This window comes from Bos indicus, chromosome 15 (genome assembly GCF_029378745.1).
Source record: "Bos indicus isolate NIAB-ARS_2022 breed Sahiwal x Tharparkar chromosome 15, NIAB-ARS_B.indTharparkar_mat_pri_1.0, whole genome shotgun sequence".
In the NCBI taxonomy this organism is placed as follows: domain Eukaryota; kingdom Metazoa; phylum Chordata; class Mammalia; order Artiodactyla; family Bovidae; genus Bos; species Bos indicus.
This window is the reverse complement of record NC_091774.1, coordinates 42,269,934-42,342,022: the sequence shown is the minus strand read 5'-3', so window position 1 is coordinate 42,342,022 and position 72,089 is coordinate 42,269,934. Positions and strand designations below refer to the sequence as shown.

General features: G+C 42.2%; 1 protein-coding gene and 1 pseudogene across 1 annotated transcript; both read left to right on the top strand.

The window, feature by feature from the left end:
* The first annotated feature begins 25,590 nt into the window (after positions 1 to 25,590).
* On the top strand, positions 25,591 to 25,905 carry LOC109568822 (large ribosomal subunit protein eL42-like; annotated as a pseudogene).
* Positions 25,906 to 34,675: 8,770 nt separating this feature from the next.
* On the top strand, positions 34,676 to 59,815 carry CTR9 (CTR9 homolog, Paf1/RNA polymerase II complex component). Its single transcript, XM_070803676.1, has 25 exons — positions 34,676 to 34,907; positions 36,237 to 36,335; positions 38,168 to 38,407; positions 38,931 to 39,048; positions 39,946 to 40,035; positions 41,001 to 41,149; positions 42,232 to 42,339; positions 45,654 to 45,761; positions 45,868 to 46,104; positions 46,321 to 46,410; positions 46,516 to 46,644; positions 46,755 to 46,938; positions 48,405 to 48,493; positions 49,348 to 49,533; positions 49,614 to 49,701; positions 49,840 to 49,988; positions 51,513 to 51,629; positions 51,769 to 51,914; positions 53,400 to 53,471; positions 53,975 to 54,110; positions 54,259 to 54,405; positions 54,764 to 54,921; positions 55,935 to 56,031; positions 56,241 to 56,353; positions 58,623 to 59,815. Exons 1-25 carry the CDS (start codon positions 34,863 to 34,865, stop codon positions 59,047 to 59,049), a joined length of 3,522 nt encoding a protein of 1,173 aa, XP_070659777.1. The 5' UTR covers positions 34,676 to 34,862; the 3' UTR covers positions 59,050 to 59,815.
* The last annotated feature ends 12,274 nt before the right edge of the window (positions 59,816 to 72,089 follow it).

Here is a 72,089-nt window from a genome sequence, read left to right as displayed (position 1 = left end):
ATGTGAAATGGAAGTTTTAGAATCCCCTAAATGCCTATAACTTCTCTCAAAAAAAAAAAAAAAAAAAAAAACAAACCAGTCCACGCCATTTCTTGCAAAAGATTGCTGGTTTGTGGCCAAGATGGAATGGGAAGACCCTGAAGCCACCTCTTTCCACAGGCATACCAAAATCACAATTACTTACAGAAGGGAATTCATACAACTCAACATCCAACAAACAAACAACTCAATTAAAAAATGAGCAGAAGACTCAAATAGATGCTTTTCCAAAGAAGACATATATTAAATTGCTAGCATGGTATGTATATTCAATAAATATTTTCTAAATCTGAGCTGATCCAGAAGATGAAATCAGAAAGGGAATTCTGGGATTCCCTTTAATAGAAGAAAGAAAGAGTTGAGAACCTGGCTCTGTGTCCTCACAAGGCCAGTGTGCCCCCAGGGATGAAGTTGGAGAGGAAGTTGCAGTGTCCTCGGGCTTGGCCACATCCCAGTGGCTCACTACTGTCTCTAGTCACATAAATCCTGCCACGGTGTTCAGAGATAGAATCTTGACCTGGTGAGAAGCAGAGCAACAACTGTCCAAACTCAGGTCTCCTCGGTGTTAAGATGCTGACACATTAATGCTGAAAGTGTGCAGCCCAGACTCAAGCACCTATGTTCTTGCCTCCTTCTAAGAGCAAGGAGCAGGCAGGGAGACTCAGCCATGACCTTGGGCTCCCATGCATAGCATCAAATGTATTGGGGTGTGCATAAGTGTTACCAGTGATCAAAGGTCTTCTGTTCCACTCTGTACACACCCTGACATCATTTTGGCTTTCAGCTTCCCCACTTCCCTTGGTCTGGCATAAAGAAGGCCCAGCTGTCAGTTCTTGGCCCTGCTTGTCCTCCAGCCTTCATAGGAACCTAGATTTCCTATAGAGCAAGGAGAATAGGTAGCTGACATCCCCTTCACTTATCAGGGATTGAATTACCAGTGAGGCTGTAATTTGCCATGAGGTATGAAGCTTCTTCACAGTGTCCTGGGCTGAAAATAGAAGGGAAAGGAGGTGAACAGAGTTGGGATCTGACCTCAACTCTGGGCTCTGTGGATCCAGCATGGACAGCGGGCTTGGGGATAGCCTCTCTGACACTTTAGGAGCTTACCACCACCATCACTACCCACCATCACCGTCACCACAGCTTAGGGAAAAGGGGAAAATAAGAACATCTACAAGTTTAGGTCCTACACATAAATTTGGAGGCTTGTGGGGCCCCGCAGGCCTGCCACTACCAATGTGTGACTGATACAACTGCTATCTCAGTAGAAGACACTTCACTTCAAATGTTGAATGGTTGCCATTGAATTCCACTAAAATCCCATCGGTTATCAGGGCTTTACAAGAGCTCCTAACAAATAATGATAACTTACTCTTATGGTTTGAATTGTATTACCCCAAAATTCTTATGTTAAAGTCCTAACCCTCTTAGAATGTGACCATATTGGAAATAGGATCACTGCAGATGTAATCATTTAAGATGAGGTCTCTAGGGTGGGCCTGATCCAGTGACTGGTGTCCTCATAAAAAGAGAAATTTGGACAGATACAAACATACACATACTCTGCACCATGTGGAAAGACACAGGAGAAGATGAACATATACAAGCCAAGGAGAGAGGCCTCAAATAGATCCTTCCTGATCAGCCCTTAGAAGGAACCAACCCTGCCGACTCCTGATTCAGACATCTGGCCTCCAGAACTGTGAGACAACATACTCCTGTTGTTGAATTACTCAGTGCTTGGTACTGTGTAATGCTATCCCTAGCAAATGAATACTCTCACCATTGAGAAATTCTCACTATAAATCACGATCACTTATTTCAGTTAGCCCTACAACAGCCTGATGAGTCAGGTACTTTTAAAAATCTTTATTTAGTTATTTTCTTTGGCTGTGCCAGGTCTTAGCTGTGGCATGTGGGATTCTCAGCAGCATGCAGGATGTTTGGTTGTGGCACATGGGATCTTAAATTACAGCATGAGAACTCTTGGTTGCAGCACGTGGGATCTAGTTGCCTGACCAGGGATCGAACCTGGGCCCCTCTCATTGGGAGCACAGAGTCTTAGCCACTGGATCACCAGGGAAGTCCCTAGGTACTTTTTTTTAATCCTCATTTTTCCAAACAAGGCCTCTAAGGTTATGAAAGGTTAAGAAACTTGCCCAAAGTATTACATCATGGAGCCAAGATTTGACTTCTGCTGCCTGACTTTGAAAGCCCTGTTATTTTCTATACCACCCACCACTGCCTTAAGAGTTATGAATAAGGCCATCATGGGAACCAGGCTCACATGAGCTCTGCCTGGTAGCTGCACTCCCCATGTGGACATGCTCAACTCACTGTTGTCAACTCAGTGGATTTCCTGACATGCCACTGGCATGGACCACATGGACCACACTTGGCAGTTTCCAGATGGCCACGCAGGATTCACGGTGGACAACAGGTCAGCAAGGGCTGACAGATGAGATCCAGCTAACAGGATTTGGCAAGGAAGTGGGGCCAGTATTCATGGACCTGACAGGCTCAGTCATGGATCTGCAAGGTGGATGGTACTGGGGACCAAGAGAAGCCAATAAGAATTCCATGCAGGCGAGAAATAGATGGGTAGTTATTAAAAATTGAGCCTGGAGAGGAATAAGTAAAAGACAGGGGCAGAAATGCAGGATCTGGGATCCACAGAGACCAGGGAAGCTGAAATTCAAGGCCGAAAGGTGAGGACAGGCCACAGAAGCCCCTCAGGGAAGATGTTGCTCAAAGTCAGAAGTAACTGGTCTCTGAGGCTGATGTCATGGGCTTGACTTTGGTGGGAACAACAAAGAGAAGAGAAGAGGCTTTTCATCTAACTACTGGAGAAATAACTCCTCATGTGCAGATGAAGCAAATGGGAGAAATCTTGCATAAGGCAGTTGCCCAGCTGCAGGCTTACAGCCATCCTGAGTTTCGCCTGGGGTTCCTCTGCTGCTACTAGGTCTAGTTCACGTCCAAGGTCATGAAGTCTTTAACAGCTCCAGACAGAACATGCTTTCCTCATTTCTCTTCTGATTGTAGGCCCTGACTTCCTACAAGATAGGGTACCAAAACGCCCAGCCACTTCCCGAGTGTTTCTCAGACACTATCAATGGGCCACCACTACTTCCTGGAGTGTCTCAGGTCCCAGATATGAGCTTATGGGTTCATCATTTGGGACCAAGGCCAGCCTTCAGGAAGCTGGTGGCAGGGGACTTGCTTCCCTTCTGGGTTCTACTCACCCATGTTCACACTGCTGCAGGACTCCCTCACCAATCTTTTGTGGGACACAGATAACCATTTTGAATATCCTTAGATGTACATTCTAATCCAATATACATTTTGAAAAAGCAAAATTTTATGAGTAGCAATGTAATTCTTACAGCTCTTTGGGATAAGTTTAACGAACAATGTCACAAGAACCATAGAGAAATTCTACTTTTTGATCCAGTAATAGCACCCTTGCAAAGTCATTCTAAGGATATATGCACAAGAGATGAGGAACATATTCATTCATAAATTTAGTAAGCTTGCCAAAGATGTGAGGACCTGTAGAGAGGTGAATGAACCTAGAGCCTGTTATACAGAGTAAGGCAACTCAGAAAGAGTACATCAAACATTGTATATTAATGCATATATATGGGATCTAGAAAAATGATACTGATGTTCCTATTTACAGGGCAAGAATAGAGACAGAGACATAGAGAACAGACCTACGTATATGGCAGGGAAAGGAGACGGTGGGACGAACTGAGAGAGTAGCGTTGACCTATATACACTACCCTGTGCAAAACAGATAGCAGGAAGCAGCCGCATAACACAGGGAGCTCAGCCCAGTGCTCTGTGATAATCTGCAGGGGTGAGATGAGGGGTGGGATGAGGGGGGCTCGGGAGGGAGGAGATATATGTATACTATACCTGATTCACGTTGTCGTACAGCAGAAGCCAACATAACATTGTAAAGCAATTATCTTCCAATTAAAAATAAATTACAATTGTAATGTAAAAATAAATTTAATTAAAAAAAAAGATGTGAGGGCTGTGTGGCAGGATCACGGTGCAGGACACGCGTATTTCATCTTGCCAGCAACCTTGGACTCCCCTTTTCCTTTTTCCACCCACATGGTCTCAGAGACTCCAAATCCACCCCCCTACCACCACCGTTATAAAGAATAACTCTGCTCTCCACAACTCCTTCCCCAACATTCCTCCACTCAAACCTGCCAAATGCTCCATTCAATACACTCTCATTCCCCACTCCAGAGAAGGCAGTGAAAAGTGGTTATTCTTAGCACAGTTTTTTATTCCTTCCTTCACATATACTATGGAAATTAAACAGCTATTAGAAAAGAGGGAGGATTAGATCTGTATGTGCTGACATGAGCAAAAGATGTCAATGATTTATCATCAAATGAAAAAACAAACAAACAAATAAGTTCCAGGGTCATAAATACAGTGTGATACATGTATATCGCACGTCTGAGATACATTTAAGCCTCAAGATCCATGAGGTCTGGCAGGCTGCGAGTCAAACTGTTAGCTGTTGTTTCCTATGGGGAGAAAATGGGATTAAGGTTATAAAGGAGAACATTCTTTTTTTTTTTTTACTCCATACTGTTTGAACTTTATTTTACAATGAAAATGAGTTAAATAAATAAAGGAAAAACAGTCACACACACTCACAAAAAAAGAAAGAAAGAAAATGTGTTGACTGTGTAAGTCAGAAAGAAAATACGTAGGATTTCAGCATGGGAAAAGTGGCCAAGGATTGCCAAGGCCCTGCCCTCTAGGAGAAGCAAAAAAAAATTTTTTAACATAGTTCTTTTTTTTAAGTATTTATTCATTTATTTATTTGGCTACGTGGATCTTATTTGCAGCATGTGTGATCTAGTTCCCTGACTTGGGATTAAACCCAGGCCCCCTGCATTGGAAACATGGAGTCTTAGCCACTGGACTACCAGGGAAGTCCCTTGGAAAAGCTAATTTTTACCTTCTGCTAGTTTGCTCATTTATCCTCAACTGCCCCAGGAAGCCAAGAGAGGGTGGTCTCTCCTGTTAGAGGCATTGCTTGGGGAGCCAGGCTGGACTCTCTTCCATTACTGCTGAGTAACAACCCTTCTCCTTCAGCCTTCCCAGATCACTCACCCGCATTGCACCAGGGTAGGATGGGACCCAGAAGACACCTCCTTGATAGGTTCTCCTTTCTCCAGTGAGAGCCATGCCCAAAAACCTGGGGTTCACCAGGACCATAAGCTCCTTTTTGACAAGGAGAGGTGAGGGGATTCCGAGCTCCTGATATACCTCCTCACCTTTCTTGGCAGGATTGATCAGGCTTGGCTAATACCAACCAGTAACCCTGAATGAAAACAGAGCCTCAATTAGGAGCTGCGGGATTTGGGGGAAACTATTGCATCACTACAAACAAAGCTAGTGGAGGTGATGGAATTCCAGTTGAGCTATTCCAAATCCTGAAAGATGATGCCGTGAAAGTGCTGCACTTAATATGACAGCAAATTTGGAAAACTCAGCAGTGGCCACAGGACTGGAAAAGGGCAGTTTTCATTCCAATCCCAAAGAAAGGCAATGCCAAAGAATGCTCAAACTACCACACAATTGCACTCATCTCACATGCTAGTAAAGTAATGCTCAAAATTCTCCAAGCCAGGCTTCAGCAATATGTGAACTGTGAACTTCCTGATGTTCAAGCTGGTTTTAGAAAAGGCAGAGGAACCAGAGATCAAATTGCCAACATCCCCTGGATCATGGAAAAAGCAAGAGAGTTCTAGAAAAACATCTATTTCTGCTTTATTGACTATGCCAAAGCCTTTGACTGTGTGGATCACAATAAACTGGAAAATTCTGAAAGAAATGGGAATACCAGACCACCTGATCTGCCTCTTGAGAAATTTGTATGCAGGTCAGGAAGCAACAGTTAGAACTGGACATGGAACAACAGACTGGTTCCAAATAGGAAAAGGAGTTCGTCAAGGTTGTATTGTCACTCTACTTATTTAACTTATATGCAGAGTACATCATGAGAAACACTGGACTGGAAGAAACACAAGCTGGAATCAAGATTGCCGGGAGAAATATCAATAACCTCAGATAAGCAGATGACACCACCCTTATGGCAGAAAGTGAAGAGGAACTCAAAGGCCTCTTGATGAAAGTGAAAGAGGACAGTGAAAAAGTTGGCTTAAAGCTCAACATTCAGAAAATGAAGATCATGGCATCCGGTCCCATCATTTCATGGGAAATAGATGGGGAAACAGTGGAGACAGTGTCAGACTTTATTTTTCTGGGCTCCAAAATCACTGCAGATGGTGACTGCAGCCATGAAATTGAAAGATGCTTACTCCTTGGAAGGAAAGTTATGACCAATATGAAGATAGCATATTCAAAAGCAGAGACATTACTTTGCCAACAAAGGTCCATCTAGTCAAGGCTATGGTTTTTCCAGTGGTCATGTATGGATGTGAGAGTTGGACTGTGAAGAAGGCTGAGCGCCAAAGAATTGATGCTTTTGAAGTGTGGTGTTGGAGAAGACTCTTGAGAGTCCCTTGGACTGCAAGGAGATCCAACCAGTCCATTCTGAAGGAGATCAGCCCTGGGATTTCTTTGGAAGGACTGATACTAAAGCTGAAACTTGAGTACTTTGGCCACCTCATGTGAAGAGTTGACTCATTGGAAAAGACTCTGATGCTGGGAGGGATTGGGGGCAAGAAGAGAAGGGGACGACAGAGGATGAGATGGCTGGATGGCATCACTGACTTGATGGATGTGAGTTTGGGTGAACTCTGGGAGTTGGTGATGGACAGGGAGGCCTGGCAGCTGCGATTCATGGGGTTGCAAAGAGTCGGACACGACTGAACTACTGAATTGAACCAAACTGAACTGAACAGGACTGGATACCATGATCTTAGTTTTTTGGATGTTGAGTTTCAAGCCAGTTTTTTCACTCTCCTCTTTCGCCTTCATCAAGAGGCTGTTTAGTTCCTCTTCACCTTCTGCCATTAGAGAGGTATCATCTGCATATCTGAGGTTGTTGATATTTCTCCCAGCAATCTTGATTCCAGCTTGTGATTCATCTAGCCTGGCATTTCACATGATGTACTTTGTGCAGAAGTTAAATAAACAGGGTGACAATGAACCAGTCCATTGTTCCATGTCTGGTTCTAACTATTGCTTCTTGTCCTACATACAAGTTTCTAAGGAGGCAGGTATGGTGATCTGGTAGTCCCATCTCTTTAAGAATATTCCACAGTTTGTTGTGATCCACACAGACAAAGGATTTAGCATAATCAATGAAACAGAAATAGATGATTTTTTGGAATTCCCTTGCTTTTTCTATGATCCAGAGTATGTTAGTAATTTATTCTCTGGTTTCTCTGCCTTTTTAAAATCCAGCTTGTACATCTGGAAGTTCTCAGTTCATGTACTGTTGAAGCATAGTTTGAAGGATTTTGAGCATAATCTTAGTCGCATGTGAAATGAGTGCAATTATACGTAATTTGAGCATTCTTTGGCATTGCTTTTCTTTGGGATTGGAAGGAAAACTGACATTTTCCAGTCCTGTGGCCACTGCTAAGTTTTCCAAATTTGCTGGCATAATGAGTGCAGCACATTAACAGCATCATCTTTCAAGATTTGAAATAGCTCAGCTGGAATTCCATTACCTCCACTAGCTTTGCTTGTAGTAATGCTTCTTTAGGCCCACTGACTTCACACTCCAGAATGTCTGGCTCTAGGTGAGTGACCACATTATTAAGGTCAACTGGGTCATAAGACCTTTTTTGTATAATTCTGTGTACTCTTGCCACCTCTTCTTAATCTCTTTTGCTTCTGTTAGGTCCTTTCCATTTTTGTCCTTTATTGTGCCCATCTTTGTATAAAATGTTCCCTGGGTAACTCCAGCCTTTTTAAAGAGATTTCTAGTCTTTCCCATTCTATTGTTTTCCTCTATTTCTTTGCATTGGTCACTTAAGAAGGCTTTCTTATCTCTCCTTGCTGTTCTCTGAAACTCTGCATTCAGCTGGGTATATCTTTCCCTTTCTCCTTTGATTTTCACTTCTCTTCTTTTCTCAGCTATTTGTAAGGCCTCCTCAGACAACTACTTTGCCTTCTTGCATTTCTGTTTCTTGGAGATGATTTTGGTCATCACCTCCTGTACAATGTTATGAACCTCTGTCCATAGTTCTTCAGACACTCTATCTACCAGATCTAGTCCCTTGAGTCCATTTGCCACCTCCACTGTATAATCATAAGGGTTTGATTTATGTCATAACTGAATGGCCTAGCAGTTTTCCCTGCTCTCTTCAATTTGAGCCTGAATTCTGCAATAAGGAGCTGATGATCTAAGCCACAGTCAGCTCCAGGTCTTGTTTTTGCTGACTATATAGAGCTTCTCCATCTTCACCTCAAAGAATATAGTCAATCTGATTTTGGTATTCACCATCTGGTGATGTCCATGTATAGGGTCATCGCTTATGTGGTTGGAAGAGGGTGTTTGCTATGACCAGTGCATTCTTTTGGCAAAACTCTGTTAGTCTTTGCTCTGCTTCATTTTGTACTCAAAGGCCAAACTTGCCTGTTATTCCAGATATCTCCTGACTTCCTACTTTTGCATTCTGGTCCCCTATGATGAAAAGGACCTCTTTTTTTGGTGTTTGTTCTAGGAGGTCTTGTAGGTCTTCATAGAATTGTTCAACTTCAGCTTCTTCAGCATTAGAGGTTGGTGCATAGACTTGGATTATTGTGATATTGAATGGTTTGCTTTGGAAACGAACCAAGAGCATTCTGTCATTTTTGAGATTGCACCCAAGTACTGCATTTTGGACTCTATTGTTGACTATGAAGGCTACTCCATTCCTTCTAAGGGATTCTTGCCTGCAGTAGTAGATATAAGGTCATCTGAATTAAGTTCTCCCATTCCTGTCCATTTTAGTTCACGGATTCCTAAAATGTTGATGTTCACTCTTGCCATCTCCTGTTTGACCACATCCAATTTACCTTGATTCATGGACCTAACATTCCAGGTTCTTGGGCAATACTGTTCTTTACAGCATCGGACTTTACTTTCACCACCACAGTCACATCCACAACTGAGTGTTTCCACTTTGGCTCAGCCTCTTCATTCTTTCTGTAGTTACTTTTTCCACCCTACCTCAGTAGCATATTGTTCACCTACCAACCTGGTAGGTATGAAAAAGGCAAAAAGTTATGTATATATACATATTTATATACATATAAAATATATTCCTCCGACACAGTAAAGAATGAAATTTTGCCATTTGCAACAACATGGATGGACTTGGAGGGCATTACGCTGAGGGAAATAAGAGACTTATTAGGTCAAATACTGCATTTTACCACTTATATGTGGAATCTGAAAAAGAAAAAAATGAATGAATATAACAAAATAGAAACTGACTCAGAGATACAGAGAATGAACTAGTGATGACCAGTGGGGAGGGGGAGGGGAGGCAAGTTCAGAATCGTGGATTAAGAGATATAAACCAATATGTATAAAATAAATGTTACAATAATATATTGAACAGCACAGGGAATATAGCTAATATTTTATAATAATTTAAGAAAATACTTATTTATTTGGCTGTGCCGGGTCTTAGTTGTGGCATGCAGAATCTTCAGTCTTCAGCATTCAGAATCTTTAGTTGCAGTGAGCAAACTCTAACTTGCAGCATGTGTGGGATCTAGTTCCCTGACTAGGGATTAAACCCAGGCCCCCTGCATTGGGAGCAGGCAGTCTTAGCTACTGGATCACCAGGGAAGTCCTTATAATAACTTTAAGTGGAGTACAATCTATAAAAATTTTGGATCACTTTGTTGTATGTCTGAAATATAAGGTTGTAAATCAACTATGCACAATTAAAAAAGAAATTGCTGTCATCAAGAAGCTTTCAGCTCAACAAAGGAGACTGACAAGTCACCCTGGATTACTTAAGCCATGGGAACACAGAGAACGTTTTCTCTTGGGGAGGGAAGGCCATGGGAGGGGAGAGTCTGAAAGGAGGTAGCATCTGATGTGGGCCTCGCAGTGTGAGTAGGAATGTACTAGATCAGGTGAGCTGATGCTCAACCCCATTGCAACCTTCTTCCAGTGTTCCCGATACTGCAGGAGCTGCTAACATAAAACTATTTTTCTCAGATTTCCTTGCAAGCAGCGCTCTGGATAGGGTTTAGGTTCTTCCCATAAGGTTCACAAACATGATGTAGAGGGCAGGAATCAGGCATGAGCCAAGCTCCCATCCCTTTGACTATTTCTGCTGTCAAGCTTGTGTGGAGGTATTTGCTTTTTCTGCAGCACGTGTGGTAGCAGCCTCAGCATTCAGACACTAGCTCATGGGTGTCCAGAGAAGGCAGAGAGAGGGGCATCTTTTTTGCTAGTGAGACTGTGGCCAGTGTGGGATGGTTCTGGAGCGACAGCTATTGATTCCTGAGAGTAGAAAATGTTCAGGCCTTCCAGAACCTCATCTAGAGTTGGAGTAGAAGAACTCAGAGCATAGGGACAGTTTGCCTCAAACTCTCCCTCCTGTGTCTGCTGTTCACCTCAACTTCTACCCTTTCATATCCTTAAATGAGGGAGGGGCCACCCTTTGCAGGCCCTCAGAGGTGATCTGCCTTTGCAAAGTGCCAGGATCTTGGAGCCTTAACTACAGCTGGGAGTGAAGCCATTTCATTTTAACAACCAGTTGCTCCAAGTTAAAAACCATGAAATGTCAACAAAAAGCTTAAGCTGGCCCTCTCCAGTCTTCTACTGTCTCCTTCACGGAACCCATCCACACAGGCAAAGCTGTCAGCCAAGTGAAAGTGTTGCTGGATCCATTTAAGAGATAAATGTGGGATCTTTAGAAAGTCTATAAACTCAGCAGTTGTCAGGAAGCCAGCAACTGATGTTTACCCGTGGTTTCTGGGCTGTGTACCTGGGATGTGCTAGTTAGAGCAGAGTTCACCTCCCCCCAGTCCTGGGCTGCAGAGATGCTGACTTGCAATGGGTTTTTACGGCTCTTGTTTTCAATCATTAATGTACCGACATCACGTGCCAGCTTCAGCGGGGTTCTCGTTCTCTAGCAGGCTCCCCCACTACAGACATTCACACACATACACACACCACTCCAGATACTCTTCAGAGACTGACATCACACATTCATTTGATAAATATTTATAGCTCTGGCTGGAAAGCCCACACCACCACCCATGGATCCCACCCACAGTGGGACTGGCCCTATGTCAGCTTGGCTTGTAAACCTCTCTGAGTGCAGGGCAAGGCGTCCTGGGCAAGAGGCAATAAACACACACTACTTGGTTGAGCCCCTGACTGACAGAATCCTGAAACCAGAAACGAGTCTACATTTCCTGCAGAGTCTGTACGCTTTAGATCTCCATGGGTGCTCGGCCTCGGTGGGAGACAAGCAAGAGGACGAAACGGATTTGGCTTTTGAAAGAGGACTCTTTTTTGAATTGCAGTAAAGAATCTGTGACCAGGTGTCCCCAGAAGACCTCGTTATGCAGCTTCCAAACATTTTCTAGGTCCTGGGCCTCTTTCGGAATGTGATTAAAGTTCTAGGTATTCTCCCCAGAAAAATGCACACAAGCACATACACATGACATTCGGTGCACATAGTAATGTCAGAGACAGGCCTTCGAGAAGCTAAGAGTCCCACAGAGAACGTAAATGAGAGGACAGAAATGCACAGAAATAAGGATAAGACAGCTACGCGTGCTCTGGAGGATTGTGGCGTTTAAGTATTTTGAGAGCTCCTGGGGGAGAGAGATCAAGCTGTAAGGTAAAGAGTCAAGCACAACATGAAGGAGCCCGTCCTAAATGCATTCTGATGTCCTCCAGACATCTGCTGAGGGCCTCTGAGCCTTGATGTCCAAGTGCGGTGGCCTGGACTTCTGAATCCCATGGACCGAGGAGTTCCACGCCCTCTCCAGCATATCTGCTGGTTCCCTGTGGGGACCTCAGTCTCTTGGCCCTCCTACCTCTCAAAATGCTAGCTTCCTCACACACCACTTCTGTCCCCTTAGGACACCCCCTCCCCCAACACAAAATTCAGCCACTCATCTGGTTTGCACAAGAAAAACTCAATCACACCAAGAATTTATACACACAGGTTTCCCAAAATACGGGAGAACGGCTCCTGGGATGCAGTCATATTAAACAGCACCTGGCCTTCTGCCAGCCCTGTGCCCTCTCACCACACTTTTGTCTCTTTCCTCCTCTTTCTCAGAAGCAACTCAAAAAGTTCCTGGGTCTTAGTCCAGCTGAAACCTAGGCCTGGGGTGTGGGTGGGGCGAGGGTTGGTGGCAGAAGAGAACTACCCTATCTCCAAGGATTTCTCAAGGCCTCCTTCCAAAGCACACACACAATCTTTTGCTAAGAGGAAGCCGGCAGTAAAAGTCTCTCCATCCCGTTTGTATTGGTGAATTGAAGAGAACAAAATCCACTCAAGCTAGATTAAGCAAGAAGGGATTTATGACAGGATATTAAGTGTCTTACAGGACTACTAGGAAGAATTTAGAAAAGATTTTAGGTTGAGCTTGCAGTAAAGTCTTCCAAAGAAGATCCTGGCCACCAGGGAAGCCACTTGCTCCAGGATCAGCACTGCTCCTGCTACAAGGCCAGCGGCAAAATGCATAATCCTGGGCCTCCCAGCATCTATGAGACTGTGGCAGGACCCCGGGATGTCTACTCATGCCTGCAGAGAAAGCTCAGTCAGCCTCTCAGCTGCAGTGCCAGCAGAAAGTGCAGGAGCAGCAAAGGGCTGGCCTCTGCCTGGCTCCCCGCTAGATCTCTTTTGCCTCACACCTTGAGGTTTGATCATCCATCCAAGGGAAGACATCTGAGAGTCCATCACAGTCAGGATCCACTGGGCCTACCCAGCAGGTAGGGACTCTTTCCTGAGCACTCATCCTTGTAATTTGGGCCACACACACATGGGTGCCCTACTCCTTGGCCCCAGGCAGAGCCAGGACTGGAATGAGACAATGGGCACCAGAGGCCCAAAGCTGAAAGAGGCACTTCTATGGCTCATGCAAATGCAAGGTCAGCCCCTGGAGTGAGTGTCTCCTTAAATATTTGTGCACTCAGTCCTCTGTTCGCCTCATCGTAGTTCCAGCCACCTCCCAGGAGAGACTAACCTGTACTCCTCCCCCAGGCTTGACAATCTGGAAACAGGTCCTGGCTGGACACCATGGTGAGATTTCCATGTGGAATCACATGGTGCCACCTCCAGCTTGATTCCTAGGCCAGATACCAGAAGAGGCACCAGGCTCTCTGAAAGTCAACCCATCTATGCCAGCTCCCTTAATTTGAGAGTCATTAGTAAACAGATGTACTTTGTACCTCTTAATCCCTTACCCCTATCTTGTCCCTTCTATGGATACAATTAAAAACAAAAAAAACTATAATGATATACTGTTGGCTTCCCAGGTGGCAGAGTGGTAAAGCACCTGCCTGCCAACGCAGGAGATGCAAGAGACACGGATTGGGTCAGGAAGATCTCCTGGAGTAGGAAATGGCAACCCACTCCAATGTTCTTGCCTGGAAAATTCCTTGGAAAGAAGAGTCTGGTGGGCTACAGTCCATGGAGTCGCAAAGAGTCAGATACAACTGAGCACATACACACCCACAATGAATATACACGGGGAATACAGCCAATGTTCTACAATAATGTAAATGGAGTATAGTCTTTGAAAACTGTGAATCCCTATGTTGTACACCTAAAACTTGTATAATTTTGACCCTGAGACCTGACCCCAGGTCCAGCTGGGTGGCCAGCACCATGCTGCACTGCCTCCCTGGCAGAGGCCGACTTTTCAAGGTCCATTTCAGGATACGTCCCAGCACAAATGGAACGCTGGTGTAAAAGGTCCTCTATCCTCCCCATTCCCACCACCGCCCCTGTGAAATGTTAAATGTACAAGGATAACTTTCCTCCCACTTCTTTGCAGCCCCATCCCCTGGAGACCCACCCAGACTGAATCATACACAGGAGGCAGCCAGGGGTGTGGTGGGTGGTATGCTGCCCTGTAAGGGAGACCGAGAGGTTTCCAGCCAAAGGGCCCTGGGTTGGTAGCCCAGCACCACCTCTGTGTAGCACTGGGCAGGGGACACTCTCTCTGAGCCCCTCATTATCTGTAAAATGGGATAAATGATACCCACCTCATAGGGTGGTTAAAGGGACTAAACATGTATGTATACAGTCTTGCCTCTGCATCCGTAGGCAATTGGTTCCAGGAGCTTCCTCGGATGCCAAAATCCACGTATCCTCAAGTTTCTTAAATAAAATGGTGTAGGATAATCAATACAGTCAGTCCTGTGTATCCATGGGGTTTTTATCCATGGATTCATCCAACCAAGGGTTGAGCAATTGGTTGAATCAGAAGCTGCAAAATCCAGCAGATTCAGAGGCCCAATTGTGTATACAAAATCTACGTTGTCAGCCAGGTTGCCTACCCTTTGAAATTCAAAAACACTGGCTTGAATCTCATCTCAGCCTCTGCCAGGGACCAGATCCATTTAGAGATTTATTTCTGCACAAATCAGAATTGTGTCACTTTCCTTCGAAGGCAAAAAGGCTACAGATGGTCTTGGGTTTAAGTACTATTTTCCTCTCTGTAATCCATGAAAATCTCTGAGAACTGTTCCAGGTCCACAGTAATCATTTAGAGGACCAAGAGGCCAAGAGGGGATAGAAAGGAACAGTCTCCTTCTTAAAGCAGAGGCTGAACTCCTCCAAAGCCTCCTATAGAGGACTTCGGGGAGGAGCTGCTCTGTTCTGAGGTTTATGATATAAGAAACAGAAAACCCAACCTGAAGGCCTTAAACACCGGGACGACTTATTGGTTCACAAAATCCAAAGACAGGGTGAGCTCTAGCATGGGTTGTTCAGAGGCTCCCAATATGTGGGGGTCTATACCCCAGTTTGTCCATGAGTCTCTCCCCTCCCTCTTCCCCTCCCCCATCAGCTCTTTCCAAAGTAGCCTTTTCTTGGGGTAGCAAGATGGCTGCTGCCAGTTTCCAGGGTGACACGCTTCCTCATTCACAGCTAATAGATGGATGTGGTTGCATGCCCACTCCTATGCCAACAGGGTTGGGACTGTGTTGATTGATGACTTAGGCCATTTGAAACCTACCCCTGAAACCAAAAGTTGGCTTGACCCTTGACTTAAACCACATGGTGGTTATACATGCTGAGATGGCGAGGCCACCACAGTATCTGCTACAAAACCCCTTTATCAGCGTGGGTGCAGGTATGCTGTGTTGTGTGTGACATGTTTGATATGCCACTGTGTGTAAAGTATGAGTGTGCTATGTGTACGTGATGCGTCTGTGTGAGCTTGTGTGTGAGATGTGTGTCTATAAGTGTAAGGATGCTTAGTAATCATTTTGCAACATATACAAGTCAAATCATGTTGTGCACCTTAAACTTATACATTGTGTGCATGCGTGCTAAGTCACTTTAGTTGTGTCCAACTCTTTGTGACCCTGTAGACTATAGCCAACCAGGGATTCTGTCCATGGGATTCTCCAGGCAAGAATACTTGAATGGGTTGCCATGCCCTCCTCCAAGAGATCCTCCTGACCCAAGGAACAATCCAGGCAGGTTCTTTATCACTAGAGCTACCTGGGAAGACCCAAACTTATACAGTGCTATATGTCAATCATAAGACGCTTTCTCCTAGGAAGAAAAGCTATGACAAACCTAGACAGCATATTAAAAAGCAGAGACATCACTTGTGTGAACAAAGATCCATATAGTCAAAGCCATGGTTTTTCCAGTAGTCATGTACTGGATGTGAGAGTTGAACCATAAAGAAGGCTGAGCGTGGAACAATTGTTGCTTTTGAACTGTGGTGTTGGAGAAGACTCTTGAGAGTCCCTTGGACTGCAAGGAGATCAAACCAGTCAATCCTAAAGGAAATCAACCCTGAATACTCATTGGAAGGACTGACTGCTAAAGCCGAACCTCCAATACTTTGGCCACCTGATGGGAAGAGCCGACTCACTGGAAAAGATCCTGATGCTGGGAAAGATTGAAGGTGGGAGGAGAAGGGGATGAGAGAGGATGAGATGGTTGGATGGCATCATCAACTCAATGAACATGAGTTTGAGCAAACTCTGGGAGACAGTGAAGGACAGGGAAGCCTGGCATGCTGCAGTCTGTGGGGTCACAAAGATCGGACATGACTGAAAGACTGAACAACAAATATGTCAATCATATTTCAATAAAACTGGAAAAGTTTAAAGTGTATGTATGCTATGCAATTGTGTATATATATGTGTGTATGCAAAACGTGTGTGTTGAGAAATCCAAGTGTCCAGGTTAAGTGAAACTCACTCAGTCCTTCAGTTGCTGTCAGTCCAACTCTTTGTGACCCTGACCCCATGGACTATAGCCCACCGGAGTCCTTGGAATTCTCCAGGCAAGAATACTGAAATGGGTTGCCATTTCCTTCTCTGGGGGATCTTCCCCACCCAGGGTCTGAACCCAGGTCTCCTGCATTGCAAGCGGACGCTACCATCTGAGCCACCAGGCAAGTCTAGATTAAGTGTTGCTTCTATTTGGGGCCTGTCACTCTGATCTCTGCCGCTACCATCTTGATGGCCACTAAGGAGCACTACGCTCCCCTTCACCACCCCCCGCTCCACCCAACCCCCCCCACCCCCACCTCCACCCCCCCCTCCCTCGCCCCGCTCCGGGACCCTCTGGCCAATTGTGTACGAAATCCTTTACCCCTAAGTACAGCTGAGAGGTTGGACATTTTGAAAACTATACTAACAAAAAGGAAAAGTAGTCAATTCAGAGAGCATAAGAAATATTCAAAGTTATTTCTGACAATGTCCACCGAGGAGCCAATAATTACCTCCTGTTAACCCCAAGGCGCTGTCTGCCTTTGCTCCTTCCCAGCTCGTGGCTGCGACTGAGACACGTCTAATTCCCTGCTTTGCCGAACAGTCTCCAGGAAACCTGTTCCCGTGCAGCCCAGGCCAAAATTTCCATCTGTGCTCACCATTTCACCTCAGGGCCCTTTCTCCTCCTCCCTCCTCCTTTCTCCTCCTTTCCCCTTTTCCCCATCACTGCGGCCTGGGAGACCGCCCTTCGCAGCAGCAACCGGGCCACAGTGAATCAGCTTCATTATACTCTGTGATAAGAAGCAGCACAGTCTAAACACAGAAATATGGCCTCACGCTCTTCATCAGCACACTTTAGGCTCCCATGAAGGACCGGTGACTTTCGTCACCTTTTCCCCAAGCCCCAGTCTGGGGCGGGTCTAGCTGCCTTGCCTGCTGCCTAGCCAACCTCCCTCATCCCCCGGGCCAGGCCAATCCAGCAGAACCACAACCATAGAACCACAACCATGTGCGGCCCTCTACTGCCCTCTGCTGGGGCTTTGCTTACACAGCCCTGGAATTCACTGCTGCTGCTGCTGCTGCTGCTGCTGCTGCTGCTGCTGCTGCTAAGTCGCTTCAGTCATGTCTGACTCTGTGCGACCCCATAGACGGCAGCCCACCAGGCTCCCCCGTCCCTGGGATTCTCCAGGCAAGAACACTGGAGTGGGTTGCCATTTCCTTCTCCAATGTATGAAAGTGAAAAGTGAAAGTGAAGTCGCTCAGTCGTGTCCGACTCTTAGCGACCCCATTGACTACAGCCCACCAGGCCCTCCGTCCATGGGATTTTCCAGGCAAGAGTACTGGAGTGGGGCAGAAACACGCCCCTTGTAAACCACCACGTGGATAGTTCCGCTTTCGGCAGCACCACAAAAGTCCCGAGAAGAAGCTTAAATCTTGACGGTAGCCTTTTGGACCACTTCGGTTCATGATGGTTCGTAGTGGAAAAAACGGTGACCTTCATCTTAAAGAGATTGCATATTACAAACGAACTGGTGAATATCATCCAACTACACTGCCTAGTGAGAGAAGTGGCATAAGAAGAGCAGCAAAAAAATTTGTCTTCAAAGAAAAGAGGCTGTTTTATGTTGGAAAAGACAGAAAACAGGATCGCTTGGTAATTGTTTCAGAAGAAGAAAAAAATAAAGTCCTAAGAGAATGTCATGAAAATGACACTGGAGCCCATCATGGCATATCCAGAACCCTTACTCTAGTGGAATCCAGTTACTACTGGACTTCTGTGACCAATGATGTCAAACAGTGGGTATATGCTTGTCAGCATTGCCAAGTGGCAAAAAATACAGTTATTCTAGCACCTAAACAGCACCTTCTCAAAGTGGAGAATCCATGGAGTATAGTTACTGTTGATCTGATGGGCCCATTTCATACAAGCAACAGAAGTCATGTATATGCTATAATCATGACAGATTTGTTCACAAAATGGGTTGTGATTTTGCTTCTTTGGGATGTTTCAGCATCAGAAATTTCTAAAGCTAGTATCAACATATTTTTCTTATATGGGCCTCCTCAGAAAATAATAATGGACCAAAGAGATGAATTCATTCATCAGATCAATGTAGAGCTATGTGAATTGTTTGGCACAAAGCAAATTGTTATTTCTCATGCCTCCCAAACAATTAATCCAGCTGAAAGTACACCTAGCACTATCAAAACCTTTCTTTCCAAACATTGTGCGGACTACCCAAACGACTGGGATGACCACCTGCCAGCTGTTTCATTCGCCTTCAATGTCACTCACTTTGAACCTACTAAAAATACACCATATTTTCAAATGTTTAATCGAAATCTTTACATGCCTGAATCTTCAGATATTCATGAAGTGGATGGTGATAATACAAGTATGTTTGCCAAAATTCTAGATGCAATTAAAGAAGCTGATAAAATAATGGAGAATAAGACAACTTTAGTGAGCCAGATGGAGAACAACAATTGTAATGAACTAAATAAAAGCAAAATCATTGTTAAAAAGAAACCGAAGCAACTAAATCCATTTCATCTGAAAGTGGGTAATGAAGTGTTAAGGCAGAGGAAAAACTGGTGGAAGGACGGTCGCTTCCGGTCTGAATGGGTCAGCCCTTGTGTCATAGACTACATTATGGAGAACGGGGCACTGTTCTTTGAGACAGCTCTGGGGCTAGACTTAAACGACCTATCAAGATGTCCCACCTGAAGCCCTATGTCAGAGAATCGGGTGAACAAGATAGTCTCCATCTCTTACCCGGTTCAGTAGTGGCGGATCATGACTATGTTGGAATGCCCGAGCTGCCAGTTGGAGCATACCAAGCAAGTATTCTGGTGGAACATGCGGCTATTGGAGTAGACGACAGTGAGTTACTGACGTCAAGCAAGGATCGTGAACTATTAGAATACAGAAATGCCAAAATCTCTCCATTGATGGAAGATCATAATGCTCTTGAAAAGCAGACTTTTAGTCTCTTGGACTCTTCAAACCAAGTCCTTGAGTACTTAACTTAATAAACACAAAAATTCATTTAAAGTGCTATTTAGAGAATACATCACCTTGAATCTTATCTCTTCCATTCAAAAAGATTACATAGAAAAAGTATCTTGACAAACTCTTAATGACTAAATCCTGAAGGTTTATTTTGTAATTATTTATCTGAAGTTGTTCTTTTGTATATATATATGGATATATATATTTAGGCAAAGGAAGCATGTAATATATGGATATTATTTTTTCTTCTACAAACACAACAGGCAAAGCACGCTTGCTTCTTAGGAAGCAAACTAAATTCCAACTCAAAACTTTGGTATTGTTACCATGTTTTCAGTTTCAATTTTTTAAAAATATTCCCCCCTTTTAAAAACTGTTTGAACTACCTAGAACTGCATTAATAAATATTTATTGAATGTGTTAAATGAAAAAAAAAAAAAGAGTACTGGAGTGGGATGCCATTGCAACCAGGAATCAACTCTTTTAAAAGATGAATCCTCTTTAGTCTGGCTGCTGGAATATAACTAACCAATATTTAACCCACTTATCGCTACTCAAATGCTTAATTAATTTTTTAAAATGTGTATGGGATTTAAAACTCTCACTTCATAGGGCCAGGATGCAAATCGAAAGGGCTTACTTATTCATTCATTCATGATTCAAAAATTGATCACAGGCTACTTGCTAAACTCTGTATTAACCCTAAGGACACAAAAAGGACTAAGAGAGAAACTACCCTAAAAAGGAATAAATAAGATGCTGGGATAGAATATAATAAGGAGAAGCTACTTGCACGAAGAGGAAAACAACACTTCTTTGTTGCAACTTTTGTTCTCCTCCTGCCAATCTCCACATAACAACCAGTGACGATGTTATACCCTGGGAAACTGGAGCATGTCACTTTCCTACTTCAAATCCATTAAGTGCGCTCCTTTATATTGAGGACAAAACCAAGCTCTCCAACAAAATGTGGCCTATCATTCCAACCCCATCTCATGTCCTTCTCTTCTGTGTTTGCTGTGCTCACCACACTGGTCTTTTTTTTTTTTTTTTTAATAGCTTCTTCAAATAAGCCAAGCTGTTTTCTATCTCCCAACCTCTGGATATGTAGCTCTCTCTACCTTGAATGTTTCTGCCTTCATCTCCATGAAGCTAGCGACTTCTTATCCGTCAAATGTCAGCCTAAATGTCACCCACCAGCAAGACCTTCTCTGTTTACCCTGTCCAAAGCATGTCCACTGCTAGTTCTGTATGGTATCAAAATATATTTCAAGCCTTCAATTAATAAAGCAGTTTGATATGAGAATAAATGAATGAAACCAAAGAAACATAAGACATAAACTCTAATGCACAAGGGAATTTACTGTAAAGATGGAAAAGTGAGATTTCAAAATGCTGGGGAAAAGAGGCTAGTGAATAAAAGTGAGTAGTGATGGCACAACTCGTCTGTATACATTGAGACAAAAACACAGCTGGGATCTTATTTCTTATACCCAATTCTGATATATCAAATATGAACTGTAAAAAATAACTCAAAAAATATCCGTAAAAGCATGTTAACTAAATGCTAATCTAAGACAGAGGCTTTTCTAAAAAGACTATGAAATCTAGAAACTATATGGGGAAGAATTAGTCAAGTTCTCTAGGTAGCAATGTAACTTTGGAATGAAAAAAAAAAAGGAAAATAATGACAGAAACTGAAATTTAAATGAAAGGCTAAGTTTCAAAACAGGGAAAACAAATTCAAAGAACTCTTTTCCTTAATTTAGATAGAACTGATATAAATGAATATTTTTAAAAATAGCTCAATAGAAAAGTGTGCAAAGGATAGAAAGAGTTCATAAACAAAGCAAATTCAAAAGATAATAAACATGTGGAAAGATGCTCTAATTCACACATATTTAAAGAAATGCACATCAAAATGGCAAGAAAACTTTTTTTTTTTTCCCTTATCAAACCAGTACAAGACTTTTCAGATGCTGGGAGGGATATGAAGAAACTAATACTCTGGCTTCCCAGGTGGCTGTAGTGTCTACAATCTGCCTGCCAGTGCAGGAGATGCAAGAGCTGTAGGTTTGATCCCTGGGTCAGGAAGATCCCCTGGAGTAGGAAATGGCAACCCACTCCAGTATTCTTGCCTGGAAAATCTCATGGACGGAGGAGCCTGGTGGCTACCATCCGCGGGGGTCACAGAGTTTGACACAACTGAGCACAGGCACACAACACTCTCATTCACTTTTAAGGAATGCTATGCTAAGTCACTTCAGTCGTGTCCGACTCTGTGGGACCCCATAGACGGAAGCCCACCAGGCTCCCCCGTCCCTGGGATTCTCAAGAACACTCAAGAACGGATTCTCCCCCGCCCCAAGAACACTGGAGTGGGTTGCCATTTCCTTCTCCAGTGCATGAAAGTGAAAAGTGAAAGTGAAGTTGCTCAGTCATGTCCGACTCTTAGTGACCCCGTGGACTGCAGCCTACCAGGCTCCTCCATCCATGGGATTTTCCAGGCAAGAGTACTGGAGTGGGGTGCCATTGCCTTCTCCGACTTTTAAGGAAAGGAGGGTGCAAATTGATACAGTTTCTTACTGCAGATAAGTTTGATAAATACCAAAATTTAAAAGGCACATATCCTTTCACATAGCAAAAAATTTAGATATGGTTATACCTGCAAGGAGATCCAGTCCATTCTAAAGGAGATCAGTCCTGGGTGTTGTTTGGAAGGACTGATGCTAAAGCTGAAACTCCAATACTTTGGCCACCTTATGCAAAGAGTTGGCTCATTGGAAAAGACTCTGATGCTGGGAGGGATTGGGGGCAGGAGGAGAAGGGGACGACAGAGGATGAGATGGCTGGATGGCATCACCGACTCGATGGATGTGAGTTTGAGTGAACTCCGGGAGATGGTGATGGACCGGGAGGCCTGGCGTGCTGCAATTCATGGGGTCGCAAAGAGTTGGACATGACTGAGCGACTGAACTGAACTGAACTGGTGTCACTTGTATCTCAATACAACTGGAAGAAAATAAATTATCCATCATTCACATGATGCAATATTCTTTTATTTTTAATTGAAGGATAATTGCTTTACAATATTGCCTTGGTTTCTACCAACCATCATCATGAAACAGCCATGGGTTTACCCATGTCCCCTCCCTCTTGGACATCCCTCCCACCTCCCTCCCCAGATGAAGCAATATTGTGCAGAGATTAACAAGAATATGGGTGTTCTGGACATGCCAATGGGGAAAGACTTTTAATATATTAATTTTTAATATTTTAATTTTTAATTAATAATTACTTTTATTTAATTATTAATTCTCTTTTGTTATTGAAAGCATTCTGTAGAGGAGAATGATCCCTTTTGTATAATTTTTGGCATTGACACATAAGTGGGTAAGTGCATCTTTTTCTGGAAGGAATCATAGGAAACTATGCTTTTTACCTTTGAAGAGAGAAAATGGGATGGGAAGGGAAGGAACAAGATTCTCCATTTTCGTGTTTTCTGGAGTAAAGCTGAAGGACTTGAAAAGTTTCACCTTGGATTTATATTATTTTTTAACACTTTTTAAAAATTTGGCACTCAACTGTTTGTAATGAATTACGGCCTCAGTTCCGAATGCCCCTTTCATTTCGTGTGCTGTGCTAAACAACAGGATCCCTTTAAGCATTTCTCCTTTAAAGTGAGCAGGATGTGAAAACTTTCTTAATTGAGTGCACTGGAGGGATGCCGCAGGAGAGAGTAGGCTTTCCTGTCATTTCCAGGGTTGGAGGTGGGTGTGGGGACTAGAGCCTGCCCAGCCATGGCCCAGAGCACTGTCCCTCTGCAGCCCTGCAGCCTTAGCCTATGTAGAATAACCTTCCCTTAAAACTCAAAAACTTGAGCCCCGCCACATATTCTAAAGGGCTCCTCCCTAAGCCAGGGCCCCAGACCATCCACCCTCGTGACACATGCCCCCTCCTGCGTTCCAGGAGGTAGGAAAGCTTGTCCAGTGAGGCCAGAACAGCTCTGGCCTGCCCCAGTCAGCCAACTTCTCTGCCCTCCCATCGCAGAGCCGTACTGCTATGGACTGAATTTCCTCCCGCCTAAAATTCACATACATAGTTCTAACCCCCAGTGGGATGGTAGGTGGAAATGGGGCCTGTCCCCAATAAGAGCTCCTTTGTGAAGCAGTGAGTGCCCCTTCCTGAGAGGCTTGACAAAAGCTGAAGAGTCATGGATCAGGGATGTTAGAGAAATTATTCCTACATGAGGAAGAAACTGGGACTAGAAGATCTTTAATCTAGATAAAAAAGCATCTTTCTTTCTTGTTTTTGTTTGTTTGTTTGTTTGTTTTGAGTATAACTGCCTTACAATGTTGTATTAGTTTCTGCTGCACCACAATGTGAATCAGCGGTAAGTATAGATACATCCCTTCCCTCTTGAGTCTCCCTCCCACCCCACCCCTCCAAAAAAGTATATTTTAACAGAAGTAACATTCATCTAGAGACAGAAAAACCTGGGTTCACATTCTGGCTCCTCCACTTACAAGCTGTGTGATCTTGGATAACCAATTTAACTTTTTGAGCCTCAGTTCCTTGATTTATAAAATAGCAATAATTGTTCCCAATTTGTAAGGTTGTCATCTGGATTAGATGTTAACAGACACAAAGTGGCTTGGACAGTATCTGACCTAATATCAACATTCAGAGGTCCAACTCTAGGATTCTCTAACCCCAGGGTGTCTCAGCAGCAGTTCTCGGAGTGTGGTCCCTGGACCAAGAACACAAGCATCAGGAACTCATTAGAAATGCAAGCTCTCCATCCCACCTCACACCTACTGAGTCAGAAACTGGGATTGGGCCCCAGAAATCTAAGGTTTAACTAGCTCTCCAGGTGATGCTTATTACACTAAAGACTGTGAACGACTTTGAAAAGCAGTTCTCTAAGCAACAGTCTTGTCTCTGAAACATAAGAATGGGAAATCTCTCCAAAACTTGAAAAGTTCTCTTTTTTCCACCATAAAATAAAATTAGTGCTGAAATCTTGATCCAAATGACTTTTAAAAGGCAATTGCCTTTGTAAGCAGGTTTCGCAGGCAGGAGTCATCTGCATTCTGGAGTAAACATGTCAGTATGACCTGGGCTTGGCAAGCATGCCCTCAGCCAAAAAGCACTGATCAATTGACTTACTTTGGTTACACCATGTAAACCAGTAATTTGACCAATCATGAACTACACAGTTGAGCTGATTTTCCACACTCATAAAGGGGGTAAGTCAGCAGAATAGTTGGAAAAGAATTTCTTAAACTGTGATGCTTCTCTAGATGGGAAGTCACCTCGAGGGTAAGTAACAAGAATTCTCAGTGGAGTGCACATTAACTTTTTCTCTGCCTGAACAAGTCCCAGAATTCAGTGATGTGTTTATCATATACATAAACCTGGACAAAGAATCAGGTTAAAGTAATTTTTAAACAGTTCTGACTCGATGGACGTGAGTCTGGGTGAACTCCGGGAGTTGGTGATGGACAGGGAGGCCTGGCGTGCTGCGATTCATGGGGTCGCAAAGAGTCGGACACGACTGAGCAACTGAACTGAACTGAAACTCATTTTATAAACAGAGGGGATCTTTTAATATACAGAACCTAGAATAATTCCATCAAAATAATCCATTTTTTCTTGAATTTGAAATGTTTCTCACGATTTTTAGGAATGAATGCAAAGATAAGTATTCACTTTTCAAAGTTCTGAGACTATCTTGAGAATTTTGTTTAAACAGTCAGGCAGAAAGCTTCATCTACACAAAGCAATAGCACCCAAATTCCTTGGGCACATTTGCTTTTGAAAGGAATATCCTTTACTGTGCATCCAACTGTGGCTTTTACCAAGCAGTTTAAAATCTATTTATGTACTGAGAACGTCTAGGCTCCTTAAGCTGGGAGAGGGGAGTATTCAAAAAGTATTCTGACCTTGAGGAAAGGAAGAGTTGGAGGGGAGAAAAGACTGCATTCAAAATAGGTATTTTAGGGACTTCCCTGGGGGTCCCGGGGTTAAGACTGTGCTTCCAATGCAGAGGGATGACTGGTTTGCTCCCTGGTTGGGTAATTAAGATCTCACCTGCCACTCAAACAAAATTGGTATTTTAGCCTCTTTCCATGCTGACACTGCTCTCACAAACATGGTGAATGTTTCTAAAACCCACCAGACTTTCTATAAGAAGTGTGGCAAGCACCAACCGCATGAAGTGACACACGCCAGGAAGGGCAAGGATTCTCTGCCTGCCTAGGAAAAGCGGCATTATGCCAGGAAGCAGAGTGACTACAGCGGCGAGACTAAGCCGATTTTCCGGAAAAAGGCTAAAACTACAAAGAAGATTGTGCTGCAGCTCGAACGCACGAAGCCCAACTACAAGAGAATCTTGGCTAAAAAGAGGTACAAGCATTTTGAGCTGGGAGGAGATAAGAAGAGAAAGAGGCAAATGATCCCGTTCTGAGCTTCACAGTTTTATTATGAAGACAGTAGAAGTTTGAGATTGTTTACCTAAAAAAAAAAATATATATACTGTGATATACTGACATGGAGAACAGACTTGTGGTTGCCAAGGGGGAGAGGATTGGGGGGCAGATGGAGGGGAAGTTGGGATTAGCAGATGCAAGCTATTATATATAGGATGGATAAACACAAGTCCTACTGCATAACACAGGGCACTATATTCAATATCCTGTGATAAACCTTAATGGAAAAGAATATTAAAAAAAGAATATATATATATGTGTGTATAAATTAGCAAAACATTGTAAATCAACTATACTTCAATTTTTCTAATGTAAAAAAATAAATTAGTATACTGTGATACATACTTTTTTCCAAAAAGAAAGGAGGAGAATGGGGCAACAGAGGATGAGATGGATGGATGGCATCACTGACTCAATGGACATGAGTTTAAGCAAACTCCGGGAGACAGTGAAGGACAGGGAGGCCTGGCATGCTGCAGTCCGTGGGGTCACAAAGAGTTGGACAGGACTTAGCGACTGAACAACAAAACTGAATATAGTTCAATGCCAAGCTATTTTTGGAGACAATAAGACAAATAGAAAGGAGAGAGTTTCTTGAATGATGCTAGAAAGGAAGGCTTCTTGGAGGAGATGGGACATGAAATAAAATGTATATTTTAAGGCAGGCAAGAACATTTAAACAAAATTCTGCCTTTCTGTTCCATTTGGGCCTCTTCCCTTCCTCCCTAATGTGCAGTGTGGGTCTATCTGCATTACAAGTTAACCAGAGCTCCTCAAAGATGGAAATTCCTACTCGAACTTAAACATCAATTTTTTTTCTTCTTTCTTCTGATGCTAGCAACATAACTTCCCAAAAGATTCACATTCCTTCCCAAGTCTGTAGGCAGTCGTAGGAACTTACTGCTCAATTTGTACATGTTTACCTGGACTATGTATTTTTGGTGAATGTTATATATCAGTCTATCATTTTGATGTACGATCCTTTGTCTCAAGAATGTATATGACCTTGCCTTCAACTTCTAACAGGTCTCAGAGCTTCTGAGAGTCTGTCTCCTGGGTTCTAATCCTCAGTTTGGCCCAAATAAAATCCTCTTTTTTCTTCTTAATGTGACTTTTAATTGAATATTTGTCAACATACACATAATGAATGTCAAAGAACTGGTAAGTTTTAATGCTGGGATGTGGGCGTCCCTTGTAGCTCAGCAGTAATGAATCTGCCTGCCAATGCAGGAGACTCAAATTCAGTTCCTGGGTCATGAAGATCCCCTGCAGAAGGAAACAGCAACCCACTCCAGTCTTCTTGCCTGGGAAATCCAAGGAACCGAGGAGCCTGAAAGGCTACAGTCCATGGGGTCAGACACGATTTAGCAACTAAAGAACAACAATGCTGGGATGTACTCACTTGTCACTGGCCGTTAAAGAGTGTTATTCTTGCCATTAAGATTTTGCTTGAAATGGTTCCCACATTCTGCCTATTCAAATCCTACCCATTTCAAAGTCCATCTTCTTTTCTTCTTTCAACAAGAATCTATAACGTCCTTAAAATAAGAAGGGACCTTGTGCTTCTTACCTTTGGGGACAATAAGAAGAGAAGATCTGAAGTAGAAAACCCCAAGGGATAGAGCATATGGTTGTGGTTTCCAAAGTAGAGTCACATGCATGTTGGCCCATCACTTTATACCTCATCTTATTTCCACACTGATCCCAGGAGAGAGATATGACCACCCACCTTGGCCTCCATACCTTTGACAGATTACTGTACCCATGTCATAAAGCTGTTCTGAAGATTAAAGGAGTTTTGGCATTTCAAGTAATGGAACAAGCAAACATTCAGTACCTCTTAGTTACTACTATTTAATTTCTAGTAGGGGAAGTACTCCAGTGTTCTTGCCTGGAGAATCCCAGGGACAGGGGAGCCTGGTGGGCTGCCGTCTATGGGGTCACACAGAGTCGGACATGACTGAAGCAACTTAGCAGCAGCAGGGGAAGTAAGGGCCAATCAATCAAAAATATTAAGTAACTTGCCCAGTCATGCCAGGGATACCACACACTTACGGATAATTCCTATGCTAATGTCTTGCCTTGAGAATTCCCAGACCAAGACGAAAATGTCAGATACTCAATCTACCTGATATATAGACTCTGTGGTTGCAACTTCTTGAGGGAGATTCTCCCACCCCTCTCCCACTACCAACTGCAAATTTTATACCCTGAGACCAGACTGTTATCTGTATTGGTGGGATTTTTTTCCCTACCCTCTTTTACTTAGAGAATAGCCTCTTAAGGATTCTAGCATAAGCCCCAAACCTCTAATTCTCTCTCTCTGTGAGCATTAAAACTCAATGCCTTGAAGTAATGGGAAACAATCCTACTTTTACCCACCACTATCTGGGTAGTCTTAGTATGGGCTTTAGTTTCTGTCATTCAGATCAGTAGATCTCTCAGCTGTGCATTTACAAGGACATGCCATACTATAATGTTCTCATTGCTTTTTTTTTTTTTAATTCAGTATATCCAGGTTATCTAGCAGCATATTAAACATGTCTAGCAGAAGGATTTTCTGGTTATTTTAGTTTGCCAGAACTAAGATTTCTATCATAGTTTTTCTTTTTTACTGACAATGAAATTATTAATAGTTCTGTTGATCTTTACATTCCCAGTTCTTATCTAAAGGAGCATTTTATATAGTTTTAAATTCCTGAAAATAGGCTCATGTTTTAGAGATGAAAGTTTATTAAAAACCTAGAGGTGGGGGAATAATAAGGGGGAAAAAAAAACCTAAAGGAAACTGTGACATAGATCATAAAACAACTGCCCAGAAAAATGTAATGACAAACTATAAGCCTAAAAAGTTTTACTAATGATCAGGTGTCCCACTACTACAGAAACAAGCCTTATTTTTAAAAATGACAAGGAAAAGCACAATTTAAAAATTCTCCTGGGAACTTCCCTCATGGTCCAGTGGTGAAGACTTGACCTTCCAAAGCAAGGGGCATGGGTTCAATCCCTGGTCAGGGAAATGAGATCCCACATGCCTCATGGCCAAAAATACCAAAACATAAAACAGAAACAATTGTAACAAATTCAATGAAGACTTTAAAAATGGTCCTCATAAAAAATAATCTTTAAAAAATAAAAATTCACCTGCAAAGACATATCCTATGATATGCTCTGTTAAGGCCTGCATTGTGTCTTCCTGTAATTCAGATGTTGTAATCCTAACCCCCAGTGCCACAGAATTTGACTTATTTGGAATTAGATCTTGAAAGAGGTAATTAAGTTAAAATGAGGTCACCAGGGTTAGTCCTAATCCAATTATGACTGGCCTCCTTAAAAGAAGAAAAAATTAGGGCACACACACCCAAGGGACGGCCAGGTGGAGACAGAGGGAGAAGACACCACATACAACCCAAAGAGAGAAGAATCCTCAGAAGAAACCAGCCCTGCAGACACCTTGATCTTGGACTTTGAGCCTCCAGAATTATGAGAAAATAAATTTCTGTTGTTTAAGTCACCAGGCCTGTGGTACTTTCTTGTGGCAGCCCTAGCAAATGAATGCAATTCCTATTCTTTCTTAATAATATATACAAACTACTTAAAATATATACCCCTTTGTGTCCTGCTATTTAGGGGGCAGGGTGGAAGGGAGAGTCAAGAGGGAAGGGATGTATGTATACATACAGCTGATTCACTTTGTTGTACAGCAGAGACTAATACAATGTTGTAAAACAATCATACTCCCATAATAGAAAATATAAATAAATAAAAGATATCTAATTTGAGATCTCAAATATTCTTTACCAAAAGATCAAATATTTCAATTAGTACTATATTTGATCAACATGTAAAACAGCTCACTCTTCAGAATGGTTAAATATACATGTTTACCAACACTACAACCAACCACAGAAAGAATCAACATCAGAAAGCTGAAGAATCTTAGCAATCTATTTGGAATACGTACTCAACAAAACCTACACTGACCAAATACACTAACTACTTTACCTTGATCTGGGCCACTCAAGCCCAATGTGGAGCACAGCATTTGTGAACGGACTTTGCACACTCATGTCAGCTGAAGCAAAATCTCTGTACTCACTACCAAACTAGATCTGCAGCTTAAAAACGTCTAATTTTAGGCTTCCCTGGTGGTTCAGTGGTTATGAATCCTCCTGCCAGTACAGGGGACTCGGGCTCAATCCCCGATCTGGGAAGACCGCCCCCCCACCCCGCCCCCATGGCACAGAGCAACTAATCTCAAGCGACACAATTACTAAGCCAGGGCTCCAAAGCCCGTGAGCCACAACTACTGAAGCCCTCGGGCCCAGAGCCGGCTCCACAACTAGAGAAGCCACCACAGTGAGAAGCCCTGCACACAGCAATGAAGACTCACCACAGCCAATATATAAATAAATACATCTTTTAAAAAAAGTTGAATTTCACCCATGTCTGCTATGGTTAGGGGAAAACAAAAGGCTGCCTGTCACTCTCTGTATCAAGTCCCAATGGTTGCCTCATGATTTTCTCTCCTTCTAGTCTTCTAATTCCTTACAGAACTTCTTCCCCTACCTGCCTACTGCATATGCTACAGTTCCTCATAGCTTGGGCTGGGCCCTCCCTTGTCACTCTACATTCTCACTTGAGTTTATCTCAACCTGTCCCATAATTTTAAATTTCATCTATATGCTAGGAGCTTTCAGACTTATTTCTCCAGTTCTTAGAAACTCTCTTCTAAGCTCCAGACCTGTATATTCAATAGCCTGTCTGATATCTGTCTCAGAGATGTCAGAGACAGGGCAGGCAACACACCTGAAACCCTACTAGGGATCTGCACTTGCCCAAATGTGCTCCTCCACTAATCATATGTATCTTGGAAAATGGCACCTCATTCACTCAGTTGTCCATGCCAGAAACCTGGAAGTGCTTCCTGACACTACTTTTTCAATGACCCTTGTATCCAGTTCATTAGCAAAAGAAGTGAAAGTGAAAGTCACTCAGTCGTGTCCAACTCTTTGCGACCCCATGGACTATACAGTCCATGGAATTCTCCAGGCCGGAACACTGGAGTGGGTGGCCTTTCCCTTCTCCAGGGGATCTTCCCAACCCAGGGATCAAACCCAGATCTCCTATACTTCTGGCAGATTCTTTACCAGCTGAACCACAAGATTACACACACACACAGACACACACATACACATGTGGAAATGGAGAAAAGTGAAGAGATTATATTTATATATATCTACCACCACCTGCCTGTTTGCCTGCTAAGTCACTTCAGTCATGTCCAGCTCTTTGCAACTCTAAGGATGACAGCCCACCAGGCTCCTATATCCACAGGATTCTCCAGGCAAGAACACTGGAGTGGGTTGCCACGCCTTTCTCCAGGGCATCTTCCCTACTAGCGTCTCTTATGTCTCCTGCATTGGCAGGTGGGTTCTTTACCACTAACGCCACCTCCATCACCTTAAACCTATTCCTAGCTATTTATCATGTTACTCGGACAGTAGTTTTCTATGTATTCTACCCACATCCTCTCAAGCACTATCTAATCCATTCTCCACAAGGTAGCCAAGACAATCTTTAAAACCACAAAACAATTCTCTTTCATAGACACCTATTCAATGATACATATACATCACTTCAAACTTTCAGTTACATTGCACCTAAGATAAAATCCAAACTCCTTAACCTACTTTATGTCAAAAGAAGTCTCATGGACACATGCATTAGAAAAAGGATTTCCTTAGAAAAATACTTGCAAAACTTTACAAGTGAGTTAAGGCTTTAGTAGGACTGGTTCATCAAACACTCTTCCCCGCACCCAAGGTTATAAGGTTTACAGTCAGCTGATTCATGACTGAAGAGCAGTTTTCTCATACGACTTCGATATTCCCCCAAATTCTTGCGTATTTTCAGACTTGCAAAAGTCAGCCACGCAAACGTCATTAATTGAGTTGTTTTTGTTAGGGAATCAATAACATGGGAAACATTGAAGGTTTCATTCACTTTGGAGACCTACAGAGAGTGTGACACAGATTTTGTTTGGTTACCTCAGAGTGCAGCTGTTTTGTTTTTTTCTAACTGTGACATCTATACTTACATGGAAACAGGGCAAGGCACCAGTTTTGCTTTACATGGGCATGACTGGGCTATTTCTTATGTCTTCAAGCCTCAACTTATGCTACTCTCCCCATCACTTTTTACATTCCAGCATACTGGAATTCCAGCAATATGACTTTCAGGTTCACAAAGCTCTTCCCCAGAATACTGTCCCTTCTGTCTCGCATACACTCCACGTGAGCCTTTACCTAGCCAAATTTTACTCTTCTTCCCAGTGGCAACCTAAATATCACTTCCTTCAAATTCCACTCTAAATCAGGCTCTCATGTTATTCAATGATAGTGTTCTGCACTGTCAGTTAGGATGCTGTTGATTGCCAGTAACTGAAACACCAACTCAAATGTGTTGCTAGGGTCTTTAAGGCCAGGAGGGTTTGGGCAAGAATAATAACATTCATCACTAAGTTTACTTTTGTCTAATGCTCACTTTATAAACCATAAAATGTATTAAACAGTATTTCCTGAAAATACAATGCAGAATCCACTAACCGTATGCGCCTATTGAACACTTGAAACTAAGGAATGGCTAATGCAACTAAGGAACTGAACTTTAAATTTTGTTTATTTTTAATTAACTTAAAATTTTAACTTTAAACTGATAATTCATTCAGTTACTGGAAAACTTATAAATTTGTTTGGAAAATTCAAGTATGTGGATCATTTTTTTTTTTGGCTGTGCTGTGGGGCTTGCAGGATCTTAGTTCTCTGACCAGAGATTGAATCGGGGCCCCAGCAAAGAAAACATCAAGTCTTAACCACTGGACTGCCATGGAATTCCCTGGATCTATTTTCTTTTCAATGCCAAATTTTATGAAATTTAAGTACAGGTCCAATAGTTCCAATTAAAATTAAGCAACTGAATTAAGTATATAAGTGTAAAATACATACTGCATTTACAAGACTTACTATGAAAAATAATGTGAACTATCTCAATTTTATATTGATTATACATTGAAGCTATATTTTTTATATATTGGGTAAAACAGTATTATTAAACTAAATTCATCTACTTCTTTTTATTTATTTAATGTGGTTACTAGAAAAATTTACGGAGAAGGCAATGGCACACCACTCCAGTACTCTTGCCTGGAAAATCCCATGGACGGAGGAGCCTGGTAGGCCGCAGTCAATAGGGTCGCTGAGTCGGACATGACTGAGCGACTTCACTTTCATTTTTCACTTTTATGCATTGGAGAAGGAAATGGCAACCCACTCCAGTGTTCTTGCCTGGAGAATCCCAGGGACGGGGGAGCCTGGTTGGCTGCCATCTATGGGGTCACACGGAGTCGGACACGACTGAAGCGACTTAGCAGCAGCGGAAAAATTTAAATTACCTACATACCCAGTATTATGTCTATATTGGACGACTAATCAAAACATAAATTTAATGAAGTTTCCACTTAAAGGTTTTGAGGGAGGTGGGAGGAAATGCAAATATCAAACTAGTATTTTTTTTTTAAAGATAGATGTGTAACATGCTGAAGCTGGATTGGAGTTTGGGATCAAGAGTGGATGACATACTGGATAAAACAGGAATTTATTCCAGGAAAGTGAGGCTATTGGTTTGGTCTAGAATGGAGGTTGTGGAGATGAAGCCCATACACATAAGAGGCACTAGGTAAAATTGACGGTGTTACAAATCTATTTAATCAGTTTCTTTTCTTGTTCACTCAAAACAGTGATTACAAGCTAATCTAATTACATTCTATAATTTAATGTAAACACTAATTAAAATGTCCTTAGTAAAATTCTATAATCAAAACGTTGATTACAAATTTAATCCAATTCTTCAACAATTTTATTAAAAATCACAAATCTAGCAGATTCTCATATGCTTCAAAGACCCCCCACCCCCCAAAACCCCAAACAAAACCCACACAAAATACATGAACTAGCACAATGATTACGGAATTCACTGCAACGTTTCTATTTAAGCTCGTCACAAAGGTAGCACAGATACGACGAACGAAAAGTAGCTGCTAACTGAACCACCAATTTGCGTTAAGGAATGAACCGACTGTCTCATTCATGGTAATCTAGAGTAGAAAATGAGACTGGCCAGGCCAACCTGGAAGAGGATAAATCCGGGGCTCGGGGGCGGAATCGGGCTCAGGAAAGGATGGCTATAATTGGCCAGAATTCCCATGCCAGTCACGGGCGACAAGGGCTTCCCTTGTAGCTCAGTCAGTAAAGAGTCTGCCTGCAATGCAAGAGACTTGGGTTCGATCCCTGGGTCAGGAAGATCCCCTGGAGAAGGAAATGGCAACCCACTCCAGTATTCTTGCCTGGAGAATCCCATGAACAGAGAAGCCTGGCAGAGTCGGACACTACGGAGCGACTTTTCACTTCACTTCACTTCACTTCACACACGTCAGTCAGCGGCCAGGCCCCGAATCCGAGCCTCATTCGTCCCCAAGGTGGGCGGGGCGGATACGCCCTCCACCTATTTACCCCCGCTCCTGGGCGGCTTCAGGTTCAATAGCCTCAGGCCCTCGGCCAGGTGGGGCTACGAATCTTCCGAACCCGCCTTTAAAATCGGGGAACCTAAACCACAGGAGGAGCGTTCCCAACGGACAGGCCCTCCCGCGGGGAGAGTTTCCGGGGCAGGGGGCGGGGCTGCCGGAAGTCGCCGGTCGCCGTCTGCTGTTCGTTGTTTGAGCGGCTGACGGGAAGGAGAAGCCGAAGCTCCGGCGGCGCTGCGGGGCTGCAGTCACAACTGGAGCCCGAGCCGCCGCTCGTCTCCGGACGAGCTGTAAGCCAGGAGTACCGGCTGTGGACAGGCGGGGCCCGACGCCCGCTCTCCTTCTGATTTCACCATGTCGCGGGGCTCTATTGAGATTCCCCTTCGGGACACTGACGAGGTAAGTGTCGAGCATGGGGGAGGGTGGGGGCCGTGAACTTGGACGATCTCCCCCTCCCCCTTTCTCCCAACTTCGCTTCCGAAGTAAGAACACTGTCTCTCCCAGATCGAACTCCCCTACCGAAGCTCCGACCACTTCCTTCCCCAGCCCCGGCACCCTCCCAGGCTGGGAGCATCAGGTCCCCGAAACCTTGAGGCCACCCCGAGAAGGAGTTCTTGAAAGTTCCCCCCCAACCTGCTCGTATTTGACAGTACTCTGCTCTTCCTAGTTCAGAGGCGCGGGAGTGTGAGTGTGCTTGATCAAATGTTAGGCACCTCACAGACCACAGAGGTGGACACTGATGTCACTGTGTTCTCTCTGCTGCTCAAACTAAGTATCTCTCCCCGGGAATATGTAGGATGTCGCCCTTCCTCCCTTAGAAACTCGAGTGTCGCTGCACAAGGCTCTTTCAGCGAAATAGAGACCCCAAGCCGCTGCTGTGTGCTGATAGAATTGCCCCCCTCTCCCTTGTCTCCTCTTTTATGGATGGCCAATAGCTTGTCTGAGTAAAGCTCTCAGAATTGCTGTTGTCTTATTGGCTATCTCATATTCTTATTTGTTTGTTTGATTGAGGTACAATATTGAGATGTGTTTCACTTACCATAAAATACAGTGGTTTTAGTAATAGTCACAAAGCAGTGTAACCACCACCACGATCTAATTCTAGAAAATTTTTCTACTGTTATTTTTGTGCCACAGTCAGGAATGTGTATGACACAAATGCTGCCTCCATGAAGAATGTGTGCAGTGGCAACTCACGGTTGCCTTGCTTCTAGGATTGTGCTTCTTGTCAGACCAATGACACCAGAGTGTCTGGGGTGCTTATCTACACTTTACCTGCATTATGCATTAAGCAGAGTTCCGTTTCATTTTTTTCAAAGCTTTTTATAATTCTAGGGATTTGAAGACAGCTAGCAGGATTTTTTTTGCTATGCTTTTACTTTACTATTCCATATAATGTATTTGGCATATGCTCCTTAAACATTTCTTAACATATACTTGTTTTAGCCTTACAGAAAGTGAACACAAATCCTATGTATTAAAAAAAAAAAAAAATTCTACGTATAACCAGCCTCATTAATCTCTGGGAAAAGAGCAGTCCGAGGAGACACATGAATTTCAAAAAGAGAAACAGAACTTCCCTGGCACCCCGTGGTTAAGACCCTGCGTTTCCACTGCAGAGGGCACAAGTTCGGTCCCTGGTTGGGATATAAGATCCCACATGCTGTGGTGGCATGGCCAAAAAAAAAAAAGAAAAATAAGAGTTAAAACCTACATTTTGTATTTTAGGTCATTGAACTTGATTTTGATCAGTTACCGGAGGGAGATGAAGTTATTAGTATTCTGAAACAGGAACACACACAACTGCACATATGGATTGCTTTGGCGGTGAGTATTTGTGTAACAAATACTTTTTATATGTCGACTGGAAAAAAATATGTGGTTTCTGTTTTCAGATACAGTAATAGCCAGCTTGGGTGAATGACAGTACCGTGTATGTGGAAGTTAATTATATTATAGTCCAGTTTCCTAAGTGGTCTGCTGGCCTCTGGTAAATTAGAATATGTTGGTAAAAGCAAAATTCACTTAAGCCAAATAGTACTCAGTATTGAACATTTGATTATTTAGTGGTTATTCAGTGAGGACTGGCTTATGATTTGTGGATAAACTGAGAAAAAACAAGGTGCCACGATGTAAACAATCCAGCACCCTCTACCCTCCTCAGTACTAGCTGCATGATTATGTTTCTTTTTTGTGGGAACATTATAGGAAATGATTATAGTAGTGAAATACAGTGAATACTTTAATCATTATTCCTAAGCAAGTTTGCCACAGGTCACTTTTCATGTAAGGATATAAACAAGGCATCTAATGTTATCTTGAATAGTCAGAGAAATAGATCTGGAATTAGGTTTGTGTCCAGTGCTCAAGCCTAACTCTTGAGTTTCTTAGGCATGGATTTACAGAGAGGTACTATCAGTGACAAGCAGTGCCTTCCTGACTTAAGTGCTAAATTTTCTCAGTCTTTAGAGAACAGGCCATTAATGCTTGTCACTCATTTTTTTAAAACCAGAAGGGAACTTAAGTTTTTTTTTTAGTACAAATGCCTCCTTTCACAGCACTTATATGAAAATTGGAGTCTTGCAGGGTTAGCATGACACCTGTAGTAAGATAAATTTATGAATCATTGTGGGCTACAGGTTGTTAAAACAAGAAAGAATGTAGGCTTTGGGATTAGAAAGGCCTTTGTTTAAACTCCAACTCAGCTGCTAACTAATTCCGTGACCTTCAACAAATGATCTATCTTCTGAGCCTATTTCCTTATCTAAAATAGGGGGTTGTTAACACTGAATTAAAAGATAGTTGTACAGATTAGAGATAATGTCTATGAAACTCCTGGCATTGTTTGTGGCCCAAAGTAAGGGGCTAATGATGGATATTCCTTATAATATTAACAAATGAAACAAATATCCACAGAAGTTATTCAACAGGCGCAAAGTCATAGATAATTTTTGGTGGATCTAGAACTAGAACCCAAGTTTTTTGTTTGGAATTCTTTATACCTCTCACTATTTCTTTCTCTCTTTGGCTCTGATTTACTTTGAAATCAGTTAATTATTACTGAGTAAGGAGATGGAAACATTTGTAATGATTTTAATTTTTTAAGCAACTTGGTTAGATATAATTCACTGTAGTAAACTGCAGACATGACTGAGCTACTGAATACAACACAGACATTTGAGAAGTTTTAGCACATATATACACCTGTGAAATGATCATCATATTTAAAATAATACATATATCCATCACCCCTGAAACTTTCCCCCCAACTCTCCCTTCCCCACCCTCCCATAGTGTCCAGGCACTTATTAATATTATTATGTATGATCAGGTAAATTAAGTCAGATTTCTTTGAATTTATGAAAGTGGAAAAAAATGCCATATGAAAGCAAAATAGTGCCCAGGCAACCCCTGATCAGCTTTTTGTCGCAGAAGATTAGTTTGAGATGTATTCACGTAGTTGCATATATCCAGTAGCTCCTTTTTACTGCTGAGCAGTAGCCATTGTACAGATAGACCATGGATTGCCCATTCACCTTTTCATCAACAGTTTGGTTGTTTCCAGTTGGGCCCTATTACACATAAAACCTCCGTAAACATTTGTGTACAGTGTTTTGTATGGACATACAATAACTCTAACTTAATTATTTGCCTTATAGCTGGAATACTACAAGCAAGGGAAAACAGAAGAGTTTGTCAAGTTGTTGGAAGCAGCACGTATAGATGGCAATTTGGATTACAGAGACCATGAAAAAGACCAGATGACTTGCTTGGATACATTGGCGGCCTATTATGTTCAACAGGCTCGTAAGGAAAAGAATAAGGACAACAAGAAGGATCTTATTACACAGGCAACCCTATTGTATACAATGGCAGATAAAATTATTATGTATGATCAGGTAAATTAAGTCAGATTTCTTTGAATTTATGAAAGAGGAAAAAATTGCCACATGAAAGTAAAATGTGTGTAATAGGCAACAGAGTTTCTGAAAAAACTTTTTTTTATATGGTTGATAAGAACAGTAAAAAAGGGAGAAGCGTTCCTTATTAAAATAGAAATTTCTTATACTGTTGAATTAATATGGGCAGATTTAGCATAGAAATTTATAAACATGTTGAGTTGATAACTCTAACATCCTCAGGTGAATTTCAAATGTATTTTATGTATTTTAAGGAGTTTGAACTTTTCTTTTTGTCATTTTTCCTGGCACAGACAGCTTGCATTTTGGGATAATTTCTCAATTTGTGATTCAGATTTCTCAATTTGTGATTACTGATGGTTTAAACACACTATAGTGATAGAGGAATTTGTGTGATGCTTGACTGCTCTCCTGTATGGTTTTGATTTTCATATTACACATTTGTCTTATCATGGTTAGTCCTGGGTAGAGTCAAGTGTAAAATGGTACGTTACTTTTTCAGAACCATTTGTTGGGAAGAGCCTGCTTCTGCCTTCTTGAAGGTGACAAAATGGATCAAGCTGATGCACAGTTTCATTTTGTACTCAACCAGTCTCCAAATAATATTCCAGCACTGCTTGGTAAGTCATTTTCAGCAACCATCTTAGGAATCTTTATTTTTCAGCATGTGCCTAAAATACATCTCTTTGTTGATAGCTCCTTAGTAACTGGGCTGGGCAGCAAAGTAGAAGAGCTTTACCTTAGTAAAAATAAAACCCTTGTGGGGTGGGGAGGAGACTTTCCTGGTGGTCCAGTGGTTAAGAATCCACCTGCCAGTGCAGGCAGCATGGGTTCAATCCCTGGTCCTGGAAGATTCCACATGCCATGGAGCAACTAAGCCCATGTACCTCAACTACTGAGCCCGAGTGCTTTAGAGCCTGTGCTCCACAACAAGAGACTCCACCCAAGTGAGAAGCCCATGCACCATATAAAGGAGCTCCCATTCACTGCAACTAGAAGAGAGCCTGCATGCAGTAACAAAGACCCAGTGCAGCTAAAAATAAATAACATTTTAAAAAACAAAGAAACTCTTACAGGGAGTTCCCTGGTGGTCCATTGGTTGGGACTTCATGCTTTCATGGCTAAGGACCTGGGTTCAGGGCCACCCAGTGTGGCCAAAAAAACAAAAATGAAAAAACTTATTGCAGTAGATCATCATTTCTGTTGAAATTACAGAAATAAAATATATACCAGTTAAGCATAATTTGTAATCTACTTCTAGAGAATCAGTAAACAACCTATTTGGACAGCTCTAAGCTAATTTTTGTTTTATAACATTTCACATAAATATAGGACTGTTCTATTTATAGACATAGATTAATACATCCTTATGGAAAGCAAGTTTAAATATGAAATCGTTTTTACTATTTTTGACCGTTTTTTACTGGGAGATATATTCGATCTAGGTGAGTTAGTGGAGAGTATATAACACTTGAGTTCTTTAATAAGTGCATGTTTATTTTTAAAAATCATTACAGGTAAAGCTTGCATTTCGTTTAACAAGAAGGATTACAGAGGCGCTCTAGCTTACTATAAGAAAGCCTTGAGGACTAACCCAGGTTGTCCAGGTAAGAGAAAAACTTCAAGTCTAAGCTGTATATGATCCAACTTAAAATATTGATATTTGATTCAAAGGCTGAACAGAAGTAGTTCTTAGTATTTGCCCTATACTTTTTTCCTTTGCAAAATCACATTCATTTAGCAAATTTTGAAATTAAATGTTAAGTGTTTCCAGAAGGACAGGGTGTCAGACTGTGTCAAATTCTGTTAGGCCAAGTAAAATAGGGAATGAAAGTTGCTCATTGGATCTGGCAACGTACAAATCATTAGTAACCTTGATAAAAGCAGTTCTATTGGAATGGTAGAGGTGAGATACTCATCGGAGTGGAGTCCAGAGAGAAAAGGGAAGGAAAGAAATTGGAGGCAGCAAGTATAGAGTCTAATGAGCTTGACTTTCTAAGGAAAGTAGGAATGAAGAGACACTGGAAAGAGAAATGGAATCAAGAGAGGATTTTTAAGGATAGGAGTGTGTATGGATGAGAATGATCTAGTTGAGAGGGAAATTTTGATGATGCAGGAAAAAGGGGAGGGTTGCTGGTGCAGTGACCTTAGATGAGAAGGGGTAACATCTAATGAGCACTGGAGAGGTTGGCCTTTGATAAGAACATGGTTGACTTTTGGCATGGCTTTGAAATTGGGAAGCATTTATAAGCTTAGTTCTGTAGATGTGCATGTAGCCAGTCACTTTATTTAAGCCTATAATGAAGCTCTCTGTTTAAAAAATTGCTCTTTAAAAATTAGATCTTGAAGGTACAGTATAGCCAGGCATATTGGAAGATAAGAAAAATAACATTATTTTTCTGACCTCCAGTGAAGCCAAGATTGTGATATACCCAAAAATTTTATAGTGGGATTATATTGAGGTTAATTCTGGGATTTTGCAACTTATAAATAGTGTTTAAGCATTTAAAAAAATTTGAACCCAAGAATGCCTTAGTTTGACAGACTAAATAACTTGATTTTATTTTTGTAGCGGAAGTTCGTTTAGGAATGGGCCATTGCTTTGTGAAACTTAACAAACTGGAGAAAGCTCGTCTGGCATTCAGCAGAGCCCTGGAACTCAATTCCAAGTGCGTAGGAGCATTGGTGGGACTGGCTGTTCTAGAACTCAATAATAAAGAGGTGTGTGATTAAAAAAACTGTTTAGTTTCTGACCGTTTTGTCAGGTGAATAGTATTAAATTATATATTGAATTATATCTCAACAGAGCTGTTGAAAAATGCAATCTTATGGAGTCTTTTCTATTATTTGCCTTGGGGATTAGCAGTAAATGGTTTAAGACAGTGATATCAGGTATATTTATTACATTCAACCAATTTCAAAGGGCAGGAAATGCTTTCCAGTGGCAGTGTTTCTGCAGTTAAGTCTGTTAAGAAAGCTAAATTCTGAAAGTTTAACTCACTATTTGAATTTATTTCTATTATTTTTCCTTTAATTTTTATAGTTTTTAAAGATTACTTTCCATTTGCGTTATTACAAAATCTTGGCTATATTCTTCATGTTGTACATTACATCCTTGAACCTTTCTTACACCTTGATAGTTTATGCCTCCCACTTCCCAACCCCTATATTGTCCCTCCCCTCCCCAACTGGTAATCAGTAGTTTGTTCTCTATATCTGTGAGTATGCTTCTTTTTCGTTGTATTCACTAGTTTGTTGTATTTTTTAGATTCATACAGCATTTTTTGTTCTGTGACTTATTTCACTTAACATAATGCCTTCCAAGTCCATCCATGTTGTTACAAATGGCAAAATTTTATTCTTTTTTATGGCTGTGTTGTATTCCATTGTATGTATATGTGTGTGTATCACATCTTTATCCATTCATCTGTTGATGGACACTTAGGTTATATATCCTGGCAATTATAAGTAATGGTGCCGTGTATTTTGAGGTAGTGTTTCCAGTTAATATTTTGGTTTTTGAGCTGTGTACCCAGGAGTGGAATTGTTGGGTAGTATGGTAGTTCTATTTTTAGTTTTTTGAGAAACCTTCATGCTGTTTTCCTAGTGGCTGTGCCAATTTATAATCCCACCATCACAGTTTGAAACTTGTTATTGCTGGTGAGAAAGTTAAAAAGAACGATATTTTGGTATCTGAACTTAGATTTGTATAATCTTATTTCTTCAGACTAGAAAGGAAACTTTGAAAAAGTGCTATTTAAGTAATGTTTCACTCATCCCTGCCATCACTGTGTTTCTTTTAGGCTGATTCCATCAAAAATGGTGTCCAGCTTCTTTCCAGAGCCTATACAATTGATCCTAGCAACCCTATGGTATTAAACCACTTAGCAAATCACTTTTTCTTTAAAAAGGTAGGAGAAATCATTTATTAAAGTTGTTTAATGTTAAATCCTTATCTTTGCTTTTCTGCACTGTAGTTGACACTTTATCTTTTTAACTTCAAAAGAAATTTTAATCAAGAGAGTTTTTTTCAAGTTAGAGTTTGTATTAGTATCTAGGTATGTCTGTTTGTTCATTCAATCATTTAATAATTATTGACCCTGTATACCATACCCAATATTGTGATGGAGGTGTGAAGTTCAGTAAGACAGTTTTCACACTCAAGGAGTTGAGTTTCATAGAAAACCCAGACATGTGAACAAATGTAAATGTAAAAATAAAGGTCTCTACCCTGCTGTGGCAGAGAAATGAAAGAGGAAATGATTAAGTGGTTAAGAAAAGTGTTTACCACCAAGAAGGAAAACGCTCTTGAGCTACGTTTTTAGAAGACGATCACTAGGTAGCTGAAAGAAGAGAGGCACAGCTGTATGAAATAGTCTTAGTTTTTTGCTTGTTTATTTTTGTATGTTGATCATGATGTCATTTTTAAAGTTGCCACTAATTCTGTAGAACAATGGCATTCTAGATTTCTCAAATACTAGAAAAGTTTTTATATAGTTGGTAAGCATGAGTTTAATCATTTTGCAACTAGGTACTAAATTATACCAAGAACTTTTAATTAAATAGCAATTTAAGTAAAAGTTCACAAAACTACATCGATCCTTATTAGTAATAGATGCTATATTGCTGTTATTGTTGCTATTGGTATGCATTCTATCCTTACTAAATGCCAAGTACTGTTAAAAGTGCATGCCATGAATTTATGTAATATTCAAAACAATCCTCTGAGGTAGGTAATATTTTCTTAATTTTGTGGATGAATCATGGAAGCAGAGTTAATACCCTGAGGTCACACAGCTGTTAACCATGGTGCTTTATTCTCCCTGGCTATAGAAGCATACTCCCCTTTCATAGTGAATTATTAATTAAACTTTATGCTATAACTATTACAGTACTAAAAGGCAACTACTTAGGGAGAAGATGGAAATGTATTTTAAAAGTAAATGAAGTGTTACTGTTTTACGATAAAACATTAGCACAAGAAGGCAATGGCACCCCACTCCAGTACTTTTGCCTGGAGAATCCCATGGATGGAGGAGCCTGGAAGGCTGCAGTCCATGAGGTCGCAAAGAGTCGGACACGACTGAGCGACTTCACTTTCACTTTTCACTTTCATGCATTGGAGAAGTAAATGGCAACCCACTCCAGTGTTCTTGCCTGGAGAAGCCCAGGGACGGGGGAGCTTGATGGGCTGCTGTCTATGGGGTCGCACAGAGTCGGACACGACTGAAGTGACTTAGCAGCAAGTTATATTGGTTTTTATTGGGGAAAAAAACAACAAAAAACAGAGGACTAATGATTCTAAATATTTGAGTGCATATCTAGTAGTCAGTGCTTACAAATGTTAGGACAGCTTCCTTGAACCAAATGAGAATAATGCATTTTTAATTTTCAATGCTAGTCACCCTTGCACTGCTGAAGATACAGACTTGCTTCTACTGAGCACAATTCGTATTTCAGAACCTTAAAGATTACCTAGGTGAAATATGTAAATCAAGGGAGTCTATTTGAGTGTTACTGAATACCTGATCTATGATCAGTGCTGTGCCAGGTGTCATGAGGTCCTCTTGCACTGAATATGTCTGTAAGGTTTACAGAGCATGTTTACATATGTTTTCTCAGTTTGTCATTAAAACAACTCTAGAAGGTACACAGGCTATTTCCAAACCCTCATTCCAGTGAACAAGATGTAAATTTAGCTAAAGGCTGTATCATGTAATTAAAACTGTGGAGTTTGAATCACTTAGTTCAGATTCTGGCATCACCATTATATATAGTTCTTTGGCTTTGGGCCAATATACTGATTTCCCTAAACCTTAATTGCTTCACTTGTAAAACAGTAATAATACCTACTTTATAGGATTTGAGGGGTGGTAGTTAGGGTTGTTAAATGTAATATTCACATTACATACTTACCTAATGGGAAACAGTCCGTGTTAAAAGCTGCAATCCCATTATTATTTATAATATTTTAAAAATGTCAAAAACTTTACATCAGACCAGATTTCTGGTCAGATGAATAAAACACATTTCCTATTAAAACTGAAACGTTGTTTCTACCCCTGATGTATAAACTCTGAGACACTTGGCAGAATAATCAAAAGGAAAGTCAAATCTAGTAGAAAGGTCATGACCCATGCATTCAAATAGAGTTGAATGCAGGTCCAGGCACTGGTACTTGTTACCTTCATGTGACAGAACATATCCTTGGAGTGGGGAAGAAAGTAAACTGAGTTCTAGCTTTTCACTTTGGATAACAAACTTAATACTTAAGTTTCTGTTTTCCCATCAATAAAATGGTAATAATGACATACTTTCCAGGGAAGGTTGATTAAGCTTAGAACTAATATAAGTATACCTAGCAGAGTACTTTGGAGAAGGCAGTGGCAATCCACTCCAGTACTCTTGCCTGGAAAATCCCATGGACAGAGGAGCCTGGTAAGCTTCAGTCCATGGGGTCTCGAAGAGTCAGACGCGACTGAGTGACTTCACTTTTACTTTTCACTTTCATGCACTGGAGAAGGAACTGGCAACCCACTCCGGTGTTCCTGCCTGGAGAATCCCAGGGACGGCAGAGCCTGGTGGGCTGCCATCTATGGGGTCTCACAGAGTCGGACACGACTGAAGCGACTTAGCAGCAGCAGCAGAGTACTTTGGATATAGTGAAAGTGTAGTCGCTTAGTTGTGTCTGATTTTTTCAACCCTATAGACTGTATCTCACCAGGCTCCTCTGTCCATGGAATTCTCTAGGCAAGGATACTGGAGTGGATTGCCATTTCCTTCTCCGAGGGATCTTCCCAACCCAGGGATCAAACCTGGGTCTCCCACACTGCAAGCAGATTACCATTTGAGCCACAAGAGAAACCCTTGGATATAATAGTTCTTATTAAATTGTAACTGCTCCCATTACTGTTAATAAGGGACTTAACTTCTCTTGGGTTTTCTCATCACAAAAATAGGCCTGATGCTTCAAAGGATTATTGTGGAGATTAAATGAAGTAATAGACATACTGAGCAAATGTTAAGTACTATACAAATGTTAGTTCCCATCTTCCCTAAGTTTATCAGCAAGGGGAATAAGGAGAGTGATTTGTAAATATGGGTACAGTGCTGTTATTGTTAATTCAGTTAACAAATTTTTAAAGTGAAATTTGAGGAACCCTATGACTGAGACCAGTAGAGTTGTTGGAGCTTACCCATTGATTTTTGGGTCTTCCTTGTTCAGGATTACAGTAAAGTCCAGCACTTGGCTCTCCATGCATTCCATAATACAGAAGTGGAGGCCATGCAAGCAGAAAGTTGCTATCAGTTGGCTAGATCATTCCATGTCCAGGTAAGTTAATTTTACACTCTGGAGTATCTTAATTCTTTAATGGTTTTCCAAGTCTTTTAAAAACTGTTATATGTATTATTGGTCTTGTTTTATTTTCATTTTTTAGGAAGATTATGACCAAGCTTTCCAGTACTACTATCAAGCTACACAGTTTGCCTCATCCTCTTTTGTGCTGCCTTTTTTTGGTTTGGGACAAATGTACATTTATCGAGGTGACAAAGAGAATGCATCTCAGTGCTTCGAGAAAGTTTTGAAAGCTTATCCTAATAATTATGAAACTATGAAAATTCTTGGCTCTCTATATGCTGCTTCAGAAGACCAAGAAAAAAGAGATATTGCCAAGGTACGCTTTTAAAAGTCTTAGTTATTTTCTGGTAGCTATCCCTAGATGCTCATTTCTTGTTATTGCTTATAGAAATACATTGGACTCGGTTTTGATAGCTGAGTTTGCTCCAGTTGAAATAACAACTGACATTAAACAGGGTAGAGTAGTTACCACATTTTACTTTCATAGCCTAGAGTTGGAATGCCTTAGCTTAATGATCTCTTTTTATCCCAGGGCCATTTGAAGAAGGTCACAGAACAGTATCCTGATGATGTTGAAGCTTGGATTGAGTTGGCACAGATCTTAGAACAGACTGATATACAGGTATTTGATCACATTTTTCATCTACCTAATGTGTTTTTGGTAAGCCTGGTATAGTGCTTCTCTCTTTTTCACTTACACCTTATTCTGTCCACCATGAAAATACAGGGTGCCCTGTCAGCCTACGGAACAGCAACACGCATCCTTCAGGAGAAAGTGCAGGCTGATGTCCCCCCAGAGATTCTGAATAATGTGGGTGCCCTTCATTTCAGACTTGGAAATCTGGGTGAGGCAAAGGTAGGAACGAAGGACTAGTTCCTTCTTTTGAACTATCAAGTTCAGTGCATGCTTTTTTAGATGTGTCAACCAAGTCTTTTCACAATGTAATTTTCTTTTCTTTCTCCTAGAAATACTTTTTGGCATCTTTGGATCGTGCAAAGGCAGAAGCCGAGCATGATGAACATTATTATAACGCCATTTCTGTTACAACGTCATACAATTTAGCCAGGCTGTATGAAGCAATGTGTGAATTCCATGAAGCTGAAAAACTATATAAAAACATCTTACGGGAACATCCTAATTATGTTGACTGTAAGAATTTTAAACTTTATTTTTTATGTATTAAATGCTCACAACAGCAGCAAAAATTTAGCCTGGAAAAAATCTTTCTTGGAACTAATAATAAACAGTTTTAGGGAATTTCCTGGTGGTCCAGTGGTTAGGATTTCTTGCTTCCACTGGAAATTAACTCCCTGTTCTGGGAACTAAGATCCTGTAAGCCACACAGTGCAGCAAAAAAAAAAAAAAACTATTGAAAAAACAAAACAACTGTTCTAAAGGTTATACCTTTTCTTCAAAGCAAATTTGTGGCCTTAAAAAAAAAAATGCAGCTTCACTTAAATTTATCCTGGAAACAGAAGGAAACAACTGAAAACCAGTGGGACCATATTTTATAGACTAGTCCATCTTCAATGGGTCAGCTACCTCTACTAGGCTTTTAACAACTCCTTGACGTATTTGGTTATGGGTTTATCTTTATGGTGGGTTCTGTTTTGATTTACAGTGTTTTTAATAGTCATAAAGGACAGGGCCTTTCCTGTAAATAATTATTGCTAAAAATGTCCTACCTTGAGTTTTTGCAACCTGAACAGTGTGAAATTTGGAAAGTTTCTAACTAAAAATCATTTATATGCTGTACTTCCCTTAAAAGAACCTAAAGCTATGATGTTTTGACTCTGGTCAAATCAAGGGCTAGTAACTTGACCCCTGTCATACTATTATGAATAAAAAAGTGATTTAAAATAAATAAGATTTTAGTTGAATTCCAGGCTTAATCTGAACTGAGTTGATAGGCAATTATAAACCATTGTTGGTTTCTTGAGAGAGTGACATTTTCTGGAACAGATAACAATTTGACATTTGTGTGGCACTCCCTAGTGGCTCAGATGGTAAAGAATATGCCTGCAATGCAGGAGTCCTGGGTTCAGTCCCTAGGTAGGGAAGATCCCCTGAAGAAAGAAAGGCAATCCACCCCAGTATTCTTGCCTGGAGAATCCCATGGACAGAGGAGCCTGGCTAGCTACAGTCCATGGGGTCACAAAGAGTTGGATAGGACTGGGTGACTAACACTTTCACTTTTAAAATTACTTAAGGTAAAGAGACACAGTTAGAGGTCAGGTTTTCTAACTAATAATCCCTTAGTAGTCTGTGTTTTCACTATTGTGTGATATGCCAAGCACAGTGCTGTATATCAGAGAGAAACTGGAAACAAAACGATGACAAGCTTTTAAAATAACTTAGCTTGAGATAATGACTTGATCCAGAGTACCAGCTTGAGGAATGGAGTAGAAGGGAGAATCTGAGATTTCAAACAGGAAGGTTTGATGGTATTGAAGTTGTACTTTAACTTATTAGATATTTAATTAGCTGTATCAGTGCTTGATATTTTTTCACCTGTGATGTGTTAATTGAAAGCAATTATTTTAAAAGTACAACTTTAAAATTATGATCCTACTTTATAGCTAATATTTTAAACATAAAAACTTGTGCATTTTCAGGCTATCTGCGCCTAGGAGCAATGGCTAGAGATAAAGGAAACTTTTATGAGGCTTCAGATTGGTTTAAGGAGGCTCTTCAGATTAATCAGGTTGGTAATAATAACTCTTGGGTTTGAAAAAAGAATTACTTCACCATTTTCCTTCAGTAAATCAGTTTTTTCTTTTAATGGCTGTCTAGGTTGGCATCTCCCTCCCCTTTTTTTTTTCCCATTTACTTTTTAAAGATACTAAAGGGCTTCCCTGAGAGCTTAGTTGGTAAAGAATCAGCCTACAATGCAGGAGATCCTGGTTTGATTCCTGGGTTGGGAAGATCCGCTGGAGAAGGGATAGGCTACCCACTCCAGTATTCTTGGGTTTCCCTTGTGGCTCAGCTGGTAAAGAATCCGCCTGCAATGAGGGAGACCTGTGTTCAGTTCCTGGGATGGGAAGATCCCCTGGAGAAGGGAAAAGCTACCCACTCCAGTATTCTGGCCTGGAGAATTCCACGGACTGTATAGCCCATGGGGTTGCAGAATCAGATAGAACTGAGCGATTTTCACTTCACTTCAAAGGGTGTAGAGTCATCTAGATGTTTGGATTGTGGCCCACAATAAGAATTAGATTTCACGTCACAGCCTAGGACACACACACGTGTATACAAACAAAGAGATCAGGTTTTCTAACTAGTAATCCCTATACTTGAGATCAAAGTTTTATAAATTAATAATGATTTGTAAAATCATATTGTCCTAGACAGTACATTGATATTTTTACTGTATTCCATTTTATTGCATTTCTTATGCTGATAACTAAACATTAAATTGATTTTACAAGTCATTAATCCATCTCAGCTCTCAGTTTGAAAAACACTGTTGTAAACGTAGCCTATAAACCTCTCCAGGAATCACCTATTGTGGAAAGAATCCAAATTACAGATCTTGCTTCTTTTTATATGTGTTTTTAGGACCATCCAGATGCTTGGTCTTTGATTGGTAATCTTCATTTAGCAAAACAAGAATGGGGTCCAGGCCAGAAGAAATTTGAGAGGATATTAAAACAACCAGCTACTCAGAGTGACACTTATTCTATGCTGGCCCTTGGCAACGTCTGGCTTCAGACTTTGCATCAGCCCACCCGAGATAGAGAAAAGGTAATCTCTTTTCATTTCTTTAAAACAAAGTTGATTCTTACTTGATTCTTATTTGAATTTTTTTAATAATCTTTTTATAGGAAAAGCGTCATCAGGATCGTGCTCTGGCTATCTACAAACAAGTACTCAGAAATGATGCAAAGAATCTATACGCTGCTAATGGCATAGGTAATTATAAGATTTGGATATCCATAATTGTGAAATAAATGCTTTTGGAAGGATGTTTATAGATCAGATTTTCTCTCTAGTTTTTTTTCTGGCTACAAATAGGAAGTTCTAATTCTGTGAACCTTTTTATAACTTTAGGAGCTGTTTTGGCCCACAAAGGATATTTCCGTGAAGCTCGTGATGTATTTGCCCAAGTAAGAGAAGCAACAGCAGATATCAGTGATGTGTGGCTGAACCTAGCACACATCTACGTGGAACAAAAGCAATATATCAGCGCTGTTCAGATGGTAATGTTTTATTTTTCAAAATATTTTTATTTTGTGGTCATCGTTGAGCAGTTTTCTTAACCATTCTGGCCTCGTCTGTTTAGAGGTTTATAATTTTATAAGGTTAAGACCAGTCTTTGATGTCCAGACAGAGATGTGAGTCCTGGCTCCACCATTAATTGCACGTCTTGGGCATGTCTCTATAAGACAGAAATACGTGTAACCTTAATCTCATAGAATTTTATGCGGATCCAGAATGAAAAATACTTGGCACTAATTTGCCTAGCATAGCAGTAAGTGCCAGAAGATAGTGGGATTTATTATTCATTTGGGCTTCCCTAGTGGCTCAGCTGGTAAAGAATCCTCCTGCAATGCAGGAGACCTGGGTTCGATCCCTGGGCTGGGAAGATCCCCTGGAGAAAGGAACAGCTACCCACTCCAGTATTCTGGCCTGGAGAATTCCACGGCCTGTATAGTACATGGGGTCGCAAAGAGTCGGGCACGATTGAGCAATTATTTGCTCATTTTATCCTCTTCCTTCTCAGATGAGAGAACTGCATTTCAGAAAGGTTAAAAGACATTTAAAAAGAAAAAACTCCCTCCATGGGGATAAGTTTTCATAGCTAGAGATTTTTGTTATACTTTTCATATTTGTTGATTACTTGAAGTAAAAGAGTCATGCCCAGCATCTTTAGCATAGTGAGCATCTTTAGCATACCTAGTGAAAAAGGAAAAATGCTCTTATTGAAATTATTATGGCCAGAAAAAAACAAGTTTCTGACCCAAGGTAGAAGATATGAGCAGTCCAGGCTCTGGGAAGTAGTTAACCATTTTTTCTAAAAAGGACGAGTAGTAGTAGTATTATTGGAAAGGTAACTTGTCACAAGGACTTACAGAACCTTGATTGCATATGGTAGTCTCAGAGGTTGTATTTTTGGAGGTCAGCCTTCTTGGTCTGCAAATCAATTGCTAGGAATAATCAGGGAAAAACCATCTAACCGTCTTCACCGAGAAGAACTTGCCTACGACACTCCTGATATTGCATGGTCAGAAACTGACTTGTTCGTGGCAAAATTAATACCAGTATTGCTATATTAGTTTTACTAAGAGATTAACAACCAGAACTGTGAGGCTTCTCATATTGATTGCCAGTAGGTTCCACCAGCCCTAAAGAAAGGTGGTAGAGCCCCATAGGAGCCAGGTGTATGACTTCTGATAAATCATCATTAAGTCTTGTCTAGATTGTATTGCTAAAGATACAAAAAGACCTTCCATCTGTTTCACCTGTCAGTGTTGGTCCACATTTCAAATGGAAAGACTATTTCGAGTATGTAATTTTTCTTACCAGGTTTTTATGTTGTGAAAATGTATGCTGGTGAATGTCAAGAATCAGTCTCAATTTAGTCTTTGAAATTAACCATCCAGAAGATGGTTTAAAGCTAATTTAAAGCTTTTCACATAGCTTTAAAATCGCTTGAAATTTTCTTATAAAATAATAGTATATAATTGTTGTTGTGCTTTAATTAACTTTTTCTCTTTTTGTAGTATGAAAACTGCCTCAGAAAGTTTTATAAGCACCAGAACACAGAAGTTGTGCTATATTTGGCCCGGGCCCTCTTCAAATGTGGCAAGTTACAGGAATGCAAACAAACCCTGCTGAAGGTAAAAAAAGAGAACTCAATTCTGTGCTGGTTTGTATTTTTTACTCTGTTTTACACATGCTTACATGCCTAATACTCTAACTAAAATTCTTTTCATGTCTTTATAACATATGAAAAATTTGCTTTGTTTTTATTTATAGGCTAGACACGTGGCACCCAGTGATACAGTTCTTATGTTTAATGTGGCCTTGGTCCTACAAAGATTAGCTACCTCTGTCCTGAAAGATGAAAAGAGTAATCTGAAGGAAGTACTTAATGCTGTGAAGGAACTGGAGCTTGCACACAGGTAAGATTTTGTACCTGTTTTCCAAACAACCTTTGAAATTGTTTGTTTCTTTAAACCCATATGTCTCAAAGGAGAATCATTCTCTAGTAGAATCATTCTGGCAACTTTTAAACCAAAGCAGACAGCTGCCACTAGGTGACTTCAAACCATAGCTAGGATCCTGCTAGAATTGGATCCTATAGTCCGACCCCTATAACTGGCTAGCTTTACAGGCTTGCCCTAGATTTTTTATTAATCTGAGAGTAATATGACCCAGCATTTTACACACTAGAAACTTTTAGACTCCACTTACGTTGTTTTGGAGAAGACAGTGACACCCCACTCCAGTACTCTTGCCTGGAAAATCCCATTGATGGAGGACCCTGGTAGGCTGCAGTCCATGGGGTCACTAAGAGTCGGACACGACTGAGCGATTTCACTTTAACTTTTCACTTTCATGCATTGGTGAAGGAAATGGCAGCCCACTCCAGTGTTCTTGCCTGGAGAATCCCAGGGACGGGGGAGCCTGGTGGGCTGCTGTCTATGGGGTCGCACAGAGTCCGACATGACTGAAGCGACTTAGCAGCAGTAGCAGTATGTTGTTTTTACCTGTTATACCAGTGTCTTCTTTGAGGTACGAGTTTTCCTCGAGCTAAGATTAAGGCCTTTTCTCTTAAATGACTGAATAAGTTTATTTGGCTCAACTCAATTTATGTATGGGGAGAAGGCAGTGACACCCCACTCCAGTACTCTTGCCTGGCAAATCCCATGGACAGAGGAGCCTGGTAGGCTGCAGTCCATGGGGTCCCAAAGAGTCGGACATGACTGAGCGACTTCCCTTTGACTTTTCACTTTCATGCATTGGAGAAGGAAATGGCAACCCACTCCAGTGTTCTTGCCTGGAGAATCCCAGGGATGGGGAAGCCTGGTGGGCTGCCGTCTATGGGGTCACACAGAGTCGGACATGACTGAAGCGACTTAGCAGCAATTTATGTAACTTTATAGTATTTAGTTGGTAACTCAGTGTATGTTAAAGTTAAAATCTTACATCTCTTCAGGTTTTATCCAATCTTATTTGAGTTCTTGTTTTAAGTATTTCTTGCCTTGGCTAATAAATTATATGTGCTTTCATGGCTTAAGCCTCCTAACCTCCATGCTGACATATTTAGTAAACTTGGTGTTTAGTAAATATTAGTTGCTGGAATTGATTTTTGGTTGTTTGTGAATTTACTGATAATGTTAAATATAACTTTATCTTCATGAACTTGCTGGTATTGCGTGGTATGTTGTTGAGAGTTCTTTTTAAGTGAGTTGTATATGTGTTTTTCCTATTGAGATGACAGCCCTTTGTGAATACATTTAAGTATTAAGTGTTCATTAATTTCAGTCAGTATGTAAGCCTTCTCTGAAACTTTTTTTGAAAACAGATTTTTAATCTGTTTTTAATCTAAAGGGTCTGTTCCATTAATTTTTTTTTTACGTATTTTATTTTCTCATTCCATTTAGATATTTCAGTTACTTGAGTAAAGTGGGAGATAAAATGAGATTTGATTTGGCCCTCGCTGCTACAGAAGCCAGGTAATGTTACTGTTTATGGAGGGTGACTTTGGGTGAGGTAGTGATATCCATATGGGCTGGGAGAGTGACACAGCAGTGAGGGATTCTGACCTTCTAGGCATCAGTCTTTCACACTCCTCTCTGGGATGTTCCACCCTGGGCTAAGGCTTTTTCTTGAGGGTTCTTTCGGGGAATATGCCAAAGTTAATTTAGTTTAAGTCCTAAAATTATATGGGAAAAGACTTTTCTGATTCAGAATCAAGACACAATTCCCAATGCTGAGTTACATGTGAAGATATTGTTGGGAATCTTTTTAGCTGTGCTTTGGGAAGACAGTTATGATTTGGAAACTTAAAATAGTTGACAGTATTGGCTTATGAGAAATTAAGTTAATTTTGCTAATTAAGACTTCTATGATCCTGCTTCAAACTTTTAAATATGTGTAAATAATGTAAATGCTCTGAGTTTTTAAATAAAAAGTGTACTAGCTACATTCATATTTCTCGAAATTGGGAACGTTCTAGGCAATGCTCTGACTTACTGAGCCAGGCGCAATACCACGTGGCTCGGGCACGCAAACAAGACGAAGAAGAAAGGGAGTTGCGGGCCAAACAAGAACAAGAGAAAGAACTGCTAAGGCAGAAACTTCTCAAAGAACAGGTATTTCTTGTGTTTGTGGTGATACTAGAATTAAAGGTGGGCATACATACACTTTGTATGTTCATCAAAAGTTCTTTTGATGATAGCCATGATTTTATGGTCATAAGAACATTTTGATGAGATTTTCCCCTACCCTTTTTCCTCATAGGAAGAGAAACGTCTCAGAGAAAAAGAAGAGCAAAAGAAACTTTTGGAACAGCGGGCCCAGTATGTAGAAAAGACCAAAAATATTCTTATGTTTACTGGAGAGACTGAAGCAACAAAAGAAAAGAAAAGAGGTGGTGGTGGTGGACGGGTAAGATGTGACTCCAGCTGGAAATGAAGTTAACTGACTAAATGCACTCAATATTTAGTCATGCTTTGGCTTCCTCCTTTGCTAAAGGATAGTCTTCAACACAGAGAATGCTTTAAATGGTATCTAGTCTTTAGAAATGCACTTCAGTGTTAGTTTTAGTATAGTTTATCTTGTAGCAACCTTGCAGTTGATGGTCTTTGCTATGAGAAACATTCATCCCAATTAGCAGTTTTAAAGTATGGGCCTCACCATGCACCTCTTCAGTGTGACTCGGAGGGCTGGTGGCATGAGGCCTATTTCATACAGCCATATTCTACCAGCCAGGAAAGCACTGACTGTGGTCTTCTTTGGATTTCAGCGTTCCAAGAAAGGAGGAGAGTTCGATGAATTTGTCAATGATGACACCGATGAGGACCTGCCTGTCTCCAAAAAGAAGAAGCGAAGGAAGGGCAGTGGTAGTGAGCAGGAAGGCGAGGAAGAGGAGGGCAGCGAGAGAAAGAAGAAGAAGAGGAGAAGGTAGCATCATGGGAAAACCTTTTCAATCACCTCATGAAAGTGGGGAACGCCTCTCACCTTCTGAATCTTAGGGCTAGAATTTGGGAACACCTGGTAATCTCTTGATGCACCCAGACAGAAACCTTTCATGCTCCTGCTTCCTGCTTTAATCCTAAAATGGACCCCAATTACCAAACACTACAAATTTCCTTCTGAGAGCTATGAGTCAGTCATAATTGCCTTTCTTACGTCTATAAAATTGCAACACTTAATTGGAAAACCTATGCAATTTAGAATGAGAAGAGTTAGTGGGTCCGTGCCAACTGTCTATCTTAATAACCTTACAAAAGCCCCAAACCTCAGTTTCTCTCTGTAAAATGGTGAGAGTCATCGCTCAATTCAAGTTTTACAGGATGTGTAAAATGTGAATTTAGCTGAAAGAAGGGCTTTTCATCCTCCCATGCCATCCACTGTGAGGACAAGTGGTGCCTTGTCCCCTCTTACCTGGAGGGGCCCTTGAACTCTCCCACTCCTCTCACGGTGCTTCCCTGTCCAGGAACCTCCAGGATTACCTAGGCCTGTTCTTCCCAAACCGAGGCTGACTCTGCTTGTGGGATTCAATCAGACACACTGACCTGTGGAATTGAAGCTGTGGCTGAATATTAGCAGACCTAGGATGAGTAGTTGGGAAGGAAGGAAGAGGAGGGGGAGGATGCTGAGTCTGGAGCCTGGATCTTTTCTCACATCCTCTGTCACTCACCCAGGGCAAGATCTGAGCTTATCTTACATTCATTAAGAGGGCTCAGCAGTGACTCATGTGGTCAGCAGACTGCATAAATCCATGATTTATCTGTGTGGCAGACTGCTGAGCCTTGTGCAGCGGCTGCACGTTGTGGCCCCACAGTCTGGTTGCAGTCAGCACCCGTAGAGGAGGGCGTTGAGAATGACTCGTACTATTTGAATGGCGAAGAAGTCTTGGGCTTTATAGGCATATGAGTGAATCTTGACACACGTTCTTTTGGTGTTCACTATAGACCTCCGAAGGGAGATGAAGGATCTGATGATGATGAAACAGAAAATGGCCCCAAACCGAAAAAGCGCCGTCCACCAAGAGCAGAGAAGAAGAAGGCTGTAAGTGTCCAACACGTTTTTCTGTCCCTGGTAGGCATGAAAGATGTCTGCTAGATACATCCTTCTCCTGCAGTGTCTTCAAGCACAGACGCTTGTTTTTGAAGTTTGTTGGTTGCCGTTTGATTGTATCATTGCAGTGCAAACCCAATTTAACATGACATCCTAACGGAAGAGTCCTCACTAATCTATTATGTGTGTTCTTTCTTTAGCCCAAGCCAGAACGTCTGCCTCCTTCAATGAAGGGAAAAATAAAATCCAAAGCCATAATATCATCAAGTGATGATTCGTCTGATGAAGATAAACTGAAAATTGCTGATGAAGGGTAGGAATTTTTTGCTTGGTGTGTTCTCCTAATGAAAGATAACCGAGAGTGGTCACTGTGACAGAATGTCATCTCTGTAGTTTCTTAGAATCTTAGAACTGGAAGACACCTTATCACACACCTTATTCTGATCTTGTCATTTTGTCTACCAAATATTTGTCCCTTACAGGAGGAAACCTATTTTGAAACCTTCTTTCTTCATGGATATTAGTTGAAATTTTCTATATGACATCCTCCTACACAAAATGTATCATTTGGCTACACTGCCATTGACTGGCTTAAAGTAGTAGGAGTAGCTGGATCTTGGTCACAGGAAGAAAGGCACTTTCTTGACCATTCCGTCCTTTGTCAGGCAGGGATGACTTAGCACTACCTGCCTGTGGAGGGCTTATCCTGCAGTCCTTTAGCTTACAGCCCACTTGGTCAAACAGTATTCTGTTGTACTTGTCCTGAACTTGCCCCTGAAGCTCCACATTTGGATTCCTAGACTAGAACTCTTAATACCGTACTACGCCTTGTTCTTCTGATGGCCATTTCACTGATAGCCATCATTTCACTGATGGCCATCATTTCATTCATTCATCCAACAGATATTTGAACATCCATGTTATGAAGTGAGTGCTAAGTGCTGGAGATGCAGAGGAAAAAGACATTGACCCCGCCCAAAGGAATTTGTGCTTTAGAAACAGTAGAGAATGACAGATAAACCAAAACTACAGTATACTGGGGAAAGTGTTATCACTTATATTTTCCATTTATTGCTTGCCAGGGACAAGCAAGCAATGAATCTGGAGTTGAAGTAGTGAGGGTAATTACTGAGATAAATTTTGTAAAAGGCTGTTTAAGTCTTTTAGAAGAATAAAGAGTCCTAATCACCTGTACTTCTAAAAAAAAAACCAAACCAATAAATAATAAAAGTTTTTAAAATAAAAGCAAGAGAGGGAGTCCTGGTGGGTTAGAGGTGAAGCAGCAGTGAGAGGTTAGCATGTTGAAGGGGCTAGGGGTCTGCGGCTGGGGGTGGGGTGGCTAGCCTGGTATGGTAAAGCATCTGTGAAGATGTTTGGTTCCCATTTTCTCTGAAGACAGTGGTTGACACAGATTTGGATTGCTTTTCCACTGGTCCTTGCCCACAATGTTATCCTAGTCCATTGATTAGAGGCATGATGGTTAAACCCTCAGGAAGTGTTTCCTTCTTTAGCCAGATGGAACGGAGTGAATTAGATTCAAGGGGCCCACTGGTACTTGGTGTATATACAGAAGGAATATCCAGCATCCTCTTCTCCACGCTTCACATCCTTTCAGAGTGACCTGAGTTACATGATATGTGTCTAGATTTCTTTCAGATGTAAGCACAAAGAGCCTCTCTTCAGTCTGCAGGGATGTTTTCATTGCTGGGGAGAGTAGTCTGTTTCACCTCCATCACCCTTCTTAGACTGACCCTGTAGGATTTAATATTCCTTTCTTGGTATATTTGTCATGGAAACCCAAACCAAGGAATATGCCAGAGGAGAAGCATGTCCCTCCTGGTGAGCGCAGTGCAGTGGGGGATTGGGGGGAGGTAGCAGCTGTCACAGTGGTTAAGGGAACGTTTGTTCCTGTAGGAAGCCAAGATTACCTTGCCACCACCATCCCGAGCATTAGTCCCTTTCCTTTAACATCTGATATGTAGAGGAGAAACTTGGGCAAAAGTAAACAAGCAAGCAGCAGAACCCCCTTAGCACAGCTTCCTATGCAGAGTAAGTCTAGTCCTGTCAGAGGGCATCAGAGCAGAAGCAAATCCCAGAATAGGAATGGTGACTTGGCTCCTTGGCCGACTCCTACACAGATGGGACAGGGGAGCCCCACTCGGCCAACCCTTGGGAGAGGGTTCATGTCCAGAGTCTCTGCAGCCAAGTCAGGTCCTAGGTTTTACCTCTGCTGCTATGGATTTGCTTATAAAGATAAATGTAGTCCTTCCTTACATAATTTTACAGGTGAAATTGAGAAATGCTTCATTCTGATGAAAGGTGCCTGGTATGACCAGTGAGAGTCATCCTTCACTGTTTTTATTCTGTCTTAGAGCTAATGTGCCTTATTCTTTTTGCCTACGTACTCCCCTTTTTATTATGAACAACATCTCATTTGCAAAAACGTACACCAAAGAAATATTACAGTAAAAACACCGATCAGGTCCAGAATATTCTGCCCTTCTCTTTTAAAAGGGCAACCCCCGATTGTCAGGTGTTGTCGTCCGGAGACCTGGCCTGTAACAAGCATTTCTCTTTGCCAGGCATCCCCGCAACAGCCACAGCAACAGCGACTCGGATGAGGGCGAGCGGCGGAAGAAGGGTGCCTCCTCGGAGAGCGACTCTGACGAGAACCAGAACAAGTCCGGCAGCGAGGCCGGCAGCCCCCGGCGGTCCCGGAGATCCCACTCCGATGAGGATTCGGACAGCGACCAGCCGGCCAGGAAGCGCAGGCCCTCAGGCTCCGAACAGTCGGACAACGAATCCCTGCAGTCTGGGCGGAGCCGCTCCGCAGGCTCTGAGATGGACTCCCGGCCCGCGTCCCCAAGTGCTGAGTCGGACCACGACTCCGAAAGAGCATCTGACAATGAGGGCTCCGGCCCAGGTTCCGGAAATGAATCTGAACCCGAGGGATCCAACAACGAGGCCTCGGATAGGGGCTCAGAACGTGGTTCAGATGATAGCGACTAGGCTTTATTTCATGAATATGCTTCATCTCTGCAGGAAACTTTTTTTTTACATATGAAAGCTGTGATAAAAACATTTCAGGTGTTTGGTCAGTGGTGAAATTTTTGCTAAGGCAATTTTTTTCCCTATCCATTCGTACATTACTATGACCGCAAGAGATATTTCCCGTGTTAGAGTCTAATATTTGAGTCTCTTGAGCAAAAGGTGACTATTCTTCATTATGGTACAATTCCACCTATTACATGTGAAAACCCCAGAAAAATAAACCCACGTGCTGAAGCATTCCTACAGAGTTTTGAGTGCCTACATCAGTGGCACACGTGTCATCTTTGTATGTTAAGCAGTACACTGTTTGGATTTCTATTACAATCTTTTACCAAGTGGTGTGAGAAACTTGGTGTTATTGTCTTTTTCCATTTCAAGCTTAGATCAAGAATATTTTTATTTTCTGGAGAAAGAGGTATCTACTGTATAATTGCACCAAAGTACAAATGAAAGGAAGGTTTCTTCGATAGGGTAATACTGCAGCCATGTAGATAAAACCACAAATATATCGTTAGGTTGACTAAGATGTGGAAAAATGCTTTTCTGTTAGTAGAATGCAAAGACCTACCTAAGCCACATAATAAAATTCTTTTACCAATTTTTATGTGTAAACTTTGTGTCATTTGGGGAGGGGGGGAGCAGTACATTTGTATATGAAAATTTAGTATCAGTAAACTGTAAATATTTGGAAGAACCTGAATTAAACAAGGCTGTTTACTCAAAAGTTTTGTAATTCTTTGTAGATTTCTGGAGTGTTTTTAAAGATGCAAGAAGCTATTTACAGGGACTTTCTTGGCAGGCCACTGGTTAAGTCTCTGGGCTTCTCATGTAGTAGGGGTGGGTTCAGTGTCTGGTTGGGGAACTAAGGTCCCACATGTAGTGTGGCCCAGCCAAAAAATTAAAAACAAAAAAACTATGGAAGCCAAGACATGGAAGCAACCTGAGTGTCCATCAACAGATGAATGAATAAAGAAGATGTATGTATAATGCATATATAATGGAATACTACTCAGCCATAAAAAATATTGCCACTTGCTGCAATGTTGACAGACCTAGAGATTATCATACTAAGTGAAATAAATCAGAGAAAGACAAATATACACTATCACTTATAGGTGGGATCTAAAAAGTAATAGGAATTTGTTTACAAAACAAACACACTGATAGACGTAAAAAACAGTTACCAAAGGGGAAAGGAGAGGAGGGATAAATTAGGAGTATGAGATTTAAGAGAGATACACATTACTATATAACCAGGATTTGCTGTATAGCATGGGGAACTATATTTGAGATCTTGTAGTAACTACAGTGGAAAAGAATCTAAAAAATTATATACATATTCATATATTCATATACATGAATCATTTTGTTGTACTCCTGAAACTAACACAGTATTGTAAATGAACTATACTTCAAAAGAAAAAGATGTTTTAATATGTAAGACCAAGATGCTAGTATTTTTATTTTCAGTACCTTTTGTGATTAATGACTTAAGGATCATCATTTTATGTAGCACTGAACAGTTTGTAAAAAGAACTAAAATTAGCAAGTATGAAATGCATTATAAAAGGCATTGAGAACAGAGATCAAATGTCTTTCCTATTCTCAAATGGAGTGATGTTTGCACAGGTTATGGGAGCAAAGGGAGAACAAAGTCAAGGGAAGGTTTCCTGAAGCAACTTGAAGCAACTCACCCAGTGGAGAGTTAAGGAAGGTGTTCTCTGCATGTGCAACTCTAGGAACTAGAATAACTAAAGGAGGAAAGGTGGCTATCAACCCCACCCCACCCCACCCCCTGTGAAACATGACAAGCCTGAGATTCAGAATCTATAATAGCAAAGGTGAGGTTCAGACTATACTCCAGGTCCTCTGTCTACTCCCTGCTTTTTCCAATATGTCACGTGTAACTTGGGGTGACATAGTTAATCCCCAAATGACAAATCCAACTACTGGGTAATCACTTCCTAAATGATGACTCACTTCAAGCAATAACTCAAGTCTATTGGTAGAAGTTCCCTTGGAGAGCCGTTTATGGAGAGATTTAACCTAATGAGAGTGATTTCCCTAATATTCCACTGCCCACTGCAGGTTTTGGCTAGGATGGTGTTTTGGAGTGCAGTTACAAAGCACTTTTGCACGTCTAAGTCAGTTCCACTTAAGATGGCTCTTTCTTCCATCAGGAAGCCCTCAGATCAGCAGAACAGGAATATTCTCTGCAGTCACTTTGTTCATGTCAGAAAGCACCGTGTGGTTTCTTCAGGTCCAGCTCCCTCTGGTCTTAGTTAGGAGCCTGGAGATGACGGAAATGACCAAGGAGCAGGGGGTGCCCCTGAGGATGGGGAAGACCCTTCTGACAAAGGAAACCTGACTGACCTGCTGCCTTTGCTCTTCTGCCGCTGCTCTCCGGGACTCAGAGCAGCTGAACTGCCTGGAGCCTGTGTGTCTGGATCAGCCTTCTTCCTAATTTTTTTTTTTTTTTTTTGAGGTGTAACTGACATATAACATGATGTTATTTTTAGGTGATTTGATATTTGTATTGCAAAATGATCACCACATTTAATCTAACTAACATCTGTCATCTGATGTTGTTACAAAAATGGAAACAATATGGATATTCCTCAAATAATTAAAAATAGAACTGCCATACAGATCCAGAAATTCCACTTCTGCATATTTATGAGAAGAAAATGAAACAGTAATTCAAAAAGATGTATGTCTTCACTATGATATATAAGGGTTCCTGCGCTTTGCCCGCCTCCCCACCCCATGGTTCAGCGGTAAAGAGTCTGCCTGCAATTCAGGAGCACACTTTTGTCCCTGGGTCACGAAGATCCCCTGGAGAAGGGCATGGCAACCCAATCCAGTAGTCTTGCCTGGAGAATACCACAGACAGAGGAGACTGGCAGGGTTCAGTCCATAGGGTCACAAAGAGTCAGATACAACTGAACTAGCTTAGCACACACACATGTTATATATTGTAAATATGAAGCATTATTTACAATAGCCAAGATATTAAAACAATCTAAGTGTCCATCAGCAGATGAATGAATAAAGATGTGATACACACACACACACACACACACACACAAAATGAAATGCTACTCAGCCACACACAAAAAAAGTCTTGCCATTTGCAACGACTCAGGTGGACCTTGAGGGCATTATGCTAAATGAAATAAGTCAGAAAAATATCCTATGATCATTTATATGTAGAATCTAAAACACAAAGCCAAACAAACCTAAGCTCATAGACACAGAGAACAGATTGGTGGTTGTCAGAGGCAGGTGTGGGGGAATGTGGGTAAAAGGGTAAAGGAAGTCAAAATGTACAAACTTCCAGTTATAAAATAAATAAGTCATGGGATTTAATGTACAGCATGGAGACTATAATTAATAATACTGTAACGCATATTTGAAAGAGGAGATCTTAAAAGTTCTTATCACAAGGAAAAAAAATGTTTTGTAATGATACAGGGTAACAGATGAACTTTATCGTTAATCTTGCCCTTGCTCTTGGCTGTCTCTCAAACCTGGGTGCTTGTCCAAGCCTGCTTCATTTTTAATAGATCCTAGCAGGGGAGGGTCTGCTGACACCTGTCAGTGTCTCAGTGGAAGGTATTTAAGATACAGATGAGCTGGGGTAAGGCGGAGAGAGAATGCAAAAATGGCGTCAGGCCTTAGCTTCCCTAGAATGGCCCTTGAAGTGTGCCTGCCCCTCAGGCCACAGCTCCTGGGCAAGAAAATAGGCATCTTTCACCAGAAAGAGGGGGTAAGTTTCAATCTGTTGTCTGTGACGCTGGGGGTGGGAATGAGGGCGGGTGGATGTGTGCCAAAGATAACTACTTATCTGATTGTTACAGCCCCCTGGGCCCCAGGAACTAACCCCACCCCCAGAACCAGGCGATGAAGGAGGCGTCCCCTGGGCTACAGCTGTAAAAACTGGGTCACCAGATGTTGGGGGCCAGCGAACCAGATGTAAAAACCCGGGCACCAGACGAGGGTAGCAGCTCCCCTCCAGGAGATGCTGGCTCTGGAGGGCAGCGAGGGAGCAAAGATGGCGTCCAGCTGGAGCGAGGCCGGCGGGGGAGGTTCAGGGCTGGCGTTCACAGGGGAAAAAAAAAAGGATTTTAAAAGAAGGATTTTTTTTTTTTTTTAAGATAAAAAGAAAAAGAGGGTTCCTGCTGGCTTTAGCAAGGCAGAAGGAGTGCTGAAGGATCCACCAGCCACCATCCCTTGAGAGTACCCCAGCAGGCCAGGGCCCCTCAGTCCAACGCTTTAAAATCAGCAAATGAGCCTTGCTCACGTCAAGTCTGGGCAGTTTTCAGAGTCTGCTCTCTGCGGGACCCTGGGGTGAAGCAGTCTGCATGCGAACTCTTTAGGAGACACTTCTCAGTATGCCACGGCCCCACGGGTCTTTGGGGCATGAGCCGTTGGTTTTCAAAGCTAGATGATTTGGGGGCTTGCCTTAGGAGCAGGTCTTAAAGGTTGGGTTGCACAATGTGGAGTCCAAACCCTCTGCTCAGGGATGAGCTCTGGGTTGGAGTTCCCTTCCCATTGTGGGTTGGGGGTTTATAATGAAATTGTGTCTCAGCCTTTTCCACCCAGTTTAATGTGGTCTTTTTCTCATGTACCCAATACAAAGGAGTTGTTCTGCTAGTTTTTAGGGTGTTTTTTTTTTTTTTTCCAGAGAAAATCGTTCCATAGGTAGCTGTAGATTCAGCACACCCATGGAAAGAATTCAAGACCCCTCAAGTCCCCTACTTGAACTGGAATCTTCATCTTCTATTTTACTTGGTGAATTGGTGAAATGGCTTGGGCTTCACTGATGGCTCAGACGGTAAAGGATTCGCCTGCATTGCAGGAGACCAGAGTTCCATCCCTGTGTGGGGAAGATCCCCTGGAGAAGGAAATGACCACCTACTCCAGTATTCCATGGGCAGAGGAGCCTGGCAGGCTACAGTCCATGAGGTTGCAAAAAAGTCAGACATGACTGAGGGACTGTTACACCTTTTTTCTTAGTGAACTTGGTGTCAGCAGAAGGCAGCAGGGAATAGTTCCGAAGAGCAGAGATCCTGCAGTCCAGGAGCCCTGGAATCTCGGTTTGTGCCGCTGGCCTGGGGCAAGCTGCTTCCCTGTAGTCACCTTCTGTCTAACAAGCCGTTTCTTCTCCCTGTATGTTTTGAAAGCCTCACCTGCATCTGTCACAATTAGAGAATGCTATTTACACTGACTTTGATGCAACTTCGGAACTGAACCAGACTTGCCTTGTGGTCCAGTGGTTAAGAGTCTACCCTTTCAATGCAGGGTGTTACAGTTTCCATCCCTGGTCAGGGAAGTTCTGCTGTGCGATGTGGCCCCCGCCGCACCCCCCCCCACCCAAAAGAAACAAAAAACGGTTAGAATCAGACCAAGTTCCACAACCGTTATTTGAGCTATTAAACTTTAAAATAAAATTCGCTTAAATTGAGGTAAGAAAAACCACTGTTAGTCTGACTCTGAAACTAACTCACTTCCTCCACTGGAGTTACTATGTTTATAACATGAAGTTTCCTAACTGGGCAATTATTCCAATATAGCAGAGGTCTATACCTAACTCATAGGATTGTTGTGAGGATTATAAAGTTAGATTCAGTGATGAACCTATGGTGAATTCCCAGGAATGCCCTCGCTATCACTGAATCAATTCTGAATGTCTGACAATATTCATCAAACTCACAGATGCTTGTTCAGTCCAAGGGGGGACTGGGTCAGTTACTCCTTCGAAGGTCATCCTTTTAAAATTGCATGCTTCTTCCTAGTTCCTGTTGAGAAAAATATTTTTAATCTCCAGGAAATATGACTTTCCTGGAGATTTTAAAGTATCCCTTGTTTTGATCCCACGCATGAATAATTTATTCCCTGGGAGAGTAGGTAGCCAATAGAGTCTGGAAAGACTATTTAAAGGAGATTAGAGTCAGCTCCTAAAATGAGAATTTGGAGCATGGGCAGAGCAACTTTTTCCTAAAGGTAGTTTCTGCTGCTCTGGTCGTTTGGGTATGTTAGAGCAGTGCAGGTCAGTTGTGATGCTCGCCATATAATGTCAGGAGCACAGGAAATTGTATACGCTACAGGCTAATCCAGTTCATCTAGATCTCAGGGTGTCCACTGATTTGGGTGGAGCAAATCAGCTTGTCATCAGAGACTCACTTTGCATCAAGCTCCGGCAATAGGAAGGCTTCCCAGGCCTCCAGCCTGACTGTCATCCCTACTAATGTGACAAAATGCTTGACTTTTCAGCTTCAGTATCCTTACCTACCTAAAATATAAAGTTGTCTGAGGCTCACCCTTTTTAAAAAAATTTAGTTATTTTTTAATTGAAGGATAATTGCTTTACAGAATTTTGTTGTTTTCTTGAGACCCTTTAAAGTTATACATTCCAGGGTCATTGCAGAAAATTTTAAACAGGTTGTCTAGTCTATGTCAACTGCATTAGTAACTTAAGGTTTTTCTGTGTCAAGTAATTGGAAATCAAGTCTGCTATTTCAAACCTAACTTTTCCATCAATACAGATTTTTAGGTTTTGCTTATGAAATATATGTATTTACTCTTTTGCTTTTATTTATTCTGTTTACTACAGCAAAAGCTGTTTTGTAACATTTTTCATTTTAAAAATATTGAGTTTTGAAAAATATCTTTTTAATGCATTTTTTCTTGACATAGTTGATCAATTCTAGATTGCCACTAAGGCAACACTGCTGGGAGCAAATCTGTATTTTTTTTAATGCAGTCCACAGCTAAGCAGTGAAGTGGACACTTATTAGGTAAAAAGACATTATGCTGGATTTTCATGCCTCTTATCCAAAGGTGACTAAATTTGTGAATTTACCTTCTTGTCAATTCTATCTCCTAAGTATTAGTAGGACAGTAATCCAGTGTGTTCCTTGTTGCCGCACACAGGTTCGGTGGTTGCAGTGTGCAGGCCCTAGATTGCCCAGGCTCCGGTAGTTGCAGCTCCTGGGCGCTAGAGCATGGGCTTTGTAGCTGTGTTGCACAGGCTTAGTTGTTCCAAGGCAAGTGGAATCTTCCCAGACAGGGACTGAACTCGTAACCCCTGCATTGGCAGATGGATTCTTATTCACTGTACCACCAGGGAAGTCCTCTTAGAAACCTTTATCTGGCTCACCAGATTTTGTTCTCATTTTGACAATTGTGAAGGCACAGACACTAGTGAACATACCAAAAGGTGACTCCTCTGAGCATGAGCATAATAAACAAAACTGTGGGTTGGTTTTTAGTCCCAGACTGGGTTCCTCTAAGTGAGGTGAAGTGTCCATGATAGCATCTTCTCCAGAAAGGGCTCAATGCCAAAACCTTTGTTCTCTCTTGGGCAGTTTTGCTCTTTGAAACAATGCTGCTTTGATTTCTCCAGTGGGAACTAGTGCTCCAATTTCCGTGGCTGGAAAGAAGTGGAGACTTCATTTCCTGCTGCAGCCCACTGCTGGGTGCAGACACGCTCCTTGCTTATCTTTCCAGCCCGCAGTGGCAGTGAAGCGATGGGAACGAGGCAAGGAGGTGGGAGAAGGCAGCACCATCATATCCCTTGGCCATGAGCACTTTAGGGAAGGACCAACGCTGGGGCTGGCTTAGTGGATGTTCAAACCTTGCTGCAGCACCTGCAACCCTCTTTTTGGTCTAGTCTGAGTTTCCCGTCATTGGAGTCGCAAGCATCTTTCTTTTTTATGGTTCACAGAAATTGCAGAAGTCAGTATTCCACTCTTCTGATTCCAAGGAGACTGATTCGGGGACACTTCCTGCTGGAGTTGCACACTGCAAATGGCTGATCTTGTCCAAAACCCCTACTCAAATCAACTTTGAAGCTCTCACTTGTCGTATGAGCTGACAGTGCACTCCAAGGGACAGTCGTGCTGTGACCAGTGAGCCCTGTTTCCTGTGGTGGGGACTGCAAGTGCCTTATAGTTATTTGGCCCCAGGGAATGGATTCCAAGAATGGGGAGATGATTTGGCTTTTGGAAAGATCTGGGACCTTTGATCCATAGTAAAAGGAAGGGAGTCACATGGGGACAATTGTTGGCAAGTCGATAGTTTCAGTGGTACGAAGAGTTGGAAGGACTAGAATTGCTTCTCAATGAACTAGAAGCTGAGTCCCAGGCCACCACAGGTTGGTGGTCAGCAAGGGGTGGGGGGTGCTCTATTAGGTTATGTATCGAGGCTCATCAAACTTCAATGGGGATTCTGATCCAGTAGGTCTGGAGTGAGACTGGGTAAGTCTCCAGGTGATACTAGAACAAAGACTCTACTTGGAGTAGCGAGGTTGTGTATCATTACAAATATGTCTAAATATGTCTTCACCAGGGGAACACCCACGGTGGTTTTTTTTTTTTTCCCACTGGGGCTGAAAAACCTGGCAAGGCAGTTTCACCAGCTAGGGCTGGGGTATGGAGAAGGGGAGGAAAGACTCAGATATAGCTTAGGGAAGGAGGAGAAGATTTGAGATTATTTTATTACTATTTTGAAGAACAGTGAAGTCAACATGCCAGGGAGCTAGTGATGTCTTATGTACAAACTTCAAAGGATCTTGGGGTTTGGAAGAAAGAAGGGCAGAAGTGGTTGGAAAGAGCTCGTGGGAAGCGAGGTGGATACTGGCCTCCCCGAGGCCATTGGCTTGAGAGGAGGGGACAGTAGGGGAAGTGATGGCGTCGGGGACAGCTGAGTTTCCCTCAGAACAAGTAGCAGGAAAGTTCAGAGAGAGATTGCAGATAACAGGGGCGAGGACCTAGAGGGTATGAAGTGAGGGCTTGGCGAGCATTGAATTGGGGTAGATGAGCAGATGTATGGAGAAGTTCAGAGGCGGGGGGTCCAGGGTGGATGTCAGGGGGCTTCAGGTTTCTGCTGAACTGAGGAGGGGGTGAGGCCCAATGGGAAGATGGGCAACCAGTTCAGGCTGCATGGAGGGCCTTGGACGATACTGTCTCCTGCAGCTCTGGTAATACACGCATCATTGCCGGGGGAAACATAAGGCTTACAGGAGCAGCATTACTCCTGGCACCTGAGTTACAAGTGCCTGTCAGCATCACATGGGGATATTCCACCTTCCCCTTTGTCCAGTAGGTGGGGTATTTCCCAACTCTGTTTAGAGTACGGAGTTTTAAAATGATCCTTAAAATGGCTTGTTTACCTTTTTTCCTAACTCTTTGGATTGTGTGATCATGTCCCCAGGAATAATGGTTAAATCTGTGTTAAATTTCTTTGTGCTTTTTGACACAACTTGATGACATCTGCAAAGACCTGATTTCCAAATGAGGTCACACTGGCAGGTACCGAGAGTGAGGACATCAACATATCTTTTGAGGGGTCACAACTGAACCCCATAACCAGGGGATTTAGAGGCTGACTGCTCCTCGCCTCTGTCCTGTGGCCCAGCCCTCAGAAGTGCTACACCAGCTCTGCGCACCCCCAGGGAGGAAGGGCTCACTGCTGCCAGGATGGATCTTCTACTTTCTTACCCCTTCTCTGTCCCCTCAACATGTAGTCGTGCATGTGGTGGTGAGGGTTGGCTCTTTGAGATGCGATGCAGGGTCCAAATCACAGCTCCGTGACTTCAAACTTTCAAAAGAGCATGAAGAAGGTGCTCCTAACCACGGGCTGAGTAAAGGAAAGTCCTTGAGTAAGGTGTTTAACTTCTCAGAGCCTCCGTTTCCTCATCAGTGAAATAGAAATGGCACAGTACCTGCCCCAAGGATGTCGGGAAGATGAAATGGTACCTAGTCCAGCCTGGCATAGGCTAAATGCCCAAGAAATGTTAGCTAGAAAGTGTGTTAGTCGTTTAGTCGCGTCTGACTCTTTGCAACACTGTGGACTATAGCCTGCCAGGCTCCTCTGTCCATGGGATTCTCCAGGCAAGAACACTGGAGTGGCTTACCATTTCCTTCTCCAGGGGATCTTCCCCACCCAGAGATTGAACCCATGTCTCTTATGTCTCCTGAATTGTCAGGCAGGTTCTTTACCACTAGCATCACCTGGGAAGCCCCATTAGTTAGAATCATCATAATAATATGCCATAGCATAGCACTGGATAGTATTAATGTTATTAACATCATTGATAAATAATAATAGGAATCCTCCAAAGACAGTCCACTCCACTTAGAAAAAAACCTAAAGCCATAATTATGTCCTACGAGTTCTACAGGTCACCCCTGCCCCTCTGCAGCCTCAGGCCCCTGGTCTGTTCCGTCACACTGATCCCTTCACTGACCCGCAGGCACTCCACCAGTGTTCCCATCTCAGGGCCATTGGCGGCTTTCCTCCCCACTTCCTGCAGATATCTGCATAGTTCACTGCCTCGCTTTATTTAGATCTTTGCTCAAAGGTCACTTCCTCCCTGTTTCAAGTAGCATGTGTGTACCTCCTTATGTCTTTATTTCTTCACGTAAAGCACTCTTCACTACTGACAGTATATAGGTGTTTGCTCTCTCTCTTTCCTATCACCTAGAGTGTTTGCTTCCTAAGAAGACTTTCCCTCATTTGCTGGTATATCTAGCACTGGAATAGTGCCTGGCACATAACTGAGACTCAATAAATATTTATGAGATGAGTGGACTTGGAGAGCAATCCCATACCTGAACAACACCGTTTTTCATTGCCTGTCTCCTCACGACCACCCTAGGAGGTGGACACACCAAGGATTATTTCACATTTAAGGAAAATGAAGCCCAGAGAGGTAAAGCTATTGACCTAAGCTCACAGAACTAATTAATGGGGAAGCTGGGATGCAGGCTCTGGTCTATTACTCTGTATGTCCCATGGAGACCTGAACAGCCCTCAAGGATTCAGTGCTTATTAGTCACATTGTTACACCGTCTAGCGTTGAGGCCAAAATTCTCACTGTCTCTTCTCCCACTGAAGAGCATGTCCAACAGGTCTTGGCCTTTCCTTGGGGACAAGGATACAATATCTTTCTGCCAAGAAGGAGTGTCTTCTCCTGGGAGCTCAGCAGAGGGTGCGATAGAGACAGCATCCTGATAGGTGGCCTTGCTCTACCCCATCCTTCTGGACTAACTCCAGGTGATGTAGGCTGGGAGGACAGCCTGCAAGTCTGGGCAGCCTATGTGACTTCAGCATCCTGTTTTTGCTCCTCTCTGCTGCGTGCTGAGAAGTCCCCTTGGCAAGAGCTCTGGTTTTCCTTGGAGGATGCTTCTTGGAAGTCTCAAAATCGATTGGGATAAATGTGAAGAGCTTTGTGATTCCTTGTCCTCCTGGCCCTGCTGAACAGCTGCTGTTCTCCAGCAGAAGATGAAAGACATCCCCTCATTTGGAAGTGGACTCTGTCCTGGTGTCAAGTGGAAGGGAGAGTGAAGCTCTGTGGAGCCAGGAGACAAGTGGAGTTGGATTCTCCACTTGTGCCTTTGAAAGTCCTCCCTCAGATGTTTGCTGGGAAAGCCATTCTTCCTTGAAGTCTCAGCTTCTCTGGATGTTTCCTCCTTGCCCCTCAGGAGGTCCCATCCTCCCATCTCAGTGTGTCCAGCGCCTGCCCCATGGCCACAGGGTCTGCTCCCGTCAGCTCCCCTGCTGGACTGTGGGCTCCCTTGGGGGGAGAGATGGCATCTTACTCATGCTATGTTCCAGCCCCGGGTGCCCGGCTGGCACAAATGAGGCGCTTATTTTTGCATGTACAAATGAATAAGTTAATGGGATGTTGGGAACTGGGTGCTTTGTGATTGGATTGGAAGCACTGGGAAATGGTAGGGCCGTGCGATGTGTGCTAAGTCGCTTCAGTCACGTCCGACTCTTTGCAACCCCATGGACTGTAGCCCACCGGGCTCCTCTGTCCTTGGGATTCTCCAGGCAAACACTGGAGTGGTAGCCATGCCCTCCTCCAGGGGATCTTCCCAACCCAGGGATTGAACCCGCATCTCTTATGTCTCCTGCATTGGCAGGTGGGTTCTTTACCACTAGCACCACCTGGGAAGCCCAGGAGGGCCAGGGCAGTCACCAATGAGAAAATGTCAAGTCCCTTCAACAAGGAGTTTTGATAAACACCGTTTTTAGTTTCTGCCTACTGGGTACAAATAGGTATGAAAATTATTATAATGTAGTGTATAAACTCTAGTCTCTCACTTAGAGTTACCAAGTTTGGCCTAGAACAAAGCTCACAGTTCAAGACCATTCCTTACATAGGACTCCTATGGACCCTGAACCCAATTTTGTATTCTGTAAGAGCCACAACTTCTCCTCCACCCTTAACTGCATAAAATCTGGGTTCCACAAAACCTAGATTCATGCTGCACACCATACCTATTTATTGATCCCTAATGTTACCTAGATAGCATATTCAAAAGCAGAGACATTACTTTGCCAACAAAGGTCCGTCTAGTCAAGGCTATGGTTTTTCCTGTGGTCATGTATGGATGTGAGAGTTGGACTGTAAAGAAGGCTGAGCACCGAAGAATTGATGCTTTTGAACTGTGGTGTTGGAGAAGACTCTTGAGAGTCCCTTAGACTGCAAGGAGATCCAACCAGTCCATTCTGAAGGAGATCAGCCCTGGGATTTCTTTGGAAGGAATGACGCTAAAGCTGAAACTCCAATACTTTGGCCACCTCATGTGAAGAGTTGACTCATTGGAAAAGACTCTGGTGCTGGGAGGGATTGGGGGCAAGAGGAGAAGGGGACGACAGAGGATGAGATGGCTGGATGGCATCACTGACTTGATGGACCTAAGTCTGAGTGAACTCGGGGAGTTGATGGACAGGGAGGCCTGGCGTGCTGCGATTCATGGGGTCGCAGAGTCGGACATGACTGAGCGACTGAACTGAACTGAATGTTGCCCGGCACTGTGCTAGGCACTGGGAATAGAGCAACGAATGAGACATTCCCCACCTCCTCTTGGAGTAGAGAGTGGAAAGAAAGGCAGCAAGCGGTGGTCGCAATACAGTGTAGTAAGTTCTAGGTGGAGAAGTGGGATAGAGAGGACTCCCAATGGACAATGACCTTTTTTTCCCCA

Excerpts from the sequence above, each read along its gene's own strand:
- CTR9 (XM_070803676.1), top strand. The coding sequence starts at position 34,863 with ATGTCGCGGGGCTCTATTGAGATTCCCCTTCGGGACACTGACGAG. Across the intron at positions 39,049-39,945 it reads TAATATTCCAGCACTGCTTG|GTAAAGCTTGCATTTCGTTT; the intron begins GTAAGTCATTTT and ends AAATCATTACAG. Across the intron at positions 54,406-54,763 it reads GAGGTGGTGGTGGTGGACGG|CGTTCCAAGAAAGGAGGAGA; the intron begins GTAAGATGTGAC and ends TTTGGATTTCAG.